At 37.8% G+C, this 72,089-nt stretch overlaps 1 long non-coding RNA gene and 1 pseudogene across 1 annotated transcript; both read right to left on the reverse strand.

Moving 5' to 3' along the window:
- Positions 1-31,818: 31,818 nt before the first annotated feature.
- On the reverse strand, positions 31,819-32,777 carry LOC140664275 (uncharacterized). Its single transcript, XR_012046425.1, has 3 exons — positions 32,641-32,777; positions 32,037-32,526; positions 31,819-31,898 (listed from the first exon to the last, which is right to left on the reverse strand). It is a non-coding gene; the product is annotated as an uncharacterized lncRNA (long non-coding RNA).
- A 25,249-nt stretch (positions 32,778-58,026) lies between these two features.
- On the reverse strand, positions 58,027-60,907 carry LOC140664024 (uncharacterized; annotated as a pseudogene).
- Positions 60,908-72,089: the final 11,182 nt, after the last annotated feature.

Raw genomic sequence — 72,089 nt, forward strand, 5'->3', positions numbered from 1 at the left:
TACATAAATTTTAAAAATGTCTAAAGAAAAAGTATAAAAGGTAAAAAATATTTTCTGTATTTTATTATATCAATAAAAAATAATTTTATTACATTATTTATTATGATAATAATACAATATATTTTTTCAAATTATGTGAATATAATAATATGTGTATGTATGTACATGTATAAATTCTCGAATCTCGAGCCACTAGCCGCTACTGCTAACATCATTCTAGAGACATTAGCTATAGCTCTCTCTCTCTCGAGAGAGAAAAGGACAGATCGTATGTCTGTCCTTTCCTACTTCTCGAAGTTTGCCAAGCGCCGGGCGACACACGTACACGACTCTTTTGTTGTGTGTGTGGCCCTACCACGCGGCCCGCTTGAAGGCAATCAGCCAAGAATTGGCATCTCTGGAGGGGTTGGCTATAAATCTTTTATTTATTAATTCTCTGATGGTAGCAGGATTTATTACTAAGGAACGGGGACCTATATCGGTATCGATAGGATGTATGGAATTGTCTTTACAATCTATTATATAAGAAGGATAATCTTGATTAGAAGAGGAAGATTCGATAAGGGGAGTTTGTTCAGAATCTTGTTTAGTATTAAAATATTGAGCGATTATTCTTTGCATTAAATGTTTTCCTACCAGCACGTCGGGTTTTTGGCATAACTACTTTTAATGGTGTTGCTTTCACGAGTCTTTAGTATGAGATTCGCTTCGGCAGACAATCTGAATTTAACACCGGGGATTGTGTGTCGTAAGATCGTGCGGCCTGGACGTATGTCCTTATCCAGCATCTGAACTCACTACACAAATCCGGTTTATTATTGCTGAATACATTTGATTCAATAAGCTGAATGAACTGGGTAGATTGAAAGAATTTAGGGATTGAATATTCTGTTGCAATTATTTATTCTAATTTTGGTTTATGTTGCTTCCGCTAATCTCTATATACGAAGTTGCTTTGGCGATCACAAATCGAATTCTATCACCGGAGATTATGTGCTTTCACAAGTTCAACTATTTGATTGAAGCTTGCTTCCGTCGTGAGATCGTGCGGCCTGAACGTATGTCCTTATCCAGCATCTAAACTCACTACGCAAATCCGGTTTAATGTTGTTATCTAGTTAAGGCTGAATATGCCGTGAGATCGTGCGGCCTGGATGTGTATCCTTATTCAGCATCTAAACTTACTGCGCAAATCTAGTCAAATGATTTTAGTTAATCTTGAACGAGTTGGATAAGTTCGTATAAGTATAAATCAAATATTCAATTATTTGATAAGTACGTGTTATAATAATAGAATTTAGAAAAGAAAAATCACTGTCATTCGGTATTGCAATAAATCTCTGTTATCACCAAATAGAGAAGATGACCCTATGAGGAAAAGCGTAAGTCACTGCTAGTCAGTAACGATTCAGGAACTAGTATCTCGAAGGCCTGCAGGCGCAACGCCACTGTAGGAGCTTACTCTACACCTTTTTATTGCTTAGGTGGATGCGACACGCTGAATCAAATCTCGTTTTTGTATGTTTGATATAGGGTGGTCAGAATACAATTCACTTGGCACTAACGAGAAGCTGAGGAAGTTCTAGGAACTCCATAACACCATGACAAATATCATATATACAATGAACGGACGCACAGAAGTGACCTTAAGACAGGATATCATTGAAATAATTTAATAATTCAAAGGTTGAGTTATATTCAACTGAGAAATAATTTAAAGTAAACCAGAATAATTTGAAATTATGTTATAACGACTGAAAAGAAAAGAAGGTGATATTATGTTATAAGGTAGATGGTAATATAGGATAAGAGTATAGGATACAAGTATCGACTGAAGATCAGTGAAGGCTGAAATATTATCATATATGATGTAAAGAATAAAATAATATAAGTATCGGTATAAAATACAAGTATTAATCGTAAAAATGTAACATTGAATCTATAAAATTAAAGTATTATTCATGAAATAATTCTATCTCAGAATTATTTTATCAAAGGAGTCAGTCAAATAGTATAAGTATAAGATTCAATGGATTCAGTGGCATAAAACAGTATAACTATTAGCATGTATGAAAATATTCTAAGTCCGAAGAGTATAAAATATTTCTAAGTCCGAAGAGTATCAAAATATTTCTAAGTTCGAAATATGAAAATTTTATAAGTCTTTATTCAGTATAATACTTAGTACAATTTTACTTACAAGTATTTAGCTGCTAAGAGAGTTCTACTGCTGCTGGTTAGTTGTTGCTGTCTTGAAAATTTTTAACTGAATGTTCTGGCTAGGTGTTTCTTCCTTAGTTGCTGTCAACTGAATGTTCTTCCTAGTTGTTCCTTGTTCAAAATTTGCCGACTGAATGCTCTGGCCGTCCGCGGACACGCCTTATATTCAGATGAAGTGTAGGCCGCGGGGATCGGAGGGTCGCGAGCTTGTAGGCCCCTCGGTATGTGCAGAGGTAATTCTTAGGACTAAGCGCGGCAGCTTACAAAGGGATGCCGCCGTCTAATCAATCTCGCAAGATAATGCTCGTGCAGCATGTAACCTGATACCTTTTCTCGCACTAAGGCCTTATAATATTTAATACATGATTTCTTTTATAACGCTAATTTTCTTTTTGTATTAGCAGGGAAACCGTTAATAATTTTATAAATATATATATGTATATGTATAAAGTCAAGAATTTTTACTCTACATTTTGATATAAAAATTAAATAATTATTCCGACATTTAATGTTTTGTAGTATACTGAAGGTTATTTGTTATAAGCATATAATATTTTAGCATGTGAGTTGTTTTTATAACTCTAATTTTCTTTTTCTTATATTAAAGTAATTGTCAGTTATTTTATGAACATATATATATAAAGTCAGAAATTTTTACTCAACATTTTGATATAAAAATTAAATAATTATTCCAACATTTAATTTTTTGTATTGGGATGTTGAATAAGTTCTCGCTGTTTTTTCGTGAAAATTATTGCTTTATTTAAAAAAATCAGTAAAAGACCTGTCACTGAAAGTATTGTCCATCGTTAGCCACTACTTTTTCCCATCTTTCTGGCAGCATTTGAATTCCACGTCGGAAAAACGATACGTCTTTTGAGGTTATCCAAGAGTCGACCCATTTTTTGGCATCTTCATAAGAATAGAAGTGCTGCTCAGCCAGGCCATGTGCCATCGATCGGAACAAGTGGTAGTCGGAAGGGGCAATGTCCGGTGAATACGGCGGGTGGGGTAGGACTTCCCATTTAAGCGTTTCCAATTAGATTTTCACCGGTTTTGCAACATATGGCCGAGCGTTGTCATGCTGCAAAATCACTTTGTCGTGTCTCTGCTCGTATAGTAGCCGTTTTCCCTTCAATGCTCGGCTCAAACGCATCAATTGTAGTCGGAAGCGATCTTCCGTGATGGTTTCATTCGGTTTGAGCAGTTCATAGTAAACTGCACCCAGCTGATCCCACCAAATGCAGAGCAGAAGCTTGGATATTCGGCTTTGCCGACGATGTTGATGCATGGTCAGGCTTACCCCACGATTTTCTTAGAATTATCGTAGTGTATCCATTTTTCATTGTGTCACGTCCATCGCCTCCGCTTGACACCAGTCGCCGTCCGTTGACTCCATACGTCACCTGTTAAGTAGACATAGTAAACGTTAAGCACCTATAAAATTTTTTTTTTTTCTTTTTATATATATACATATAGTTATTATCAAAAATAGATTAAGCCGATAAATACCTTTTTATTATGTTTCCGGCTAAAACATTTTTTTTTCTTTCTTTCTTGTTTTATCCCCATCACTGGTTCTCCCCTATTACCTACCTAAAAATAAAGGAAAATAATTAATTAGTTGTCCAATGAAAATTCTTACCTATTTTCCGGCCACCTGGTATATCACCTTCTGGTTCGCATCCTCAGCAACTGAAAAAGGAAAGAGAAACGGCCTACCAAATTGGTCGAACATCTTAATTTTATTATAATTACCCATTTAGTTTTGTCACTCTAGTTGAAGTACCTGAAAAATAAAAAGGAAACATAATATTAAGTACGCGTCAATAGAATAGCATAAATTAAGTAATAGCGATAATATAAGTCAATGTTCACTCCACCTCGCCGTCATCACTCTTACTAAACACAAACATATACGTACACATCACCATAGACACACGCATCGAAAATTAACCACCACCCGGTATAACAAAAATATAAAGAAAACCTATATAACAAGCTAAAATCACGCAAGGAAAGAGATCACAACTAATAAGCGGAAATACAACTCCCGACATATGTTCACCTTAATAAATTGACACCCGGTATATAAACTAACATTGTCATATTATCCAAACATTAGTATAAAATAGTGTTTAACAACCGACCGATTCATTTGGTTAAATTCCATAAGCTTCATATAATAAACTCCGATCGGTACTTTTGGGACACCCTATATATGAACTTTCATTAATTATTAAAACTGAGCAAGCCAAGTAACTCGTATGTGCAATTGTAACTTCCTATGCACAGTCTAAATCACTTTTCTCAATATATCAAAAGTTGTCGCAACATCGAAAAGCACCCAATTTTTAACGGTTTAAACATCACATAAAAAACCCGCCCAGTGACCTTAATTAATTATTTCCTGGCGCCTTGACTCATAAAGAACCAAAAAAAGTAGCAACTTATAGGGCTACAGCCCCGCCATAAAAAGTTAAGCGCACATTGTTGTAGACCCATTTTACTCCAGGAACACCTCATATTTTCAACTTTAATAATTCATTTATTTTAATCCGCACCTCCAATATATAATTATGCCTTCACTATTAAATGCAGTTTAATATCCCAAAGCCGAATTAATACCACAGTAACGTACATATCTAATGATTCTGTCACCCAAATATAATAACTTGTCAATTTTACTCATACTCCACCGCAGCACAGTGATTTCAGTAAATTCAAATTTTAACAACAATAAAAGATTCGATTAAACCCATCATCTGCATTATAATTCCTTACCATGAATCCAATTTGGTTTGCCAATAAAAATCCGGTCAGCTATCATTTATAATTATTTCATATATCAACCATGAAGATAACTCGGTGCATACACATATCATATATATATATATATATATATATATATATATATATATATATATATATATATATATACATATTATAGTGAAAACAATATAAACATCCCATAAAGAGTTTAAAACGAATAAAACTCTGGAAGATAACGAAAGTTAGACAGTCACACTCAAATATATACAATTACTTAATTAACTCTTACTTATACAAGGTGTCTGAAATAACTTGAACGTGATAATATTCTCAAAACTTCTTTATCATTTTATTGAGGATGAATGATAATTACAGTATACATATGCATAATAAACAAAATGACCATACCTATATATATACGGTGGTACAATAATACACACATCATACACTACATAAACCAAGTATAAACACATAATGAACACCCAGAAATAATTACATAGATACACGCTCCTTAATAAACACACCATAAAATTATATAACAATTGGCACCTAATATACCCGGTGATACAAAAATACGCGCGTTATAAACTTATCATCTACACAATGTTTAATCAGTATCTGACTATTATAGACATATTATCCACCCAGTAACACGCAAATACACACACCCTATAAATAATTTATATACATAGTGACGCATTAGTACGCACAAACGACGCATTCTCAATAAACCTATTATAAACTTATTACAGGCATACTCATATATTAACATACGCATAATCAACATATCATATACACGGTAACACAATATTTCCGGATCTTATAGCTAATTCATACATATTCCATACGCATTATTTAAATTACACACTCAATCTCTCACAATATAAACTTGTCATAAATTTATGCATTTATACACACTTACACACTCCTCATCCATTCATTGTAAATATATCCCGGCATATTACATGTGCATTTATACCACTATTACTTACATATATATGTATATATATATATATATATATATATATATATATATATATATTATATATATATATATATATATATAAACTTTTACTACTAGTTATAATGATATACATACATATAGTTATATAATAGCGAGTTTAACGTCTGTAGACTAATTTAGACCTTGTAATCCACGAATAACATTATGCGACATCATAGATAATTGTTAATTAATAAGTTAATTAGCGAAATGCTCTCATATCTCTACAATTATTTAAGTACAACGCTATAATACAATGCGGCGATAAGTAATTAATCAGATAAGTTATCGTAACGCTAGTAATAATTGCGATATATCTAGAAATAACGATGTAAATATTATATTATAATGCTAGTCCCGAAGCTTCTAGAACATTCAGGAACCGCCGGATCACGTGAAAATTTCGGACAAACACCGTGATCGCTTACTATTGCCTGGCGCGTGATATCCGTGACAAACAAGCGTGACCAGGATCAGACCACGTTGCGCGCGCTACAATTCAGAAGGTGGGAACCCTCAGCGACCACGGCTATATAAACGAGAGCACCGTGCGCTCAACATTGAGTATTCGGCTTTCGCCCCGACAGTAAAATCAGTTTGTACGGTTCGTTCTGACAATTCAGTTTTCGCTCAGTCAGTATTCGATCAGCAGTCAATATTCGATCAGTTTACCCAGTATTCATACTCGATTCATACAGTACTCAGTAAATTCACTGTACGTACAGACAGTCATTCATACGATTTAATAATCGGTTATCTTAATAGCATTCGATCGTACATACGCTCTTGCAAATTTTCACACAGTGTAATTAATATTATGTCTTCGAATCAGTGTTTCTAGTTTATTACTCGGTATTATTCACACAAAATCATTAACTCAGAGAGACCTCGAGACTAGCATATCGCAAATACTATTAATTAGCTTTCAGTTTCTTGCGTTTACTGTCGTATAAATTTATTCTTGATTAATTGTTTCCACTGTCACTATTATATTTCCTTTCTCTTTTTCGATTTTCACGGCGCTCACAATACATATCGAATTCTATCTATCACTTTCAAAGACGTTTTATCTTAATTTTCATTCGCAGTAAATTATCTCTATCAACAATATAAGCGTTATATCTTTTCTTCTCCAGACAATCAGATTATTATTAATGCTGCCTATCTATAATATCGTTTAAGCGTCCGAAACCTGTCCACGCGTGAAATTATAGTCAAAGGAAGGTTCTATTAACTGATGTTGTAACCCTAACATTATTGTAGATCCACCTTCTCGTATACACCCGCGTGACAGTGTGTTCCCCAGTGGTTCCTGTAACACATAATAATTTAGTGAAGTGAGTACGTTGTCGTTATTATTAAGATATATTCGTGTGATCATTAATCATATTGTTTACGTGTAATTTACTCGAAATATACATACCTGTGTCAGTTCGCGGCCCCTGTCCATTCCGGGCGTCGGTCATCTTCTCGGTGTGAATTTTTCTCGCCGTTAATCTCTCGTGTCCACACCTGTAAATATAGAGACAAGCTTTCTATTCTAATTTTAATACTGAAATTATCGGGCAAATTAGTGCTACTTATCTGACGAGGTCATCCTTCCTTCACGCCTACGTCGGGCTCTCTCTTTCATCCTGCGGCGACGCGCGCCTCTCCCAGGGCGTTCCGGTTATCTTGCGTCGGTGCGCGCCTCCTCCAGAGAGTTCTTGTATTCCTTATAGCTTCTTCTTTAATTTTTTTTTCTTTCTTTTTCCATATCCGCTCACCAGTGGCAAGGTCCGCGACGTCCGCCTTGACATACTCAGAGTCTCAAATATCTGTAACATATAATTGAAGAGATTAATATTTTATTCGGACGTCTTCATAGGGTGTGTCATTAAACAGAGAGCGATAACCATCCTTACCTACACCGTAGTGCGCCTCCTCCAGGGCGATCTACATCCTTCCTACGTAGTGCGCCTCTTTCAGGGCGACTCTACGTCCCTTCTAGCAGTGCGCCTCTTTCAGGGCTGTTCTGTCTTCATCCCTCGTAGTGCGCCTCCTTCAGGGCTGGACTACCTCTATCTACGTCGCACGCCTCTCTCAGGGCGAACGACTCTCATCTCTGAGGAGCGCCTCTTTCAGGGCATTCCGCCTCCTAGCGTGCACCGCGCCTCTCTCAGGGCGTCTCTCACAATTCCTCCGATCGCTCTTCTTGGTCTGAAATATAAAATAAATATTAAATTAAAGTAAACTCACTAAGGCTCACCCTGTCCCCGCAACCCGTCAGATAAGGTCAAGTCAACTCGTTTAGCAATTTACGTTAACGCGTATATGTTTTTTTTTCGTTCTTTTTCCTTTTTCATCACTCGCGTTACTATTGCTAATCCCTGTCTATATCCCTCCGCGTATTCAACCATGGCGTTGATTATAATTTCGCTTACCTCCTTAGCTGCGTCATGGGTCGGTCACGTCGAGCAGGGCGTGCTCATCAACTGAAGCGCCTCAACCGGTCACTATACCAAGGCGGCTCCTATTTAACGGTCCGACCGGCCGCGTCTCTACCAGATAGCCAGAACCCAGCATCCGTCGGGTACTTCACATACCCTCCATTGGGAAACCATACAGTGGAGTCCTCAGCTCCTGACTCGTTCCATGACGCTGTCACTCCACCGGCATCCAGTAGCGGGGCCAAAGCGTCGCTTTCTCATATAGGCCCTTACCGCCTATTGAATACCGTCCGTGGCCCGTGTCCCCGCCGTTGATAGATTTCGGGACCGCTGAAGCACCTATCGGTTCGCCTCCCGATATTCGCCCGTGATTTAGTTGTTTATTCGTCTTGTAAAATATAAGAAAATATAACTGTACATGTATGTTTAGTATAAAATAATGATAAATACATCTAAATTAGTATACGTAAACAATCTGTACTCATTGTCTACTCACATCACATCCTCCTCACCATCCTTACCCATTACGTCCCGACCGCTAGCTTCCGGTGCAACGCTGATCGTGACAGGTTTACCGCTCGGCCACCGCGATCCGCGTACACCAACCACCGCAACCGCACCTCGCTCGCGATCCAGGACGTAACACACGATACGATGCAAAAATCCTTTCCTTTTTTGCCGTTGAAGCAGCTGTTTACACGTGAAAAGACGCCGTTCGACGTCTCTCGGCTTCAACTGGTACGGCACCCAATGACCTTGCTTTTGAAGCATTCCTAATGCTTTCAAACGTTTAGAAACTGTTGTGTGATCAACTCCTAATGATTCTGCAAGTTCAGCTAGCGTCTGACATGAGTCTTCATGAAGTAATGCCTCCAATTCTTCGTCTTCAAACTTTTTCGGTGCGCCAGAGCGTTCTTTATGTTCAACATCAAAATCATTATTTTTGAAGTATCTAAACCAATCTCTGCATGTTGTTTCCGACAGAGCATGGTCGCCGTAAGTCTCAACAAGAATTCTGTGTGCTTCAACTGCAGATTTTCTTTTAATAAAATAGTGCAGTAAAGTTCACCGCAAATACTCTTTTTTTGGCACGAAATTTTACATGTTTAACACTATGAAAAACAAAGTTGTTTACACTTTGGCGAAATGACATACAGTGATGCCAGAAGTCCGACGAGAACAACGCACAACTACAAGCGAAAACAGCGTACGTGTGAGCTCGGCGCTTCGGCTAGCTTCGGATCGTAGAAGAAGATAGATATATCGTTTTCTATCTCCTTCTTACCAAGCCTTCGCGCGTCGCCCGTCGCTTTCGTGTCGGCTTGGTAAGAAGGAGATAGAAAACGATATATCTGTCTTCTTCTACGATCCGAAGCTAGCCGAAGCGCCGAGCTCACACGTACGCTGTTTTCGCTTGTGGTTGTGCGTTGTTCTCGTCGGACTTCTGGCATCACTGATGACATACACTGAATTTCAAGCTTGCTTTTAGTACTTCTATATAGATGCGTCACCATCTTAAACTACACGCAAGCAGTTCTGGTAACGCCATCAGTTGGAAAACAGCGAGAACTTATTCAACGTCCCAATAGTATACTGAAGGTCATCTGTTATAAGCATATAATAGTAGTAGTAGTTAGTAGTAGACGCTTATTTGGGTCCCCTTGGGGTTTCCAACTCATACAACTTTACATGTGTGTTTTCTGGGGAACACCAACCCCTTACAACCTCCTTCTTATTCTCCCTTCTATACATTTCCTCGTCCTATTTACATCTATGTATAATTCTATTTCTCATAAATCCCCCTCGCACCTCATCCCCTCTCACTATATACCCTCCCTCTTCTTACCTTCTCTCTCATACTTTCTTATGTCTAGCCGCCCACTCCTGCATACATACATACGTTTAAAATCTCCCCACGCGGTCCTGGCCTTGAGCGACCTCACATTTTGAAAACCCCTCTCTCTACTCCCGTTCTGTTCCTCTCGCTCTTCGGCCCTCTCTCTACCCTCTCCCCCTGCATTACCCGCTTCTCTCTAGAAAACCTCTCTCTCATATCCCATCTTCCTCCTCTCTCTCCCTCTCTCCCTCTCTCTCTCTCTCTCTCTCTCTCTCTCTCTCTCTCTCTCTCTCTCACCCTCTCTCACTCCTTTTCCTCTCTCTCCTTCTCTCTCTCACTCTCTTCCACATTCTCTCACTTTTTCTCCCTCTTACCCTAGCTCATCCTCACGTTCACCTATCTTGCCCATTATAAACCATAATTACGCCCCTTTCCTCTCCGTGTTTGGCCCTTTTTCGACCTTACATACTGATCCCCTCTCCCTCCCTTCGGCCCACCCTTTCTCTATCGTTTCTCTATCCCTTCCCTTCTCCCCTCCCTTCTCTCCTCTTTCCCTCTCACCCTTTCTCTCACACTACCGCTCCTCATAACCTCTCATCACATGCATCTCCTATCTGCGCCTGTCAGCTCCCATCCGAATTGTACATTTTGTATCAATGATGAGATCATAAAAGATCGAATATATGTAAGAGACTTTAGACAAAGCAAATATTAAATAATATAAAATTAATTTACGTATTATTTGTAAGCAATGATAATATTAAAATGAAGAAAAGTCATTGCACGAGAACTTGTAATGTTTAAAATTTAATTACACTTGGGATGCGTACATAATAAACAGTCTTTTCGATTAAGAAATCTTCAAATAATTTGAAAAAGAAATCATAAAAAATCTCTTACGTAATAAAACAAACTTTAGAACCGTTAATTAGGCTAATATGAAATATTGTAATATATAAACACTTTCACTGTGGTTACAGAAAATGAAAAATAAAGAAGCAAAGCAAAATATATCGAATTACTTTTTCTTTTTTTACATTATTGGCTCGGGTCAATCCATTCTATGCGTCCATTATGAATAATAATGCTCATTAAATAAATGACGTTAGAGTAAGATGATAAAGAATAATAGATAATAATAGAAGATATAATAATATAAAATGCTAAGAAATTCTTTCAAGGAGGAATGAACTTAAAACATTGGATGTACGCATGACGAGCTTGGACACGTCCGAACTCGAGCAAAGCAACACGTCCCCCCTCCAAACTCTAAATATAAAAATATAATAAGTTTTTACCTTTGGAACTGCTGTTGAAACTCAATCACTCTGATTTTTGAGAATCGTACGAATCTCCAACAAATACAATGGCTGCAAACTCACTCGTTCCTTGTCTTAATAGGTTAATAGGCTTAAAACGATTTCTTCACTCTTAATTCACTTCACGAATATTAATGGAAAATGCCAAAATGCACAAATACACTTATACGACACAGTTAAACAAAATAAAATATAAAATCCAGCAAAATTTTAGGCTTTAGGAACACTTCGATGCAGAGATTCTGAGCTCTACCTTTACAACGCAAAGCCGCCGTGCTAATACCATTGCCGTTGTGATATGGAAGAGACAAGAGAATAACGCACACAGCAAACTGCGTACGCCGCGTATATGGCGCCTAGCGACAAACTGTTCTGTGCATTATTGTTCTCGCTTGTATGCGTTAAAAATTTTTTTTATAAATTACATATGTTTTTAAACGTTTTTTCATTACATAAATATACGATTACATAAATATACGATTTTAAGAAGTAAAATAGACGTAGATTCAGTCTAGAAATTAAATTTTTTTTCGTATACTTGTATACTGTTTTTCAACGCATAAAATCCGTTTTGTATTATATATAAACATAATAAAAACCGATAATGGTATAATTTATATTTATAAAACGGCAATTCATTAACGTTTTAAAAACATAAATTATACCATTTGTATAATAGTATTTTTTAAACGTTTATAAATAAAATTTTTTTATAAATTATATACGTTTTCAATAAACGTTTTTTAAATTACATATATACGATTTTAAGAAATAAAATAGGCGTAGATTCAGTGTACAAAGTTAAGGTTTTTTTTCGTATATACGTATACTATTTTTCAACGTATAAATTCCGTTTTGTATTATATAAACGTAATATAAATATATATCATTGTCGTATATTATACAATAGTATAAAAACCATAAAAATTTTAACGTTTATCTAATATACCTATACCATTTTTATACTAACTTTATGTTTAATAAACGCTTAATATACCATCATGCGCTTATTGGGTATTAACATTCACTATTGTCCACCACTTTAATATAATTTCCAAAAATTTTGCTGATTCAAAACCATATTTTTGATTGATCGCAGCAAGTGTAGTTTCATGAAATACATTATTTACTAAATTTACTTTTTATCGTTCTAATGTACTTGGAAAAATAGTTTTAAAATTCAATTTAGGTGCTAACTTAAGTAATTGATTACATTCTTTATGATACAATTCTTTTATGTGTGAAAATTTTGCTCATAGAATGAAGGAAACACGTGTGTATAAAGCTGGCGTATTATTTCGTGGAAACTCATAAATAATTAAAAGTTCTGACTTTATTTTCAATAGTTCTAGAGTTCCTGATAGTTTAAACAAATAGTCCTGGCAATTAAAGCAAAAAAAATGCCTTCGGACAAACTGAGATGCCAACTTCACGCAGCATCTCACTTTGTCCTACGACATTTTCGCTATCAGTAATTATAAAAAATTGAAAGATAAAATAAAAATAAAAAACAAGTCCCATAGATACAGATATCGAGGTGAAACGTTGGTCGATTATTAAGAGTTCTGCTCAATATAAAACAGTTCTCATATAATTATGGGCTTGTACAATGCCTTTTCAAAGAGTTCTGACATTTAAAATAATTAGATAATTTTTTTATTAATTATTTTACCCGAAAAACGCATAATTTCATATATAAAAATGAGATGCCGGTGGATTATCAAGAGTTCTGCTCAATATAAAATAGTTCTCATATAGTTCTGGGCTTGTACAATGCCTTTTCAAAGAGTTCTGACATTTAAAATGTTTGGATAATTTTTTAATTAATTATTATACCCGAAAAACGCGTATTTTCATATATAAAGGTGGGGAAGGAAAGATGACGGGTAGAGAGCGTGAGCGATAGTGAGAGAGTGGAGAAAATTTGGAGTGTTTTAAGAGGAAAGGGAAAGTTGTGAGTGGAAAGAAAGGGTGGAAGGGAAAGTGGAGGGCCAGTGTCATGTGAAAAAGTGGAGTGGAGGAGGAGGGTGAACGGAGATGAGCAAGATAAGGTCTGGAAATTTGGAATGAAAAGATGGGAGAGGATGACGTGGGAGAATTGGTGACGGGAAGAATGAGAAAGCTAGTAGGGCGAGGAGAGAGACGGGGATCAGAAGGCGGAGGGACGATAGTGAAGAAGAGAATAGAGGAAAGAGGCAGTGAAGAAAGGAAGAGAAAAAAATAGTGAATGATGTGATAAAGGAAATAAGTGGAGGAACGGGGTGACGAAGAGAGTGGAGTGGATGGCAGAGAGCGGTCGGTACGCCGAGAGCGGTGTGCTGGAGCGGGCGGCAGAGAGAAAGGAGTTCAGGGTGACAGATGGCGGCAGGTGGGAGATGGAAGGCGTATCGTCGAAGAAGATAACTGATAGATCAATATCGGAAAAAGAGGCTGGCCGAGATATCGATTTGATAGGGGCGAGCAAGCGTAATAAGGAGGTGCACGTGGTAACAGGTGCAGGTTAGGAGAGAAAGTGGTTAAGGAAAAGAAAAGGAAGGATAAGAGTGGGAGAGCAGAGTAAAAGAAAGAAGAAGGGAAGTGGAAAGAAAGAGGAAAAGGTCAAAGAGAGATGGAGGAATTAAGACAGATGAAGAACGAGGTGAAAGAGATGAGAGAGTGTATGGTGGAAATGTTGGCGGTGATGAGCAGGATTTACGAGGAATTAGAGGCAATGAGGCAGATAGCAGGCAGATACTCCTCTACGGTCCTGGTAGAGAGTAGATCTGCTTTAGGGACACGCCCCTGTCTATGCGAGCCATGGTTTTCCTCACAACACCAAATACCTCGTGAGGGAAGTCATGTCCCAACCTCCCTTCCTCCAAACCACCACATACATCCCTACCCATCACAAACCACTCTTCCAACCCGTCCGGCCAACGTGGAAGAAAACTGGCTAAAAACCTCTCAATATGGCGATTTTAAAAAGAAAAGGAAACATACCCTAGGTGGGTGGATCAAAGAATGATAAATCCCACACCTCGAAAAGGGTCTGCCTCAAGGATTCTGGGGGAGGCAAAAAGTCGCCTTTACCATAAAGATACCAAACCGTACCATCATAAAAAACACCTAATATATGTAGCAACATACAATGCTAGAACACTTTCAACAGATGACAAATTACTGAAACTAGAAGAAGAACTTTCAAATATCAAATGGGACATACTAGTCTTAAGCGAAGTCCAGCGCATAGGAGAAAACCAAGTCACCTTAAATAACGGGAATATCCTCTACTATGCAGGAGAAGAAAAGGCAGTAAGAGGGATAAGATTTTTAGTCCATAAAAGACACGTCACAAGAATTGCAGACATCAAAAGAATAAGCCCCCGAGTTATATACATGACCATTCAACTCAACAAAAAATACTCTCTGAAAGTTATTTAAACCTACGCATACTTACAAACGATCACTCAGAGATCGAATGCTTCTACGAAGATATAGCCATAGCTATACAAGACAGAAAATCACACTACACCTTATTAATTGGAGATTTTAATGCTAAAATCGGAAGTAAAATTGATGAAGCTGAAACCGCGGTAGGACAACATGGATTGGGCGAGAGAAATGAAAGAGGAAACACTTTAATAGATTTTTTACACAGTAACAACCTCTACGCAATGAACACCTTCTTTCAAAAAAATGACAACATAAAGTGGAACATGGGCAAGCCCAGACGGTAAAACTAAAAACGCTATTGACTTCATATGTAGCAACAGGAAAGATACTGTCAGCGACGTGGATGTCCTGAATAGATTCTCGACAGGCAGAGTTCATCGCATCGTAATAGCCAAAGTAGAATTAAATATAAGAAAAGAAAGAAAAAAATATAGTCCTTAAAAAGAATCGCAAAATGTGGAGTGCTTCTAAAAACACAATGCTCCTGAATGCACAAATATGAAGAACAAATATCTAAGTCCCTAAACGTAAATAACAATACGACTATAGACACAATATATGAAAACATTACAGGAAGCGTAAATACAGCAATCGAAAAATGCTGCAAAAGCAGAGACAAAGATCAAAAACTAAATATAAGGACAAAATCTTTAATGAAACAGAGAAGAGAAATGACAGACAAGACTACCGAAGAATATAGAAATATCAACAGGGAAATAACTAAAGAAATAAGAAAAAACAAAAGAGAAAAGAATACAGAAACCATAAAAATTACAATAGAAGAAAATAAAAGTTTAAAAGTCTTAGCAAGAAAAAACGCGATAGGGAGAAGCAATATAGAGTCAAAAACAATGGTAGCACGGTAACGAACAAAAAAGACATAACACAAGCCATAGAAGTTTTTTATAGACAGTTATACTCAACACCGAATAAAAAACCAAATGTCAGTATCCCGAAAATTCTAAATCAAGGCTCAAAAGATCTTCAAGAAATCAGTGAGGAAGAAATTACATCAGCTTTAAAAGATATAAAAAACAATAAAGCACCTGGCGAAGACGGCCTCCTGATAGAAAGCCTCAAAATGGGTGGACGAAACATCATTAAAGCCCTTAAAATCCTATTTAACAAATGCCTTATCGAAAGAACAACACCATCTCAATGGGAGAGCGCATAAATTGTCATTATACACAAAAAAGGGGATAACACCAACCTCGAAAACTATAGACCAATCAGTCTTCTCAGTCACATATACAAACTCTATACAAAGATTATAACGACTAACGAATAAGCTCGAATTCTTTTTTTCAAGAGAACAAGCGGGCTTCCGAACAAAATACAGTATCAATGATCACTTATTTACAATAAGACTGTTGATCGAAAAATGCATAGAGTATAATAAACCATTCATGTTAATTTTTATAGATTTTAAAAAGGCGTTCGACACAGTGGACCAACAGAAAATATTGGAGGCACTCGCCGAATGTCGAATCGATCACCGTTACTCCACAGCTATCAACTACATATACATGACATCCACAGCACACGTAAAGATAACGGACAATCAATAATTGACAGGTTCAAAATCGAGAGAGGACTGAGACAAGGCGACGCGCTTTCCCCTAAATTGTTCGTTACTCTGCTGCAAAGTATGCTGAACAAAATAAACTGGGATGACATGGGAATTAATATCGATGGAGAAAATTTAAGTCCTTTGTTTTTTCGATGACATCGTCCTAATAACAGACGATATAACTAAGGCACAAACAATGTTACAAAACTACATAAAGCGGCAGAAAAGGTAGGCCTGGAAATAAATTTGTCAAAGACACAATATATGACAAATCTGGTCCTAAGCAACCCCCTTAAAATTAACAACAAAAATATAGAACAGACACATCTATACACAAATATTTAGGACATAAGATCAGTATCGGGCGAGACAATCAGACACACAAAATTCAGCGCCGAGTGAGTCTGACTTGGGCAGCATTTGGAAAATTAAAATCAGTATTTCGGTCCAATCTCGCAACATGCTTGAAAAAAAAGTGTTTAATCAATGCGTCCTTCCCGTATTGACATACGGCGCAGAAACACTAACAATGACAAAGAGGAACATCAAAAAAATACAAGTGATGCAACGGATGGAAAGATCAATGTTAGGAATCACTTTTCGAGAGTCTCGAATACAACTATAAGACTCAAGACAAAAGTGAGAGATGCTGTCGAGGCTATTTTGCATTCAAAGTGGAACTGGGCAGGACATGTCGCCAGAATGACGGATGGCAGGTGGACAAAGAAGATAACACAATGGCGTCCAACACAAGAAGCATATCGAAACAGAGGACGGCCGCCTGGTAATTGTTAAGTTTAACTATTGTTTTCCTAGCTTTATTTCTAACTAACATTCTTTTTTCTACAGAGAGTTTTTTTAAATTGTTTTCTATATCTTTTATGTACTTAATTATTAGTTTGTTTGTGTTGTTCTCAGGTAAATTAAAATTGTGGCCTAACTGTAATAGGGATTGTACGTCTGCAAGAATATAATGGTTAGAGAAACAATTAAAAAGTTCTCTTCGGCAAAAAATAGCTGGCCATTTAATAGATGCAAGAAAACCAGCAACAATATGGCGTTTAGAAGAGGCAAATAAAATTATGAAATTTGGTGATCAAAAGCCACCAGTTTTATTTTCACTTCGTGTTTTACGTAAAGCCAAGCAAAATGAATTAGACAATCGTTTAGGTATTACTGATTGTAATCCAATAGGAAATTTACAAATATATAAATACACTAAAAGACCCGGTTCATCAATACATGGAAATAGGCTTAGATCCATTTTATATTACGTATTGGTCTGAAGAGCAAATGACTCTATACAAAATAATTAATCGTTAAAAAAATACATATTTTACCATGGACGCTACAGGCAATATAGCGCAAAAATTGTCAATGCCTGATAGCACAAAATCTGCCCATCTTTTTCTATACCAATGTGTAATTGTGCCGAAAGACAAACGTGGTATCCCAGTTTTCTAAATAATATCTGCAAAACAAGATGCATCTCTTTTAATTTACTTTCTACTGGAAATTCGGAGAGCGGGTGCTACAGTGCCGTTTGTAATAATAACAAATTTTAGTCGCGCAATACTAGTTACTTTAGCACGTGCATTTGCGGATAGTACTGACCTTAAACATTATTTATAGCGTTGTTATGAAATCGCTGTAAATAATAAAGATGTGGCTCTACCAGCCTCATATTTAAGGTTGGATGTTAGTCATGTAATAAAAATAATAAGTAGTTGGGAATATTTACGACATTTGCCTAATAAAGTACGTCAGTTTTTCTGAGATGCATTGCTCAAGCATACCAAATGCAATCTTTGGACGAATTATGTTCTTTTTTAACCTCCGTACTTGTTGTAGCTTTGAGCGAAGACGTTGGTTACACTGATGGCTGTCTGTTCCAGCTGAGACATGCTTACGATCTGTAAATAATTGTGTTAAAGGTGTACATGTTGAGGATTTTAATCCTCAAGATCTTAAAGATACATCAGAATTATTTAGATTATTTCAATTCTGAAGACACTCTGTTACATTTTAAAACTGGCACTGAAATTGCAACGTCTTCTTCAATCGAATCGCTTTTTGCTGAATATAAGACACGAGTTTTCAAAGGATGCATACCGATGAGGGTCGATAAATTTGTAGCCAGTCTTCTGGATTATCTCGACGGCAGATTATGTTTGGATAATGCTGCAAATACTTTTTCTGCAGAACAAGAATGCAAAACATCCCCGAAATAATGATCGACACAAATAAATTGTAAATCTGAGGATGATAAATATTCCGACTTTTCCAGTAAGTCGCATTTTAATTCAACATCGATTTCTAACATTAATGATAACACTATTGCAAACAGCGTAAATTCTATTAGAGAGTGGATATAATTTGCCCATGTTCGAAATGGCCACGATTAAATTTGACCACATTCGAAACAGCCACGTTCGAAACGACCATGTTCGGAATGACCACGGAAAATATTGCATGGAGTTCAATTTTCCCACGTCCAAAATGGTCATGTTCGAAATGACCACGTTCGGAATGGCCATGGGAAATATTGAATGAAGTTCGATTCGACTACGTTCGTAATGGCCACGTTCGAAACGGACACGTTCGAAATAATCACGTTTAGAATAACCTAACCACGTTCGAAATGGCCACGTTCGAAATGACCACAAAAAATATTGCACAAAGTTCGATTTGGTCACGTTCGAAATAGCCACGTTCGAAGTGACCACGGTCCTGATTGACTACGTTAATATTAACCACAATAATATTGACCACGGTCTCAATTGACCACGTAAATATTGACCACGGTCCCAATTGACCACGTAAATATTGACCACACATACACACACACGAGGGGAGGTGCAAGGGGGGCCTCCGGCCCTCTCTCTCTCCTACACCCACTCCGCCCACCTCGCTTCGCGTAGAAAGTTGCAACCCATGTGAACTTTGCTTTGTCTTGCAACGTACATTGCACGTACGTCAATATTAACGTGATCAATCGGGACTGTCGCCATTTCGAACGTGGCTATTCCGAACGTGACCATTTCGAACGTGGCCGTTTCAAACGTGGCCATCACGAACGTGATCAAATCAAATTTTATTCAATATTTCCTGTGGCCATTTCGAACATGACCATTTTGGACATGGCCATTCCAAATGTGGCCGTTCCGAACGTGACCGTTTCGAACGTGGCCGTTTCGAACGTGGCCGTTTCGAACGTGGCCAAATCGGACGTGTCCATTTTGAACGTGGGTAAATTGAACTCCGTGCAATATTTTCCGTGGTCATGCCGAATGTGGTCGTTTCGAACGTGATCAAATTTAACCGTGGCCATTTCGGACGCTCCTATTACAGACAGTTTTTACGATATACAAAAGAATCATTCAGAAGCATCGATATGCTCCATTTCTGACGACACTGTAATCCATTAAATTTTTAAGAAAATTGGAGGGGTTTAAAAAACAAAGATAAATTTACCAACATTAAAAAAATCATACTTGAACAAATGTCCCGAGTGGGAAAGTATCGAATCAACAGATTTTTATCCCAATAATGAAAAATGGTAATTTATGCCAGCCAGTTAAATTACAAAGACACTATAATGATACAAAATACATACGCTTTTAACTCTCTTTTACATATAACTGCACACATGATAGGTGTCATACAGAGTACAAACGTATTGTACAAGATATGGATGATTCTTTCATGCAGTTAGCAACAAAAATTGTATTTAAAGGAAAAATAACTAAAAACGAGTACACTGAAAGAGCATCCATCCTCAATAATTTGTTATTATTCCAACAAACAAAGTACACTAGACATTTCCAATCGTTAGACGCTATGTGTAACGCTGCTCACCTAGCCGAATATACTTTCGCCTTGTAACCCAGTCTTTGCAGAAGCAAAAAATGGGAAATTTGTAATTACTCCAATGAGAGAAACTTCGCGACTATAAGTATTAACGTGGATGTCTTATTACATAAAGGGCTTGAAGATATCCAAGATGCCATTGATGACGTAATTATGTCGAAACAAACTTGCATAAAATATAATAATTCATGCTACATTGCAGAAAGATATGGTCCGCAGATTATAATAGATACAAGTATTTTAATAGACAAAAATTATTTAAAAAATATAGAATTAGAACCTAAAAGCTATAGTTTACATAGTATTGCAAAAAACATTATAATACGTGATAACAAATACGCATTAAGAGGAGTCGTCAATTACATAAATCATGCACAACATTACAGTTTTATTATTTACTAATGTCTCGTAGTATGAATATGACAACTTAAAATTAAAGAGAACACAAGTGTCTTCAACGAAATATATGATAGTGCCACACGTGTTAATATATGCACAAATAAAATAAAATACAGCTAATTTTATTTTTTATTTATCAGTTTTATTTTTAAGATATATTTATATATATATATATATATATATATATATATATATATATATTCATTCATGTAAATTTATGTATATTTTTATAATGTTATATGTTTATAATAAATTATTTTTATGTATCCAAGAGTTGTGCGATTTATCAAGTCCCAGCCATTTCACAAAAACTTCATCGCCTTTTTTGCGTATCACCTTTTCCACGAGATACACGTCGGGATTAGCAACACGTTGTAGTTCGTATTCGTAGAATCCTCCGGCTACTGGATTTCTGCGCGAATCTTCGAGTAGATATGTCGCGGGATTAGTATTTTGTATTTTGACAATTTTAAACACTTCGGCTGACCAATTTGGTGTGTAATCTTTATCAAAAATGGTCTTGAATTTACTCACACGTATTGAATCACCCACTTTGAATCTCGCTGGAGCAGCAATTTTTACATTGTTGTATACTGTATTTAAAAGTCTATCAGCGATTGTTGGAGTGACATCGATAGGTCTCATATTGATAGTGTGATGTTTTCGCGCGTTATATTCTGCAACGAGTTGGGATAAAGCGTCGATCCACTTGTAATTACCATTTAGCGTAAACAATTTCCACATATTGTTCTTTAAAGTGCGGTTGAATCGTTCCACGATCGAGGCTTTCATGATGGAATACGTTGAATAATGATTAATGTTATGTTTTTTCATGAGTTTTTGCACATTTGCATTATAAAATTCCTTTCCTCTGTCTGTTTGAAAATTTTTCGGACATCTTCCACCATCTCGAATTAGTTTCGCAATCGTTTCAGACATTTTGTTTCCGCTCTTACTTTTGAGCAATATGGCCCACGCATACTTGCTCAACACATCGATAACAGTAAGTATGTAATTGAAACCTTTGTTGACTCGTGCATAAAGACGCATCTCAACCAGGTCTGCCTGCCACAGATCATCGAATCCGCGTACTATGACGCGTCTACGCAGAAAATTTTTTCTCGGAGCGTGCAATTCTTCCACGAGTTTCGCTTTTCAGAGTTGTTTTTCTTTTCTTGTATATTTGATCGTGGCATATTTCATAATAATGTAAAAGTTCATGTATAATTTTTTATGTATCTTTTCCTGAGTCGGATGTAGTTTGCACATGTGTCTGAAGCATTTTCGGCATTTCATGCATCATTATCTGAAGCGTTTGCACGCGCGTTTCGAGCGCAATAATTGTTTCCTCAATTTCTTTCTGTCTATTACTCAAAAGTTCAACACTCATTTCAACGTACCGTTTGTTAGCAGCATCGTTGTCATCTTCCGGTTGCGCTACACATCGTATCTTGCGCAACCTTGCGTCAAAACCGGCGCTAATCAGACACAGAGTGTTATCTCGCACATACGTTCTTAGTAATCCGTTCCATTCATAGTATGCATTATTCGACGTACCGAGCGATACTCCAAATTTATTAATTGACATTTCAATACGAAATGTTTTGACAGAATGACTAGTATCGTCAACATGTTTAATTTATAATAAGACCTGCCTCGCAAAACTCTTGGATAATTGACATAATTTCATTGCCATGAGCATTGTTAGCTGCTCGACGTGAAGCTTCCAGCAGCCGCAAACGATCTACCAATTCGTTGGGATCGTTTCAATGCACGTATTCAATATTATTCTCACTCAGTGTCATAGTGCGTGGTAGGTTTATACCTTTTCCAATTTTTCTTTTGATAGGAAATAATGAAGCGATTATATATTTATATTTGTATCCTTTGTTACCTAATACTGGATTATGCACACTGCTATCACGTCTATGCGCGTTTGTCGCCAGTAATATACTTTTATATTTATGCATATCGTTCTCTGTATATACAGCATCGTCGGGAATTCTCTTGAAAATTAATTCGTAGAGACCCGGCGTCCCCGCATATTTTACTCCATTGATAATTATATTATCATTCTTATCCATTTCGAAATGTTTATCGCCGAGTATCATTCCTTTGTCGGAAAATTTAACACCATATACGTAATCCATCTCGTTATTTACATCTTGACCCAAAATTGCTCCGATATATCTTTGTCCGAGCAAAACAAGATGTTCTCACAACATTCTGACTCTCGGATGTTTGTAATTGACGTTGAACCGACGTCACAACCGTTTCGGGTGTGGTCTCAAAAATTTCTTCGATGGAAGGAGACAAGATTATTTGAGGTTGTTGTACAGCTTTTATCGGAGTCGATTGTTTCATTCGCTTTGATTGATTTGGTGTAGAAGTTATCAATGAATCGTTTGATCGTTTTTGTCCTCCATTTGATTTTTTTTCATAAGTCAGTGTTTGATCGTTTCTGCTTTATGCTCTCTTCTTCTTCTCTGGGTATACCAAACGACTCCACTTTCGATGCATCAGATTCTACATCGATGGTATTCTCAATAATTTGTTTTAGAGGTTCAGTGATCGACTTAAAATGTTTCCAAAGCGACGTCTTCCTCAATTTTACCAGTTTTTAAAGCGTGATATTTTTTGCAAATTGATTCGCTCGTTTTTGCAATCTCTCACAATCTTTTCACGTTCATCATCAGCATCATTGTTGTTTATCATGATGGATATTTTGTAGACGTTGTTAGATTGATGTGTCGACAGCGACTAACCTCTACGGTATTGCAAATTCATTAAATCCTTTTCTATATCGTCCATTGGTCAGCGAGCTGTCTTTATCAATAACTACGAATCCATACTTGTGCTGCCAGCATTTCTGGCATAATGCGTGAAAATCGTCGTATGACATGTCAGTATTTACATGATCGTTGTACACATGTTTCAGGTTTGTACTATTCTGTTGAAATAAAATCAACAGATTCGCATTGTCGCGTATAAGATGCTTGGATATCTTGGCATACGTTTGACAAAGATAGAAACAGTCGACGCTCGAGTGTCGACCCATTGCAAAGTACTCTCTTATCGTATCTTGTTTATCGCACGCCACGTCATCAAAGATAAAAATGGAATTCGGAAGCGCCTCGCTTAGAGCAACGACTTCACTATTATTAGAAAATGTGGAATAACCAATTTCATCTATCGGTGTCAATAAATATTGATTTTTCGGTTGTTGAAGCGATTTTGAATAACAAGTTCTCAAAGCGAACACCGTACGGACTTTCAATTAGACTTATCAATACATTAGTCTTACCACAATTTGAAGGACCGCAAATAATACCTCGTATAGTAATTGGTAACATGTTTCCATGCTTGCGTATTTCTTTTTCAAGCATTAGTCTATTATCAAAGTTTATAACTTTGATTATCGTCGCTTGCCGCACAAACCGCATTTTGAGAATGAGTCATGAGACCTATTTATAGATGTGCATCGAATCGAAATCGCTCAGTATTGAAAATGTTTTTTCATCTGTCGGACGACAGTCATATTTTCGAGCTTACCTCTGAACAGTTGCAATATATACCAAAGATTATTTTATTGAGACAGTTTAGCCGCTACGTGGAACGTCTGTGGGACAAACTTCCCGAACATATAAAGGCTGATTCTGAAGTACAATGATATCGTAGATGTTTGCGACATTATAATTTACCGTGGCAGTAAACACATATCGACGGTCCAGCACCATTTATTAAAGACTGCTACGAATGTCAGCGAGAATTATAAGAGGTAGTGGTCTATTGAATCGTGCGATAAACGCGCTTCCTATCGAATTACATATTCCTGGATATCAGTTTTGCGGACCGGGAAGTCGTTTAAAAGAAAAATTGGCTAGAGGCGATCGAGGTATCAATCCATTGGACGCTGCGTGTCGCGACCACGATATAGCTTACTCGCGAAGCAACGACCTCGGCGAACGACACGTTGCGGATCGTATACTAGCTGTGAAGGCGCGGGAACGTATTACCGCGAGGGATTCGACTCTTGGTGAAAGAGCGGCTGCTACGACTGTTTGGACGGCCATGAAGGCAAAAACGAAATTTGGTATGGGAATGAAGATGAAAAAATCATTCAAAAAGAAAAAAATGTTGAAAAAACGAATACTTCCAATAGCAAAGCGTGGTGGTATTTTACCGATTTTACCATTGTTGGGAGTAGTCGGTTCTTTGGCTGGTGGAGCAGCGGGAATCGCAAAGGCTGTAAACGATAGCAAGGCCGCGCAACGCCAATTCGAAGAAATGCAACGTCACAATCGTGCTATGGAAGGTCGTGGACTTTATCTCGCTCCGTACAAGCGTGGACGGTGGTTCTCAACGACTGCTAAGAAAAAAAACGTTAAAAAAACGTTAAAAATGCCTGCGGGTGTAACAACTAACGTACAATTGGAACAACTTATAAGACGTATGCGCATTCCTTTCTTTAGAGGTGTTTTCATGCGCAATAATTTACCGATAAGCGGCGTGCGACGAAACGAGAGCTACATTGTCAATTTAGACGACGTTGAGGCTCCTGGTACTCATTGGGTAGCATATGCAAAGAGGGGAGATAATGTTGTGTATTTTGACAGTTTTGGAAATCTTCAACCGCCCGAAGAATTGGTGCAATATTTTGGACAGAATGTAACAAAAATTGAATACAATCATGCGTCTTATCAAAATTATAATCAGAGTATTTGCGGACAATTGTGTCTACAATTTCTTCAAACGATTAAATTTAAAGCCTAACATTCTACTGTCGTGACTCAGTATTCGACATGTCACTGACACTTACGTTGACTGGTAAGAGTAGCATTCTTGCCGTAAGCTACTTTCCAGCCATAGATTTGAACGATGATGATTACGAACTTGGTTTAACGGATTTTGAAACTTATCATACGATACCGAACGTGAATTCCTCGAATAATAAATTTTACTTTGACAACGACGACACGGAAATTACGATTCCCGAAGGATCGTACGAATTGCATGGTATAAATGAATATCTAACGCATGCAATTTTACAATACGATTCCCACAACATTGTTAATAACAATGATGAGAAATATCCAATAGTGATTTGCGCTAATCATAATACGTTGAAAAGTGAAATTAAATGTATATACAGAATAAATTTTAATAAGCCTAACAACATAGGATCGTTGTTGGGATTCTCCAATCGTGTATTGCAGCCGCGGAAGTAGTACGAATCAGCCGATAAATATTATTAACGTAAAGATTATTCGTATAGAATGCAGTGTGACCGCTGGTGCATATAGCAATAGTAAGCGTGTACACACGATACATGAATTTTCTCCGAGCGTACCACCAGGATATAAGATATCGGAAACGCCCGCGCAAATTATTTATCTACCGATCGTCGTGCGAAACATTACTGATTTAACGATACGTGTTGTGGATCAGGAGGGTCGATTGCTCGATTTTCGAGGAGAGGAAATTACCGTACGATTGCACGTACGACAACGTCAAAAATAGTATGCTCGTGTTGAATGAAACGGAGCACGCGAGAGACAATATTTTTACGAGGGACAATACTTTTGCGAGGAGGCGAGCAGTGTCTGGTGACAATAATCAGATGTCTGGTTACGCTAAAAAGAAGCTCAGCGTTGAATCGTGAATTTTTAAAGTCTTTGGGATTTGTCGTACGAAATAATTGAAAGAATGATTGACATTTTGAACATTGGAAACGAACCGATCTTTGACGACCATATAGTAAAAATTGAAACTCATACGTACAATCCATACGCAAATACAACACTTGGATATAGCGATGAGATACGGATACCTATACAGCATCAGGATTTGTACACGTTGCCGTGCGAGAGTTTCCTTTACGTCGAAGGAAAATTGACGATAAGGGAAAAAGGATGAACTAATGATATTGGGAAATAATTGTGTTGCATTCATGTTTGATGAACTTCGATATGAACTCAACGGTGTGGAAATTGATCGCAACAGAAACGTTGGAATAATTTGCACGATTAAAAACTACATTTCCCTTACACACAAGACAAGTAAAATCTTGCACAATGCTGCGTGGAATATAGTTGCAAATAATGGTGAAGGTTACATCAATTTTTGCGTGCCGCTCAACCTGTTGCTTGGATTTTGCGAGGCTTATAAGCGCGTTGTGATTAACGCTCGTCATGAATTGATTCTAATACGTTCACGCAACGACAACAATTGTCTATTTGGAGCTCAGGCTGCTGAAGCTGAGATTGAATTACACAAAATACAATGGCGTATGCCTCACGTAATATTGAACGAAATTAGTAAACTGTCCTTGCTACGAGCGTTGGAGAGCGGTAAATACTTGAACATGAGTTTCCGCTTGTGGGAGCTATACGAATTTCCTTTGCTACACAGTACGACCAAGCATTCGTGGACTGTGAAAACTGCCTCTCAGCTGGAGAAACCGCGATACGTAATCTTTGCATTACAGACTGATAGAAAAAATGTCGCGTCGAAAGATATTACCAAATTCGACGACTGCAAATTGACAAACGTTAAACTCTATCTAACTTTGATTTTTATCTGTATGATGATTTAAATTTGGATTTTGATAAAAAGAGATACGTTATCCTATTCGACATGTACGCGAGTTTTCGTAAATCTTATTACGGATGCAATAACGATAATGTATTATTTACCATGGCAAAATTTCTAGAGTGCGGTCCTCTCACGGTCATTGACTGCTCGCGACAAAATGAGTCTGTCAAAAATGCTACCGTGGACGTAAGAATAGAATTTGAATGTAAGCTAGACGTACCCGCAAATATTACCGCATATTGCCTCATCTTATACGATCACATTGTCGAATGTAACCCGTTGACAAATGTTGTCCGCAAAATTACATGAATCAGGAATAATCCCCTCCAATGTTATAACATTATAACATTATAAAATTAGCGATACTCGATGATCGACATTAGTCGTCCGTCGTAGTTCTCGCCAATATCCTTTCATTATGGTTGTGCCAACGTTTATGGATCTGCAAGGATTTATCGTTGGAGGAAAGTTTATTGTGAAAGAAATTGCGATTCTGACAAAGGGTTCTGTATTCTCTCATTATATTTTTACGAGTCTTACACCATTCCGTTTGCTCAAGAGATCTGAGAGATTTCAAGTTGCATGGTTGATTGGAAAACATCACAATCTGCAATGGGAAAATGGAAACATTCCGTACTACAGGGCCAAAAGTTTAATCACCGACGCCGTGACGTTGAAAGATGCATCTTCTCGAGTGTATGTCAAAGGACATGAAAAACGAGAATGGTTGGCAAATTTACTGGAAGACGATGAGAGAATCGATCTTATTATCGAGACATTGGATAACGACTATGATGACGTTCCTGCTTTAGATAAATTAGATGCTACTCTGCGTTGTGATAGACATGTACGAAATTGTGCTTTACAAAATGTATTTAAATTATTCAATTGGTGGTCGAATCATCATCATAAAGGTTCGATCAATCCATATTTATAATAAACTATTGTTACAATACATGTGTATTATTATTATTCTGGTAGCAGGAACGATCTGCGAGTGGAGAGTACTCCGCTTCGGTCGAGCGTTCTCGACGATCGCCACTGCCGCAAGTAAATTCCCCCGTATCCAGATCATCCAGAACACGGAAGACAATCAAGTCTCGGGGTGGAAAGTGAGCCGCCTCCGACGAGGGTTTTCGTTGTCGACCGATCCTTCCCCGCGAGTTCTCCGCGAACCCTTTCCTAACCCGCAGGATGGAGGGATTCTCGACCGAATCGAGACTAGGTAAGGACTTAGGTAAGGATGGTTATCGCTCTCTGTCTAACGACACTCCCTACGAAGACGTCCGAATAAAATATTAATCTCTTCAATTATATGTTACAGATATCTAAGGCTCTGGGTATGTCAAGGCGGACATCGCGGACCTTGCCACAGGTGAGCGGATAAGGAAAAAGAAAAGAGAAAAAAAATAAAAGAAGAAGCTATAAGGAATACAAGAACGCCCTGGAGGAGGCGCGCACCGACGCAGGATAACCGGAACGCCCTGGGAGAGGCGCGCGTCGCCACAGGAAGAAAGAGAGAGCCCGATGTAGGCGTGAAGGAAGGATGACCTCATCAGATAAGTAGCACTAATTAGCCCGATAATTTCAGTATTAAAATTAGAATAGAAAGCTTGTCTCTATATTTACAGGTGTGTGGACACGAGAGATTAATGGCGAGAAGAATTGACACCGAGAAGATGACCGACGCCCGGAATGGACAGGGGCCGCGAACTGACACAGGTATGTATATTTCGAGTAAATTACACGTACACAATATGATTAATGATCACATGAATATATCTTAATAATAACGACAACGTTCTCACTTCACTAAATTATTATGTGTTACAGGAACCACTGGGGAACACACTGCCACGCGGTTGTATACGAAAATGTGGATCTACAATATTATTAGGATTATAACATTAGTTAATAGAACTTTTCTTTGACTATAATTTCACGCGCGGACAGGTTTCGGACGCTTAAACGATATTAGATAGGCGGCATTAATAATAATCTGATTGTCTGGAGAAGAAAAGATATAACGCTTACATTGTTGATAGAGATAAATTTACTGCGAATGAAAATTAAGATAAAATGTCTTTAAAAGTGATAGATAGAATTCGATATGGAAAAAAATGAAAAATATTATTTTCTAAATGATTTTTAAATAATTGCAGCTTTTTGCGAAAAAAATCGACATAACTAATTGCGAAATTATTTGATTGGTCTTTTGCAGCTTCAAATTTAAAATATTTAAATGATTTGTCATGTCAGTTATAAAAGCAAGTTCACAAAGAGGATCTAAATCTTCGGAAAAAATTTAAGTTCATCAAATTTTGCAGGAAATTCTTCTTGTAAGAAAAGGAAGATTTCTTTTCTTATTGCAAAGAATTTTTCTAAACATTTTTCTGCGCTAAGCCACCCAACTTCACAATACAGAGGTATATCTGTATAAGTTGCATTATGCTCTTCGAGAAAGTGTTGAAACTTACGATGAGAAAGAAATTTGTGACCGCCTTTAATTGTATTAACAATTTTTGTTACAATTTTCATTGCGGTACGTAGTTTTACAACTTTCTCACATAATGCTTCTTGGTGAATTATGCAATGAATGACAGGAAAATCAGTCTCAATATTATGGTAAAAAGCCATCGAAAGTATAAATTCTAAACACTTATTGTTTATACGTGTTGGGATACATATATACACACACGGCAGATATGTACAAGCGCGGATACATTCAGCTACCCAACCATAATTGAATTCTGTACATTGATAACGTCTACTGGTTCCACATCCGTATTCCCTTATTCGCTTTGTATATTTCATCCGTATGATACACTGATCTATCCAACAATCTTCTGAATCCACAAATCGAGTAAAACTGCGTTCATTGGAATAAAGTTCATTGTTAGGATACTCGAGAGGTGATTTATAATTATTACAAATTTGACGGAAAATTTTTCTTTGTAAATCGACCGGTCATTCTGTATAATCGCAATCATACACAGTCAACAGCTTCAGCTTGGCGGGTGAAATGTTGCACATCTACATTTTGCATGCCTACTTCTCGATCGTGAATAAATTTTGGTATCGATATTCGTGAAAAAGTCTTCGTTTCACTGTCATCGTCTCGAACAAGAGTGATTACATGTCTCCTTCACATGTTTTTCGAGTTTTCTTATGAAAGGCCCCATTGTAAGTAATATTGTTCTTCTGTCTTTGACAAAAACAGTCATAAGAAATGTCTATAAAAATAATAAGTTCAAATATTTATCACCACACATGCAAAATAATAGTTTATTTTTCAGACACAGATCTTAGTTTGTGCAACAGTCATAACGCGAAATTTTCTTTATCAGCTATAACAAGATCGTATTAAGGATGGTTATACACGTTCCTTCATAGATCACCACTAATAGTTTTATTTCATACATTAATCTTTCGTACAAAACGGGCAAAAATTACATGGCATTATTTGATAAGGATTCTATATCCGATTCAGACGAATCGGACGAAATGTTCATCAAGTCATCCATGAGCGCAAAGTTTTCTTTATCAGATATAACAAGAATGTCACAAGGATGATCGTAAGCTCTCGTTTTCTTCACCAGATATGACAAGATTATCACAAGGATGATCGCAAACTCTCCTATGATACACACTCCTCCCAAATATATATTTTAATCTCACATCTCCGTTCTTCTTCTAACTCGAGTATTACGTTTCATCTAAATCAGCATTTTTCAACATCTTTAGCAGAATGAATGTAGATCCAACTATACACAGAATACATTTTATAAAGAATAGGCGAAGAAAGAAATAATAAAAATCAGTAATAAAAAAGACAACTGTCGCTCTACACAGTATTCATACAGATAATTATAATAAAACGATTATTGAATCACGACACAATCAAATAAACATTAAACAGACATTGTATCGAACATTGATCAACATCGATTGAAACATCGATTCAACCATGTTTGAACCACTATCATATATCAAACGAACGTCGATCAACATCAAACAAACCTCGATCAACATTAAAACGAACTATGATCGGTTCGTAATCAGCTGTCATTGATCGACTACTTGTTTAAAGATGTTAAATATTCCACATCTATTGTCTGCTAAAAATGCAAACTAACAGAAAAATGCATCACGTACTGTAATATAATATTCACCACACAGATGTATACAAGGATAAGGTATATAATACTTGCTATAAGGAGAGGATAAAAAAAGATATACGCATATGTATTTTGACAATAGTTTATTATAAATATGGATTGATCAAACCTTTATAATAATGCTTCGACCACCAATTGAATATTTTGAATACATTTTGTAAAGCGCAATTTTTATATGTTTATTGCACACAATGCATAGTAGATTCGAATTTATTTTCAATCGTCCAATTTAAATAATATTCTATTTAACTTTCCTAAGATTAGTTCCTTAAATTCTAAAATAAATTAATATTATTTAGTTTATAGAATATGAATATAATTCCTGTGTTTTCTATATTATGCAACAAATATATTTTTGCATACTTCTTTATTTATAAAAAATATATAAAAATATTAGTATTTTTTAAACTTACCATAAAAACATAGATTTTCATTTTCTACACGTAAAGCAGAATTTTATTTTTATAAAAGATGTACTATCTGTAACAATTTTGTTGTTATTATTAATATCTGAAAAGAAACTAAGTATTAGTATTTTTTTTACAAATATCATATAACGTTAATAAATTGTAGCTAATGCTCATCGTTTTTGCTTCTACATTAAACAATATGTTTTCGTCTAATATATTTCTTCCAATATGTTTAGATGTACTCTGTAACTCTTTGTCATACAACACAAAATTTTGTTTCTGTGGAAGAGCTGGCAGAATTTTTTCTTGCGTAACACTATTTTTCTTTAAAGAAATCTACATCTTTTTTCAGAAGAGAAAGATAAATATTTTTTTTGGTTCTTATACGTCTTCTTTTTTTCTCGTTCTTGTAATTCATTTGAAGCGAGACCTGTATCATTATTTGATGTATCTTCTGCCAAAATTAATTTTTGTATACCTTCTTCGTAAGTATCTGAATAATATAAAATAAAAGTGTAAAAGAAGTTATAAAAATTATTAATAATATATGCAATATTACATGTAACTAATAATATATACAAATTTATGTTTTATATTATTCACTTACTCGCAATGCCAAAAATTTTTACTGGTAACTCCTTTCAATCTGACTTTTCTCATAGTATCTCTCTTGCCGTTATAGCTTTATTAATACGAAACTTTGTTTTAAAGTGACAAGGCCAAATACATGTAAACGTATCTGCGTTGTACCATGTAGCAGGTATTAGCTGCAAACTATCATTAAATTTCGCAATGATATATTTTTCGTTATCCATTTCTGTGTTGCGCAAAATGAACGAAGATCATGTAGAAATTATGTATACATATTTTATTATAAAAATATGTATATTATGTTACGCACAAAATTATATTTCATGACATGGTGATTTATATAAATCTTACATATTTCAATTTTGTACCAATAACACAAATTTCTTTATTTTTTGTGTAACATTTATATAATCAGAATATTATTACCATTTCATAATAAGCAGCAATTATTAGAAGAATTTTTACAATTATTAATAAATTTTCCATTTGATATTCTGAGATACTACGATTCAACATCAACGTTATCAAGTATTGGGCCATTCTTGTGTAAATTTGTACATGAATATATCTTATTATTATTATTATCATGTTCTACAAATAATTAAAATTACAATTTTCAATTTCATTATACCTTTTAATCAACTGTTGCAATGGCTTTTCATTTTTCCGTAACTGTCTTTTTATAAATGTCATAAAATTTTCGAAACTGAACGCACAAAAATTATCGAGTGGACCATACAGTCTTACATCAGAACATATACGTAAAAGATTATGCACATTATGCGATATGTATTTATGTTTATCGTATAATATTTCAATCGACTTAACAAAATAATGAAGCAAAGCTTCAGCAAAATTTTTAATTCTTCTTGACATAAATTTCGACGTGTAAGAATTGTTACAGCTACATGTAATGTGAGAAAATGAGTATATATTTTTTCTTGTAATATATATTTCTTAATACAACAGGACTGATTATAATAGAAAATTTCTAAATTCTGCTGCTTTCCACTGCTTAACGTCTCTTATTGATCTAGGTCTTCTAACAAAATCAACCGGTGTAGTATTTCTAAATAAAATCTGTAAATGTGATATTTTATTAATAACTCTTGCGTTTAAACATATAGAAGTTGGACCTTTCGTCCACAGTAGTATCATTTTATCATAACTCCTAAACAGATCAAATGCATATAATCTAACGGAGTGTTAGTTATAGGTAAAAAATTGAGAACATTATGTAGAATAGAAACACTAATTTGAAAATCTTTATAGGCATTAATCGCAAATAACTCATCTGTTCTTAAAGTATTGTTTTCTTTTCATATGGAAAGTGTTACGTACCGCAACTTTCCCACGCAAATATTTCACGAATAGATATCTTGTTAAGAGACAGCAGTTTCTCACGCTAGATGTGCATAAGCCACAGGACACTCTTAATATTTTTTCGCGAGATATCTCTTTCGGTTAAGCGATAAGCGCATCACTTTGAGATGCCACACGACTTTATCTGCATGTGGGGACCTCCGAGAATGAAGGTCCAGCGATATAAAAGTAGTCAGTTCTAAGTCGTCTCTCTCTGAGAAAACACCTTCGACTTGTAGCATTGCGCCAAATAAAGTCTTGTAACTAGATAACTATACCTTTTTATTCATTACACGTTCAGCACGTAACAATTGGTGGCAGCGGTACCCAGTTATCCAGAAGACAAATCGTTACCAACATTTTCACTTCGTTATTTACATAAAGTATGAAGTCGAAATAAAGCACGAAAGAAGAATACGAGCGGAGAAGTCTGAATTCAAGAAAACCTTACAAGCCGTACAGCGCAACATTGAGGTAGAAGACCGAAGACTAACGCTAACTGTTCCTGTTTAACAAGTGCAGCAATAGGTGCAATAATTTCGTAATCTACTCACCAATAAAACCTTGGCAAATAACTGCTTAATATACAAGGTATAAGGTCAGGCAGACGCTGCGGAAATACAATACAACGAGCAAAGAAGAAGACGAAGCATCCCGGAACCTTTCCGAGAGAACGACAACGAAACTCCGTGGATAGCCGACACGTAAAAGGGCTACTTCATCGGACTTCGAGTCAACAGCATCTTGGAGCAGCATCAAACATTCCTCAGTCCCCAGCAATGATTTTATACGCCGTATTACTGTAAGCTAATGAACTACAAGAAATCCTAAAACGCATTATAATACAGATAGTTCCGAAGAAGGTAGTTTAGAAAATAGTAGTTTAAGAAACACAGCAGCTTAGAATTTAAATTTACATTAAGGTAAAATCGATAATCATAAACGATCAAGCGGCAGATTTTACGCAAAATCAAGACGAGACGAGCCACAGTCGTAGATCCTCTGTTTCGTCAAATAATAGTTATTTTTCTGTTCGGAATAATTTAACACTTTTACCAGTTTTTAACGGCAAAAATATCCCAACATATCAATTTATATCCGACTGTAAAGAAATTCTCGAATTAGTCGAACTGGTCGAAAGAACCTTCTTTTTCAGAGCAATCCTTCAAACAAAATTAACAGGCAAAGCCGTACTAGTTAGATCCTTATATACGATAACGAATCTCGACGAATTATGTAGCGCGTTGGAAAAAGAATTCAGCAATAGCAAAACTTTTGATCATTGGGAACTCGAAATAAATAATCTCAGGCAAAATAGAGATGAATCCATTGAAAATTATATTACCAAAGTAAGGAAATTAAATTCTGAAATGATTATTGCAATTTCTAATTATCCTGATCCAGCAGCAAGAACAGGATTAAGAGTTTTTGCTATTAATAAATTAATAGATAACTTTTTCTGCGGATTACACAAACATATCGGACAACATCTCTTAGCACAGAAATTTAATACATTAGAAGAAGCAATAGAAAGTGCAGTTAGATTCATACGAAAATCACAATATCACGCAGAAAGATTTAAAGTTAATAAATCTAATGTTCAAACTATAACTTGTAATTATTGTAAAAAAATTGGGCATTCTAAAAATGAATGCAGGAGAAAAATTTTTCATACACAGAACCAAAACGGAAATTCAAATCCAAATTTTCAATATAATTATAATAGACGTGAATTTAATCCTGTGCAAAATTTCGACAATAATTCTGGAAATAGATTTAATGTACAAACCAATAGACACCAAATAAATAACGAGCAAAATAACGATAATCGGTATAGTTCAGGTAATTCAAATAATTATCGCCATAATATAATAATAGTAATAATCAACCTAACAATAATTTAAACTATCAAGGCCAAGCGACAGGCGTGCAACGCTAGGGTCATTGAGCCGTGCAAATCCGATCCACCTGATCAAAACAGAGCTCGAACATACACAATCCGAACAAATTCCCGAAGCGTCATCTCAATCCCTTTCGGCGAGCTCAGAAATCTAACGGACAAATTCTTATTAGATACGGGTGCTGACATAAACATATTAAAGCGAACATTATTAAAGCGAATGCCTTGCTCCGAGACACATTAGTATATCAAGATAGAAAAGTCGAAATACAGGGCATAACGAAAGAAAAACAACAAATTCTCGGAACTGTACATCTAAATTCAGAAAACGGCAATCATGAATTTCACGTAGTACCGAGTAAATTTCCATTGACAGAACAAGGAATTATCGGATCAACCTTTTTACGTCTTGAAAATGCAAAAATAGACTTTGAAAAACAAACGGTTACTATACGAAATAATAAAGTATATTTATTAGAATATAGTAATATGTCAACATTATCGACTAGAAGCATATGCCCATGTATAATTAAAGCTAAAAAAAAATAATATTAATGACGGATTAATAAATCGACAAGAAATATCAAACGGCGTATTTCTTATAGATAGCATCGTAAAAGTAATTAACGGTAATATACATACATATGTAATTAACACGACAAAAAAAGAATTGAATATCGAGACACCCATAATTGACGTAGAGCCAGTGTTAATCAACACGAGCCCGAGGGACAGCCTTGCGTGCGTAATTAATTTGGTGATCTCAAATAATCTAACAGATAGATTAATACTATTGAAGGAAAATCTAAAATTAAATCACCTAAATGAAGAACAACTTTCTATATTACCTACGATAGAAAATTATAACGACATATTTCATTTACCGGGAGATAAATTAAAAGGAACAAATCGAATCGCACATTCTATCCCTACTACGGATAACGCTCCTATAGCCGTTAAACAATATAGATACCCACCTATTCACAAGGAAGAGATTAAACAACAAATTAACAAATTACTTGAACAAGATATTATTCAACCGTCTCTTTCATCATTTAATTCACCATTATGGTTGGTACCTAAGAAAGCGGATGCTAATGGTAACAAAATATGGAGATTAGTGATAGATTTTCGTAAATTAAATGATAAAACTATCGGCGATGCTTATTCTTTGCCTAATATAACAGACATTTTAGATCAATTGGGAAAAGATATTTTTCGTGTTTCGATTTAGCGTCGGATTTTCACCAAATTCCGATGAGTCCGCAAGATTCAATAAAAACAGCTTTTAGCACACCTAACGGTCATTTTGAATATAAAAAGATACCCTTTGGATTAAAGAATGCCCCTGCAACATTCCAACGTTTAATGGATTATGTTTTAGCAGGTTTACAAGGAAATGTTTGTTTTGTTTATTTTGTTGTGCCTCCGTGAGGGGGCACAGAGTTTTTTCAGGATTCGTTCAGGGAAGGCCGGGGATACGGCGGGCAGTGGCCTCTTTTTATTTTAATCTCTCTTCCTTTGCAATATCGTGTATCCTCTTTATTTATATATAATAAATAACATTTTTATTGTCTATAGTGTGATATTTCTCTGGTATGATATTAAGTCACTGCTCCCAGCGAACGTTATGTCACTCGCGTTTATTATCGGTTAAAGTGAGAGAGCGGTATCTCTCGTATGCTCTGTCGCACAGGTAGTCTGATACGCGATGACTTATCTCCGACGCGCGTATATCTCTTAGTTATTCGCGTATGACTCTGTTGAATCTGGTCAACAGCTGCTCGTGACGATTATTACTCGTTAGAATCTCTTTTACGACTGCCCGTCGCTTCATCGCGGCGGGTGCTGTTCTTTTCTCCGAACTGCATGGTTTTTCGGAGAGGGTCCCTTAGCAACATGACCAAATATGGTTATGTTGCTGAATTCGCGTTTTAGTGCAGGCGAGGAAGTTCAAAATCAAATTTCCTCGCTTGTACTTTTTGCAATTCGGCGACATTTTTCCGGTGCGTCTCCGAGAGCGCTTTCCGGTCTCGCGTTCGCGCTCGGTCTCGGGTGCGCGTGGCTCGCTGCGTCAGCGACTCGCGCGATTATCGCTTCGGTCGCGATGCATTCCTGCATCTTTATAATTATATGTATATATATATATATATATATATATATTCATTAATTAAATATATAGCCTTTTCTGGGGCTATAACAATTTAGACGATATCGTCATTTATGCGAAATCTTTAGAAGAACATAAACACTTAATCAACTTTTTGAACGATTAAGAGAAGCCGGTCTTAGCTTGCAACCAGATAAATGCGAATTTTTCAAAAAGGAATTGATTTATTTAGGCCATATAATTTCAGACAAAGGGGTAAAACCTAATCCAGAAAAGGTGCAAGCAGTAAAACAATATCCCGTTCCAAGAAATCATAAAGAACTTAGACAATTCTCTTATTATCGACGTTTTATCAAAAATTTTAGCTCGCTTACTCATCCATTTACGTCACTTCTTAAGAAAAATATACCATTTAAATGGGAAATGCGATAGCAAATAAATTTTGAAAAAATTAAACAATTATTGTCAAGTGAGCCTATTTTGCAATATCCAGATCTTAATAAAGAATTTATATTAACTACGGATGCTAGTGATGAAGGAATCGGTGCAATTTTATCACAAGGAAAGATAGGAAATGATCTTCCAACCGTCTATGCTTCTAGAACGCTCAATAAAGCAGAACGTAATTACGACACTACGAAAAAAGAACTCTTAGCCATCGTATGGGTAACAAAGCATTTTCGACCATACTTATATGGTAAAAAATTTAAAATAATTACTGACCATATACCATTAGTTTGGCTTTTTTAATGTTAAAGATCCGTCATCTCGTTTAATGCGTTGGCGATTAAAACTGGAAGAATACGATTACGAAGTTCTACATAAAGAAGGGAAACAAAATACTAATGCGGATGCTCTTTCAAAATATACTGTAAATGTGACATTTGCGGAGGCGGAATTGATTCAGTCCAGCACTTCTTGCTGGAATGTCCCCTCTTTGACGCGCAGAGAGAGATACTGCGAAGCGTCGTACCGGAAGGTGAATGGCAGTGGCCGGATGTGGCACGCTTCTTCGTGTCAAACCCAGAGGCCCTTTCCGTATTCACCGATTTTTGCCGAGAATCCCTCTGGCTGAAGGGATACAAAACGTAGATTAAATATTAGGTAGGCGCGTTGTTCAACCGAAGAGGTCGGAGCCTTCGGGTATGGGGGTGTGAGCCCGTAATCTTCTCGGGACAACCACGCTCTCGAGCAGCGTTCGCGTCGCGTTAGATAAAATTAGGTAGGACTCCATTTACCTTATTACGCCCACCTATCCCACTATTCCCTTCGCCCGACAGGGTCAGAAGCGTTCATCCAGGTCGGGATGCAAATGGACAGGCCTCCTCGTGGTCCCCGTGGGCACGACGGATAAGATAGCGGGGTGAAGGAGTCGGATAGTGGCGAATGCCAGCCGGCGGAGTTTATGTCACCCTAAGGAAGGAAGGATGGGCTTATTCGTCGTGGCCAAACTGTCCATCCTGCACACACGAACCAGCAGGCGCTACTGGATTTTTCCATCGCCCGTCTCGGGGCGGTTCCGATAGACAGTGGATGTAAAAATGTGGCGTATGCCTGAAAGGGCGAGGTAGCACGGGCCTTTCCCATTCGTGGGAACGGCATCACACATTAACTGTAAATGTGACAGTATCTTGTTGGTGCATACTTTGGATATCAGAAACTTAATAATGCTAATGTTTTTTTTCTTTTTTTGCACCTTTAAGTTAACGACTTAATTATTAATGGTTATATTTATAACGAAGACATTATTAAAGTCTCATTATTTGCTTTAATAAAGCGATGCACCTGTCAAATCTTTTACATTATCTATAAAAAGTCATACCGGGTTTAACAGTGGTTTAATCAAGGGCAAATATATAAATAATAGACTCTGCTTTCCATGTAAAAAGAAAACAATACTTTAAGAACAGATGAGTTATTTGTGATTAATACCTATAAAGATTTTCAAATTAGTGTTTCTATTCTACATAATGTTCTCAATTTTTTACCTATAACTAACACTCCGTTAGATTATATGCATTTGATCTGTTTAGGAGTTATGATAAAATGATACTACTGTGGACGAAAGGTCCAACTTCTATATGTTTAAATGCAAGAGTTATTAATAAAATATCACATTTACAGATTTTACTTAGAAATACTACACCGGTTGATTTTGTTAGAAGACCTAGATCAATAAGAGACGTTAAGCAGTGGAAAGCAGCAGAATTTAGAAATTTTCTATTATAATCAATCCTGTTGTATTAAGAAATATATTACAAGAAAAAATATATACTCATTTTCTCACATTACATGTAGCTGTAACAATTCTTACACGTCGAAATTTATGTCAAGAAGAATTAAAAATTTTGCTGAAGCTTTGCTTCATTATTTTGTGAGTCGATTGAAATATTATACGATAAACAGTACATATCGCATAATGTGCATAATCTTTTACGTATATGTTCTGATGTAAGACTGTATGGTCCACTTGATAATTTTAGTGCGTTCAATTTCGAAAATTTTATGACATTTATAAAAAGACAGTTACGGAAAAATGAAAAGCCATTGCAACAGTTGATTAAAAGGTATAATGAAATTGAAAATTGTAATTTCTTATTTGTAGAATATAATAATAATAATAATAATAATAAGATATATTCATGTACAAATTTACACAAGAACGGTCCAATACTTGATAACGTTGATGTTGAATTGTAGTATCTCAAAATATTAAATGAAAAATTTACTATTAATTGTAAAAATTTTTCTAATAATTGCTGCTTATTATAAAACGGTAAATATATTCTGATTATAAATGTTACACAAAAAATAAAGAAATTTGTGTTATTGGTACAAAATTGAAATATGTAAAAGATTTATATAAATCACCATGTCATGAAATATAATTTTGTGCGTAACATAATATACATATTTTTATAATAAAATATGTATACATAATTTCTACATGATCTTCGTTTATTTTGCGCAACACAGAAATGGATAACGAAAAATATATCATTGCGGAATTTAATGATGGTCTGCAGCTAATACCTGCTACATGGTACAACGCAGATACGTTTACATGTATTTGGCCTAGTCACTTTAAAACAAAGCTTCGTATTAATAAAGCTATAACTACAAAAGAAATAATTACAAAAGGTATGTCTTGTAAATAAATGCGAAATCTACGTAAACATGCACAATAACTAAAGTTTCCAACTCAAAACTATCATATTGTTACGTCCCAGCACCAAAAATTTTTTCATTAGCTTTAAGAAAACACCAAACCTATAATCTAAGTCTAAGTAATAAGTTACCGACTACATCTTAGCCGATAAGTTACTCATTATATAAGTTATTTATTATATTTGTTACCGACTCTAGCCGATAGTTCAAAAACGCTAATCGTAAATAGCCGCCTTCCCACCATGAGACTCCCCCGCTATTCCGAACCCTTAGATAACCCTTTCTACGCATCCACCCCACTCTTCAACCTTGACCCGCACAAACTAAAGAACGGAACAGTCTCGAAATTCGACACTTTAACTCAAGACTTTGAGCGATGCACTTCTTTCTCTAGAAGTGCTCCTCATTCTTGCGATTCCATTTCCAAATACTATTCCACTCCAACACATTTTTCCATATCCATATTCGTTTCTATTTCAGTACGCGATCCTATTTCACACAGTTCCACCTCAACACTATTCTACCTCACACGAGCGTACTCCATACTATTATTTCATTATACTGCATCTGTACACTCAACACCAACTCTCCGCGCCGATAGCTCTCAGATTTTATTCACGCGTTACCTCTGTAAACCATTCAATGTAAGTGTAGCTAAAAATATACATATATTTATGAAATTTCATTATGTACTAATAACTGAAACGTACCTAAAGCCAGTTCGCATCTACGTTCGGCGTCATATTAAGTGCTACTCCGATTCCCCGATAAAACCTGGTTTCGACCATTAACAAAGACCAACAACACAGCGGTGCGGACGATTGCACGCTCATTACTATTCCTATCCTGCTAACATCGTGCTAATATTCTGCACATACAACACTTCTATTCTAAGACCAAAGTTTACACCTACTCCCGATAGCATCGTGCTAAGATTCTGCACATGCCCCCTCCCTATCTCAAAACCAATGGTCGAACCCAATAAGTACGCGAAATTAATTCGATCTTTTTCGTAGATGCCAAAAATAAGAAGAGGCGGACACAAATATCACGCGCGGCGTTTGAAGCGGATAGCGAGTTCCTCGGGACAGAACGCCTCTATTTCGACACAGAGTACGAGGCGTACTTCAACACCGCCTTTCGAGCGAAGGAGGCCAAACCTCTGAGGAAAGACATCCGCATAAAATCCATAGGATATTTTCGGTGGCCGTGCAAGCTAACACTGTTAGACACGCAGCGACTGTTCCCCCCTCTGCCGCCTCCGAATTACGTGCCGGGAGACCCAAGGAGGACGCGTTACCTCCAGATACGCGACGAGATTTTATACTTGAACTATGTATTCCACCCCCGAGCATTGGGGTTCCGCGGAACAGCCAATAATATTAGATTAATATTACACGGAACGAAACGTAACAATATCCTGTAATAGAACTACGTAAAACACGAAAACTTGGAAACGTGCACATTTTCTCGTGCCGACGAGAGATACCTTTTACGACCGACCCTTTTTTTTGCTTTCTGCGTTTCACTTGGGCCAGCTCACTCCTGACCGAACCCTTTCAAAATAGTATTTTTCCTTCGCGTTGCTGAGTTCGTTTTACGATTGACCTTTTTTTTTGCTGTGTTTTGCGTTGACCAGTCTCGATCTCGACCAGGTCTTCCCGAAAAGAATATTTGGCTTCAAAATAATATTCGTTTCAAATAATATATAACGCGCGCTTGTTCTATCCGACAAATTGTAAACAACCAGCATTTAAACCTGATAAATAAATACAAGAAACCTACTTTTCATTATTTGATTATTCGTAGTCCTAGCTACCCCTTCCCCTGTCCTCGACTGCGACTAACAATAACGTTTTATACGAATAATAATAATAACTAACTATAACCTATTAACAACACATCTACATGTGTTACGGACGACTGCGCCCCGCTCAGGAGGGCCACCCCTCCCCTCCAGCCGTCGAAACGCACCGATTAGAGAACGTTCATTGCACCTACATCTCAGGATTTGCTCATAAATCAGAACTTACTCCGTATTGCGCGTCTTGCTTCGTGAATTCAGATAATATCGAGAGGGACTCTTACGCATACTTTAACGTACACCTCGCCATCGACAGCACGCGCTATACTGGTGTATATTGCATGGCCTGTCTCCGTAACCTAGCGGAGTTTTTCCCATTCGACTGCAAACTGTGTGTCAACGCCTACGCCGACTTCCTCAGAGGTTTAGAAATAGAAATATCTCCTACTATTCGTTAGCGGACCCGATTAAAGTATTCGTTAGTGAAACTATTCTTGAGAGATTCACATTGCAAGACTTCTCTTAATCGTTAATCGCCGTTTTCGCCACTGCCGTATCACTACATATACGACATCTGGTAACACCACCGCCGACAATAAAAAAAAACACAACGCATCGCACCATCACACCTCCTAATACATCGCCTTCAAGAGGTGAAACATTCATCGTTCGGATAGCCTTAGTCGCGGGGAATCCCCAGAAGTTTAGCTTCTGAAATAAGCGACTGATCAGGTGAAAGGTCCGAGCACTCTCTGGAGCCGCGACCCCGCTTGATGTAACAATATCGTGTTTCAGCTTCAGTAGTTCTTCGACTAAAATAAAATACGGGATTCATTTTATTGTCATTCTGCTTTTGCATCAGAATTGCTCCGAACCCATGAATACATCACAGTGTAATTCCGTATTAGCTTTTGGATTATATACAGCTAAAATTGGCGCTTCTACTAATTTATTTTTTAACATTACAAATGCGTTTTGTTCACATTCTTCAATTTTAAACGTAATATTCTTTTTTAGAAGGTGATATAATGGTCGCGCAATAATAAAAAAATCTTTAATTAATCTTCGAAAATATGAAGCTAATCCAACAAAAGAATGGACTTCTTTAATTATCTTGGGTTCAGGGAAATTCTGTACTGCTATAACACCCCTATCTGTAAGTTGTTTTCCCTCTTTCGATACCTTATAATCTAAATATTTCACCTCCGAGTATAAAAAAGCACACTTCTCCAGTTTCAATTCGAGTTTATTATTAATTAAAACTGTAAAAACTTTTTTTTAAATCTCAAGATGTAATTCCAATGTCTCAGTCAACTAAAATATCATCTATATAAATTACAACATTGCCATATCTTTTATTAATTATGACATGACTTCATTTACAAACCGTTGAAACAATTGTGGTCCAATCTTAAGGCCGAAAGGCATTCGTAAATACTCGAACTGACTTAATGGAGTTACAAATGATGTATACCTTATCGATTCTGACGCCATTGCAATATGGTAAAAACCGTCTTTAAGGTCCATTGAACTATAAAATCGTTTGCCCCGTAATGCATCCAACTGGTCATCAATCAAGGGTAATGGATAATTGTCGCGTACCAGAATCTTATTTAGCGCGCGATAATTTACGCACATCCTAATATCTCCTGATTTTTTCCGAGTTAACGTAATTGGGGAAGCATACTCTGAAATACTTTTTCTTATTATATTTCTATATAATAAATGCAATAAATCATCTAAAATTTACTGAACTTTTTCTTTTTCTGAAAAACCTAATCTTTGAGTGCCAAATTGCACCGGTTTATCATCTTTCAAAATTAAAGTTGCTTCTATTTTAACATCAGGAATTTCTGGTCTAACAGGTTTTACATAATAGTCGCGAAAGATATTTTCAAATAATTTACGAGTACTTGCCGAAATATCACAACTTACATTGATATTATTGTACTCTGATTCATTCCAAATAAGTAATATTTCGCTTACTGCTTTATCAAAATCTGGATTATTAGTCAAACGATAATTAAAAGATTTTAATGCATTTCTACCTATTAATAATGTAACAGACATCGTGTTATCCGACGCTACACCAATAGTTTTATTATATCTATCCATCGTTATATCAGCTTTAATTATTCCTTTTACCTTTAGTTTAGAATTGTTAATACCATGATATCTACTCCATTTCGGTCCTGGAATTTGCAAATTTTTATTATTTATTAAACTTTCCTGAATCAGAGTAATTGGACATCCTGTGTCGATCTGAGCGATACATGAAAATGATATGCCTCCTTGAACCTGTAAATCAGTCACTCTCTGAAATTCATCTCGATGCTCTCCGTGCACATTCACGAAATGAATTCGTCATCCTCGTCGTTCTCTTCGGAATGTTCGTAATTGTCGGATTTGCTTTCCTCTGACACCGATTGTTTATCTTCTTTAATTAGTCCTACTTGTCCGTCGACCTTTCGATTAGTCGAATTAAATTTTTTTTTAACTCGATTCCTTGATTTTCTTATTTCTTGCAGAACAGTCTTTCGCGTAATGGCCTGCCTCCACACTGATAACATTTTATAATGCCTCTAGCATTTAATTTTGGACTGTCTTTTGAGACTGTTTTCGAAGCAGTATTAGACTTGAAGTTCTTAGAATTTTTACGATGAGTTTGAAAGATATCTTTTAAATTAATTCGCTGAAATGCTTTTGAAAGATTGCATCTTCGCTTGATTTTTTAATGTCTTCGATGGTATTCCTTCGATTATATAATCAACTATTTCTTCTTCTGCAATTGGAACTTTATTTCCTTTAATCATTTTATCGTGGCAGTAGTCGCTAAATAATTCATTTTTTTCCCACATTCGATTTTCTTTCTAATCTGTTTAAAAGTTGGTTAAACATCGTGTTTATTTTCTCCAAAAGTCTATCCACCTTCATCGACAAATGTTCAACTAGAGAAAAATACCAATCGGCTGCTTTCCCATGCAATTTCGACCCAACCAATATTTTTGCAGCATTTTCATCAAGCTCATATGTATCTCTCAGTAAATTAATTTGAGCTCTCCAACGTTCAAAATCATCGCCTGAATCATTGTATTCACTGAGAAGATTGCTGACATTCTTGATATTCAATGTAGTTCGGGAAACTGTAGACAAACTATTTCTTGGGCTATTTCTTAGTGACGCTCGTAATAAATCATTTTCCCGACGTAATAGTTCGATCTCTCTTTGCATTATTTCACGTTCTCTTGATAATAATTCAATTTCTCGTTGAAAAAAATTATCACCTTCCGGAATGATCTCTCTTGCTCGTACAGTCTCCTCTTGATCGCCATCCTCAGAGTTATCTTCAAATATTTGCTGTTGAATTACTTCAGTCCCCAATCCAGGCCCCAGAAGGATCTGCCTAATGTATCCTTGCAATCAGTTCAGCCTTACATCTTGACGTAGACAATTGATGTTGTCGTAAAATATCTTTTAATTGTATCACACTAAGCGCATTTGCATCCATTTTGTCACAACTAGTACAATAGATTTTCCTTGTATGCATACAGCAATACTTGTTTCAATAAATTCTTCCTTTTGCACGCACACAGCAATGCTAATATGCACACAGCAGTATTCGTCTCGTACGCACATAGCAGTACTAGATTCTTATATCCCACTTCTGAATTTGTAGCAAATAAACACAACTCAAATTTTATAAGAATCTTTTATATTTTTTAAATTGTATAACGTCCATTTATTATTTTCTTTTTTTTATATCTATGTAATGCCGCCTTATTTTATTTCACACCGCCGTGTTATACCCGCTCAACCAACTTCGCGCGCTACAAGATAGACAGAATTTACTTGATAGGACTGAGATTGTTTACAAAATTGACTGCAATGACTGTGACGCAACGTACATCGGACAAACTAAAAAACATTTAAACACACGGATAAAAGAACACAGAAATAACATAAAAATGCACGCTAGCAATCATTCGGTCATTAGCAAACATAGGACAGATTTCATGCATAATTTTAACTGGTCAACACCGACAATATTGCATTGTGAAAAGCATATTAAAAAAAGAGAAATTGCAGAAATGTTTTTTATTAAGTTTTATGATAACAATTAATTTAAAAAAAAGACATTAAAAATTTAAACCCGATTTATATAATAACATTCTCAGTTATTTTTAAAGAACTTTGATCTCAGGCGCGTTTTGTTTGTCACTGTTTTCGAAGATATGCTTAGTCTACTTTTTGACGTGTACGTGTGATGTTTAACTTACAACGCTTTAATTTTTTAACGTCTTGAAAGATACGTTTCATTTGCGAGCTCTGTTGTTAGAGTAAGATAAATGTTAACAAACATAACTTAATAATTATTAAAGTTATTTAATACTGTATTATGTCAATTCTTATGCAAATTGTTGATTTTTACGTTTTAGACTTAAAAAGAACCTAAACCAAAGATCGAAACGTTGTCATCATAAAAAGCTTGTTCTAACTTTGAATAAATGAATTTAGCTTATTTCTGCCAGTTTGGTCGCTTAAATATCAAACCTTCCGAATCATTTCATCACTGGCAATATTAATTATTACTAAAAAATTATTTTGTATAAATTATTGTCAGGTTAATACAGGAAACTGTGACATTGATAAAGATGAAATATTACTTAAATGTACAAACTTGATGAAACAGATATGTTGGAAATTCAGACAGCTATTGATAACAATGCTTCTTCTGTTAATCTAGAAATAGATAACTATGAATATCGCTCTATGCCAATAACGGAAGAAAATGCATTTACGTATATTTGTGGATACTTATTAAAACGCTGTTTTATAAAGCATACATGTGAAACATGCCAATTACTACTTTTAGAAAAAAAGTAGTAATCTAAATACTTTAAAATTATATAGCTATTTTAGAGTATATGATAAAATAGAAAATACATTTGGCCGTTTGGGACTTCCGCTTCCGGTGCGTTCAATGGTGATACGTGGCGAGTGAGAGATTTCTTCAAGTGAAGTGTACAAAGGTTATAGTAAGAGAGGAGGGCTGAGAGTGTGTGAGGGTGAAAGACGAAGAGTGAGGGTGACGGGTGAATGTGAAGAGAGCAGAGGGAGCGAGATATAGGGAGGAAGAGAGGATCAACAGGCAAGGAAAATAGTGACAATTAGGTATAGAGAATAGAATAGTGAAGAAGGGTAAGTGGGCAAGAGGAAGGAGGCATAGAGAGCTCAGGCATAGAGGAAGGAGTAGACAGAGGGATAAGACGGATCATAAGGGGATAAGGCGTGAACGTAGGGGGCGTTAGGAGAAAATAGAAAGGCGCGAGAAAAAGAAAGCATCAATGGCGGAAGGTATAGGGAGAATCGGGAAGCTGGGAAAGGAGAGAAGAGGGAGCGAGGGGAATATGGAGGATTGGATAAAGAGGAAAAGAGAGGAGTGGGAGAGAAATGAGGAGCAGATATTTGTTAAAAGTAGAAAAACGGCTAGATCTCCGGACAGGAAAGAAGAGAGAGGGTTAGAGGAGATGATGAGGAGGTGAAAGGAAGAAATGGAGGGGATGATGAGAAAGGGAATGAAGGGGTGGAGAAAAGAGTTAAGAGGGATAGAAGAGAGATGAAAGGAGGAGAAGGAAGAATTAAAAAATTATATTAAGGGGTTAGAGAAGAGGGTAATAGAGTTAGAAAAGGGGAAGAAGGGGACGGGGGGAAGGAAAAAGGGGAAAGAGGGGAGATGGTGAGAAGGGTGAAAGAGATAGAAAGGAAGATGGAGATGAAAGATAAAGAAGAGAGAAGGAAGAATATAATAAGAGGAGCGAAGATTAAGAAAGGGAAAAGAAAGGAGATGGTGGAGGAGATCTTAAGGGACATAAGGGCGGAGGTGAAGGTAAAGGAGGTAAAAAAACTAGGAGGTGACAGGGAAAAGATAGGGAAATGGTGTTAGTGAGGCTGGAAGATGAGGAACAGAGAAGGGAGATATGGAAGAAAAAGAGTGAGCTGAGGGGGAGAAAAGAAAGAATTTTGGAAGACTGGACATGGCAGGAAAGGAGGATGAGATGGAAAATGGAAAAGATTGCAAGAAAGGAGAAGGCAGAAAGAAGGATAAGGATGGGGTACGGGAGGACGATGATAGAGGATAAGTGGTGGAAATGAGATGAGGAAGAGGAAGGGTTGATAGATGAGGAAGGGTGGAGAAGAGGGGAAGAACAAAGGGGAAACTAGGGAGTAGGGTAAGTGAGGAGAGGAACAAGGCTGAAAAGAAAGGAAGAGAGGAAGAGAAAGGGGGAGAAGGGGAAGAGAGAGGATGGAAAGTGGTTTTTTGGAATGTGGCAGGTTTGAAGAAAAAAGATGAAGAATTCTGGAAAGGGTTAAGAGAGTGAAATGTGGTGATGTTATCGGAGACGTGGTTAGATGAGAAGGGTTGGAAGAGAATGAAAAAGAGGTTACCAAATGAGCTAAAATGGGGGGTACAATTGGCAAAGAGGGAGGGAAAGAGAGAGAGGCCTAAAGGAGATATGTTGATGGGTATAAGGAGAGAGTGGATAGAAAAAGGAAGTGAGATAGAAGGGGGAGTGAAAGATATAATGGTGGGGAGGGTGAAATGGAGGGAAGAAAAATGGAGGGTGATAGGAGTATACGTGAGGGAGAGATTAGGGAGGATGACAAGGGAATTAGAGAGATGGGTAAGAGTGGAGGAAGAGGGAACGAAAACGTTAATAGGGGGGAATTTCAATGCGAGGACGGCGGAGAGGGAGGAAGAGCAGATGAGGAAGAGCAGGAGGAGAAGGGAAGGCGATCGAAAGATAAAAAGAAGAATAGGGAGGGTAGATATCTGAATAGAATTTTTAAAGGAATGAGGGCTGGGAATCCTTAATGGGAGGACTACAGGAGATGAGGAAGGAGAGTTCACGTTCACAGGAGGGAAGAGTGATTGATTATGTAATAGGAGATGGGGAGGTGGAGGAAAAGATAAGGAATGTAAGGGTGGGGGATAAGAGAGATTCAGACCATCACCCGATAGAAGTATGGGATAAGAGGAGAAGGAAGAGGTAGGGAGGAGAGAAAAAGGAGAGAGAGGTTCTGGAGAAGTGTATGGGATGAGGAGGAAAAAAGAAGTTCAGAGAAAAGCTGGGAGAGATAGAACGAAGAAGCAAGAAGAATGAAGGATGGGAAGAAATCGAAAAAAAGATAAAGGAGGCAATAAAGGTGATGGAGGAGGGAAGGGGAAGAAGAGATAGGGGGAAAGAAGGTTGGTGGGATGTGGAGTGTAGAGAGAGGAAGAGAGCAGTAAGGAAAGAGTTAAGGATTTGGCGAAAGGAAGGAGGAGAGGGGGAGAGGTATAAGAGAAAGAAGGGGGAGTATAAGGAGTTGTGTGAAAGGAAAAAGAAAGAAGATAATGAAAAATGGGAGAAAAGGGCAAGGGAAATTAAGGAGGGGGAAGTATGGGAATTAGTAAATAAAGAGAGGAAAAGAGGTAGAAAGAGAGTAATTGAAGATATCGAGATGGATGAGTGGAGGGAACACTTTATGAGGTTGCTGGGGGAAGTTGAGGAAAGGGTGGTAAGGGGGTATAGGGAGAGGAGGAGGAAGAGATAGACTTAGAAGAATTTAGAGAAGTGATAGGGAGAATAAAGAATGAGAAAGCAACGGGAATAGATGGGATACCAGGGAAAGTGTGGAAGTACGGAGGAAGGAGGTTAGAGAGGTGGACATAGGAGTTTTGTAATAGGGTATGGGGAGGGGATAGGTGGCCTGAGGGATGGAAGGAGGGGATGATAATACCAATAAAAAAGGGGGAGGGAGTGGGAGACTACAGGGGGGTGACACTGATGCCAACATTATATAATACATCTTGTGTATGCGGCAATACTGGCGGAAAAACTGAGAGAAGAAGTGGAGGGGAAAGGAATTGTACCGCCGAATCAGACGGGATTTAGGAAGGGGATGGGGACGATGGATAAAATATATGTATTGAATTATCTGATAGGGAGGCAATTGGAGGGGAGAAGAGGGATGGTGGCATTATGCATGGACTTGACGGCAGCGTTTGATTCAGTAAATAGAGGGATAGTAATGGAAATGATGAGAGGGCGGGAAGTGAGAGAAGGACTGATAAGGAGGATAGAGGAGACTGGGAGAGACAAAAAGTAGGGTAAGGATAGAGCAGCGAATGGGGGAGAGTTTTTGGACGGGGAGGGGAATGAAGCAAGGATGCCCGCTAAGCCCGATGTTATTCAATATATTGATTGCAGATCTGGAGGAGGAAATGGGAAAAGTAAAGTGGAGAGGGGTTGTGTTAGGGGGAGAGAGAATATACACGCTGGCGTATGCGGATGACTTAGTGCTGGTGACGGAAGATGAGAAAGGAATGAGAAGTATGATGGATAGGCTAGAGGTATATGGATAGAAAGGGGCTAGAAGTGAATATAAGGAAGACGAAGATTATGAGGTTCAGGAGAGAGAGGGGAGGAAGGATGTCAAAGAGGAGCTGGAGATGGAAAGGGAAGGAAGTGGAAGAGGTAAAGAAATATAGATATTTAGGATATACGCTACAGAGAAATGGGGGACAGGAGACACAGGTGAGGGAAAGGGTTAGGACGGCAGCTTCAATAATGGGACAGGTATGGGGGATAGGAAAGGTAAGATTTGGAAGGGACTGAGGAAGGAGGATATGGCTCTTTGACAGGCTGGTATGGACGGTATTGGGGTATGGGGTAGAGATATGGAGATGGAGAGAGAGGGAGGGGATGGAGAAACTAGAATAGAGACACTTAAGGTGGGTACTGGGAGTGGATAGCAGGACACCAGGATACATGATAAAGAAAGAACTACAGAGGGAGAAAATAAGAGTGAAAGCGAGAAGAAGAGCATGGGACTACGAGAAAAGGTTAAGGGAAGGAAGGGGGGTTGAGTTAGCAAGGTGTCTAGAAGAGATAAGAGATAGGAGCAAAGTAGGGGAGGTTGGGTCGAAGTGGGAGGAGGAAAGCGAAGGGTTTTTTAAAAATAGAGGGATAAGAATGAAGGAGATGGAGGAAAAGGAAAAGACGGGGGAGGACTGGTATAAGGGAATAGAAGATAGCGACAAAGAGAGGCAGAGGAAAGAAAGAAGGGGAAGGATAGAGGAGGCTAGATTTAATAGATGGTATAAAAAAGTTAAGGGATACCGGAATATTTAAAGAAGGAATGGGGAGAGAACAGATAGGAAAGGGTGGCTAGATTTAGATTGGGGGGAGATGAAGGAGAGTAGGTACTGCGAAGAGCAGGGGAAAAGACAATGTAGACTATGTAGAGGGCAGGAGGAGACGTGGGAGCATATATGGGAGGGTTGTAGGAAGTGAAAGAGAGGAGAAGGGAGCTGGCAGGATAATGTGAAATGGGTTCTGGGAGAGGAGAGGAAGAGAGAGGAATGGATAAGGAAGGTGGAGAGAGAGAGAGATGGGAGGGAGGAAAGTGATAGGAGAGAGAATGAATGAGGGGGAGAGAATGAGAGTGAATGGTAGGATGAAAGGAGAGAATGGAATCGAGGGGAAGGGAAAGAGAAAGGAAAATAAAGTTTTTAAGGCAAGAGGAAGCAGAAGTCCGGCGGAAAGAGGGTGGTGTGTGTGTGTAGGGAGGGTATGCGATTGGGGGGGGACATAGAAGGGTCGCCCACGATCGCAAGCCCTTCAAAAAACAAGTTAGGTTAAGTTAAGATACGTTTAGCGGTAAGTTAGGTTAAGGAAATTTTGTATCGAGTTGAAAACCCCAAGGGGAATCAATAAATATACCTATCTATCTATTTACATTTGACTGTTTGCTTATTCCAAGTTCTCTATTTCTACAATATATTTAAAAAATACATACAAAATTTTTTGAAAATTTCTTTATTATTAAACAATTTAATATAATGCAAAATTTGACATCTATTCTTTCAAAAATAGAATTTTCTCGTCCATGTAATAATTTTCCGAAAATTTATTTAATTAAACTTTATATTAGAATCCGTATATTTTATAATCGAGATTTCAAAGAACAAAGAAAACATAATAAAAAATAACAATTCTACATAATAAATAAAAGTTTATTAATATTAATCTTCATATTTATTAATATTCATAATATTTATATGATAATAGTTATACATATGTATATATGTATAATATTATGTTTCATAATATACATAGTTTAAAATTTGCCGCGCGCTTATCCTGGCACGTATTGGCCGATCTTTATTAATTTATATCTCATTAATTATTGCGAATTTAGCAAAATGATATAAGATTTTTCTCTTCAGTTTAACACGATCTATCTACCCACGAGAGTTGATCCGCCAATTCGGGGACACCCTGTATATCGATCCCGTGGACGTAACAATGTTTATCAATTTTAACATCTTCCAAAAAGTATAATAGCATCGATATTGATATTACTACTCGAAGTATTTATATTTATACTTATAAATGTATCAATTTATTCATGTATAATTTATCGATTATATATCAATATATTTCTATATTTCTATATGTAAATAAAATGTCTTTTTTATTTTAAATGTGTCCAACTATATATTTTTGCTTTTAATATTTAATTAATATATATAATGTTTATTCTTATAGGATTACATAAAGATGGCGGATGGAGAAAATGGGCGAGTTAAGAAATCGGATTATTTTTGAGGTTTTTAGAAGGATAGGGAAAGTGGAAAATAAAAAGGACAGATGGGAGAGCGGAAGGACAGTGCTGTGAGTGAAAGTGGAATGAAGGAAAAGGTCAAGCAGGGAAAAGAAATATAAGGACGAGAAAATTGGAACAAGAGAATGGAGAAGGATGACGTGGAAGAATTGGGAAGTGAAGGAACGAGAGGAAGGTGGAGCGAGGAGAAAAGGAGTGGATGCGAGAAGACGGAGGAAGTTGGTAGAGGAATATAGGATGAATTTGGTGAGAAGTGAGACAGAAGAAGAGAAAAGAAGGAAAAATGGTCAGAATGAGAATGGAGCCAAGAGGTGAAAAGGGGAAGGAGAAGACGGCAGAGGCAAGTCGGTACGGAAGAGCGGAGCAGAAGGGCGGCATGGCGGAGGGAAAGGGGAGTGGAGTAATGGCAGCGGACGACAGGTGGCGATAAGCGGTGGAAAGAGATGCAAAACCGAGAGATGGATCCGATAGATCGATATCGGAAGAAAGATGGTGGAGATATCGATCATAATAGGGGTGAGAAGAAGGGCTAAAGCATAAACGGTGTCAGGTTGAGAGAGAAAAGAGGAACAGTGAGGTTAGAAGTGCAAGTGTTACGTGAAAGAAGAAGAAAGAGAGAGGAAATGAGGAAAAAGGGACAGGGAGAGATGGAGGAGCTGAGGGGGATAAGGAATGAGATGAGAGAGTTGAAGGAGTGCTTGGGGGAAGTGTTAGTGGTGGTAAGAAAGATTTGCGGAGAGCTAGAGGTGAGGAGAGAAAACAGGGAAGGAAAGGTGGAGTGTGAGAGGAGAGAAAAGGCAAAAAAGGAAGAAAAGGAGAGAAGAGCGGCGGAATGGCAAGGGGAAGAAGAGAGAGGAGAAAGAGAAAAAAAAGGAAGAAAAAGAGAAGAAAGAAAAGTGGGAGAATATCTGGAAGAGGATGGAGGGAAGAGTGGAGAGAGTAAGAAAGGAGAAAGAATAAGGAATGGAAAGAAGAGCGAGAGCGAGAAGGGAAAAAGAGGAAAGAAAGAAGAAGAGGAAGAGAAACGTTTTATGGAGAGGAATAGAAGGAGGGGATCAGAAGGAGAGGAGGTTTATTGTGAAAGGGATTGTAGAGAGGGAAGTAGGCAAGAAGTTAAGGATGGAATAGATAGAGGAAAGAAGAAAGGAGGACGGAACGTAGATGATGCTGACAGAAATGGAGAAGAGAAAGGACAGGGATGAGGTGCTAGGGAAGGAGAAATTAGAGGAAACTGGGGTGTGGGAGTAGACGAGGACCTGACGTTGGAGAAGAGGAGGACGAAATGGAGGATCGGGGAGGCAGAAGAGAAAGAGCGAGAGGCAGGAGAGTGATGGCGACATGCAGGGAACTAAGCGTGGATGGGAAGAGATGGAGATGGGTAGAAGAAGAGAGGAGATGGGAGACAGAGGAGGAAGAAAAGGAAAAGGAAAGAGGCAAGAGGATAGAAGAAGAGTATGTCTGAGAGAAAGAAAGAAAGGATTGAGGGATAGAGGGAAGGAGAGGCGAGAAATGGATCAGAAAAAGGAGAAGGTGCTATTAGTTTGGAAGGAAGAGAGGAGGGAAAGGAGAGGGATATCATAGTCGAGAAGAAGGAAGAGAGAAGAGGAAGATGGCTGAGAGGAAGAGAGGATGGACACAGAGTCAATTGTTAAGAGACGGAGAGGACAGAGGGAATCCAGAGGAGAGAAGAAAGAGAAGGGAAGTAGGAAGAAAGGGGCGTGAGAAGAGAGAAAGGGCGGAGAGAGCAGGAGTGTGAGAGGAAAGAAGAGAGGAAAAGGGAAGAGAGCTCGGAAGAGAAAGGAGAGGAAGAGACAGGGAGAAAGTAAGGGGGAGGAAAGGAGGAATAGGGTTGAGAGAGAAAGGGTAGGGTGCGAGGGAAGGAGAGGGAAACAGTTTGTAAGGCTGTACAATGGCCAAGTTCGGGGAAGAAAAAGGGAGGGTTAAAGTGGAGGATGAGGAAGGGGTTTGATAGAGATTCAGGGAGAATCTCGGGAGTATAATTATGTAAAGTGTAAATATGAAATGCTGTATGTTTGGATAAGAGAAAGGAGATTGTAAAGGGTATGGTGTTCCTTGAAAACACCCCGGAAACCTGCTGGACCCGGAATAAATGTATCTATCTATCTATTTATTCTTATAATTTTATTTTGTATTAATAATATTAATAAAACGATATCATAATTATATTAATCATATTTGATATTAAATAAAATATAATTAATAAAATAAATGGTAAATCTATTCAAGCATTGTCAAAACATTTGGCGCATATATTTGGACAATAATAGTTGTCAAGCAGTTTCTATTATTCAAATTAAAGCGCCCTTACACAATCAACAATATGGCAGATGGTTGTCATAAAGATCAAAGGTATCGACACAGAGTGTACTTACTTATACTGTGCCCATAGGCGCTGAGTCTCAATAAATAGAGTGCGGCCGTTCGGCCCCCGAGACCGTTAGTAACGGCGTTCCGTTATATGACAATACGACTTTTTATTTATTGTAGGTATGATAATAATTTATTAGCTATTATTCGTTTAATTCTATGTTTGACCGGGACGGCCAAAAGTTAGGATGTCCGAGCTGTAGGCAATATAAGTATTGTAATGATAATAATAAGCGACGCAGAGACCGTAACGGTCAGATACATGTTTAATTGCGGGGCTGTCTTTCTAAGTTATCGTCTCGAAAGTCGAAGCCAGAATGCGCAGGGTTTACCTTCCACCAACGCGCCGACAAAAATCAAGTGATCCGTGATTTCGTCAAGTAATTGACTCGATTTTCGGAATGGGGAAACTCTTCGGTACCGCTCTGTATAAAAGAGTGCGATACTGACAAGGGAACAGTTGGAAGTGTCCCTCACCAATTTTAATGACCTTCGGATATGTTGTAGAGCATAAAAAATATTAGACTTATATTTTTTTTAGCAGCGTATCTCAACGTTTAGGGGTTGAAACAACCCTTCGAAGAATAACGAATTTCGTTTTTAGCGAATATCTTTGAAAATATAAGATATATGAAAAAATGTTTCATACAAAAGTTTTATGGTATTTTGTACTCTTTACATTAGTGTCATTATATTTTTTTAAAATGTCAAATTTTTTTCAAAATTTACGCATTAACATCTGCGTATGGCTCTCATTGCCAAGTTTATAGTTACGTATTTGTAAATATTTATATATTTCGAATTATTAAATTCACGCTGGCTAAAATCGTCTTTTTCGGTTATCAATCAATAGGTTTATAAACAAATAGACAAGAGAAATATCGGTGTGAAACTGAATAGCTCAGCGGTAAGAGCAATCGCCCAGCAAGCGAAAGACTCGGGTTCGATTCCCGATTCAGCGACTTCGCCTTGTATTTTTTTCTCGTCTACATCTCTTTAGGGGAGTTAGAGAATTCTCAAAAATGAGAATCTATTTCTTGGTAAAATACACCAAGTAAATTATGTGCCCTGTGCACGATTCAAATTTCGCGAAAGAATTAATTTCTAAAGAAATTTTACGCATTAACATCCGCGCATGGCTCTCATTGCCAAGTTTATATTTACGTGTTTGTAAATATTGGAGCCTTATATATTTCGAATTATCAAATTTTTTAATAATTTACCACCCCCATCCCTTATTTTGCAAAATTTTAAAAATTTTGTAAGAACAAAAATTAAAGAGTATCAAAAGCCAAAATCCATCCATGTATAATAGTATATGGATTCCATGAATCAATTTTGAGAAAACAAGATAACTTCGTGCTATAGGCGCTGCGCTATAAATTGTTGCGCTCTTTCTTTAGTTGTGGCACATTAAATAACTGTCTCTTGTGCATATATTGGGATTGAAATTGTTACTAACGTAGTTTCATATGAATAAGAATTTTTTATTAGACAGAAGTAAAAGAATACCAACATTTATTGCATGGATAAGAAAAACTGCTAAAAACTTTATCAGTATTCATCAGTAACTGAAAACATATTTTTTAAAGAAATCAATACAGAATTAGTTTATGTATATAAATGTATATGTCTTACATTTATGACATATATTCATTACAAAGATGATGTTCATGGAAAAAAATGTGTTATATAAAGCGATTTTCTACACCAAGAACAAGTTATTATTGCTGTTTTGCCATAAATATCGCATTTTACTTTAGAATTTTTTTTAAAAACAAAATTATACTGGTGTTTCAAATTCTGTCAATCTATTCTGCATGTATCCACTTTGAAACCACGCATATTTAAATAAATTTTGAAACCTAGGCGACGAGATCTGATAGTGCATTAATGATTGTAATTTTAAGATATTATTTCTAGCATGAAGATCCAAAACAAAATCTAACAACGTAACAGTATCAGAAAAGTATTTAATAAAATTATTCCACAACCAAAATCAGTATACGTCTAATGGCTGTATTTTTCCCGTTGTAACGACGGGAATAGTTAGGAAAGCAATATCTGTTGCAGAATCTGGTTTAGTTTCTGAAATTATGTTAGGACAATGTCCACTCCATGAATCTAATAATAGTACTGATTGTGGTCCGACATTCGGAAAAAATACTTCCTTTAACCAAATGTTTACATAATTTGATGTTAATTTGCCTAATATTGAAGTCATAACAAAGATATTAGGCGCCTTAAATAATGTTTCCTGTACTCTTGGACCAAACGTTCCTGTAACTTCTTTTAATACTATAAAGAGAGGTGATAATAATCTGCCATCAGCCGAAATAGTCGGTTGAATTATATGTATAGCTATGCGTGGTTGATGATACAGACTGTACTATATAGATTCTATCTTTTTTATATCTTTTTCGGCTAAAGTACAACCTGAGTGAAATTCTAACTGAAATCTACTTTGATACGAATTATAAATATTTTCCACTCTATATCGATTAATATAATATTTTACATTTGTAATAAATGTATCGCATTTATTTTCCAAGTCTGCTTTTGGTAGCACAGATTTTTTTGTTACGAATTTTGTTATTTCCGAGACACAATATTATGTGCTTTTTTGAATCTTTTTACCCATGTTTCTGAGGCTTTGAATCTTGGCGCATTTTCTTTTACTTGTGCTTGAAAAGCCCATCGAGCGATATCAATATCATGATTGATGATTTTTCTTTCAAGTGCTTCATTAAAATGGTTAATTGTGTATTTAGAAATTTTTTTAATTTTTCCAACCCACTACCACATTCAATGATTTTTTCCCATCGTCGTAATTGCCGTATCGATGTAACTTTTTTAAATTTTTGTTTAACTCCTTCAAGCGATCTTGGTCTAGTTTTACCGCTCCTTCAATATTCCACAGCTTGCCTCTTATAGTCATTCAATATTGTTGCTTCAATAAAACTACTGTTACGTTCAGACTCGGGAAGGATGAGTTAGAAAGAAGGGCGTAACAGCCAGCTCTTGAAACCGTACGGATTAGAATGTAGATTTCGAGTCGAACGAATTATCAGGTCCAAAAACAAGAGAACGATAATGAATATCGATATTACTTGTTATTTCGGGATTTCCGCTTCCGGTGCATTGAGTAGTGAGACGTGGAGAGAAAGAGGCTGTGAAAAGTGAGGTGAACAGGTGGATAAAGTGAGAGAGGAGGTCTGAGAGTGTGTGAGAGTGATAGAGGGAGAGCGAAAGTGACGAGCGTGTGTGGAGAGAGTAGAGAGAGGGAGATATAGGGAGGAAGAGAGACAGAGGGAAGGGAAGAGAGGAAGGAGGAGATATAGAGAGAAGGATGAAAGAGATGGAAAGAAAGATGGAGATGGAGGATAGAGAGAAAAGAAGGAGTAATATAATAATAAGAGTAGAAGTAAAAGAAGGAAAAAGAAAAGAGGTGGTAGAGGGGATAATAAGAGATATAGAAGGAGAGGCGAGGGTTAAAGAGGTGCCCCCTCGATGACGCACCACCTTGACGTGGTGGGGGGGCTCACCCGGAGAGTGATCCCGGTGTGGTTGTCGGGTTCTAGGACTCACAACCTCCGCGTGATCCCGAAGGGTGCTAAGAGTGCGTCGAAGACTGATGGATGCCGAAGCATTTTAAGAAGTCCCGCTCGGTTCGGATACCGAACAACGGTACGGAGGGGGTATCATCCCAGCCCCCTCCGGGTCGTCATCATGCCATGAGCTACCTACGGATTTGCCAGCAGGATCCCTAGGGGAAATGGCGTCCGCTGTGATATCACAGATGGACTCCTTCGCTAAGGTCTTGGCCGAAACGGGGAGTTCACCAATGGAGAGGCTTTTCAGTCCTCGGTTGGGAACGCGAGAACCATCGTTGACCGGGCTGGGGAGCGTATGAAGACTGCCGCACAGACAGAGGACGCTGTCTGCAGATGTTGGAGCATCTGCATACTGCGGCGGTCATCCTGGATGGCTACAGTTCATCGCTGGAAGAAATTTTCCAGGCGATGGCTGTGGAAGGAAGGAAGATCGCCGAAAGGTTTAGACCTTTCTCGACGGCGGTCTTTCTTGAGAAAAGTGAGATGGCGGGTGGGAGAACCGCCATCAGGGAGGTGGAGGTCCAGGCCTCACCTCCAATAAGGGAGGTGGCGACTCAGTTGGGGGGAAGCTCGCGACGCGATGTCGCAGACCTCCTCTGCTGAGTTCGCCAACAACGCCGGAATGGCCGCCTCCGCTTCGAAGGGAGAAATCTTTCTCCCGACGATGGCGGAGGTAGAGATGGTGGAGGCTTTGTCCGACACCACTGAAGTGATGAAGGGTGTGGAGGAGTCTGCCTCCTCCACACAAATGCCCTCACAGAGGGAGGTCCCCTGTGATATAAGGGCGATGCGGCGGGAGGCGTCAGTCCTTCTCCCAACGGATTGGAAAAGGATCGGCGCCTTGATAAGGAAAGAGGTGCAGCTGGCGATAATACCGCCAACTGTGACCGCTCCCCTTTCACGTCTGCAAGGGGATGCGGATGGAGGGGAGACGGAAGGGGGCTCCTGGTCGTAAAAAACGGAGGGCCAGTTGGCCCTAAAAGGAGGAAAAAGAAGAGGGGAGGGAATGGTGATAAAACCACCCCTTCCCTTTCTGAGGGTGGAGGGGCGAAGCCTTGCGAGGACAGGGCCGTCTTCTCAACTCTCAAGGGTAGGAGCAGGGGTGCCCGGGCCTGGACACGGATGGGTAGCACCTGGATTCCCAGGTGCTACAAATGCCTCGTGTTGGGGCATGTGGGCTCCGGGTGCGCCTCGAATGTGTCCAGGGGACACCTGTGTTACAGGTGTGGATCCCCTGGACACAAAATAGAGGGATGCCGTTTGCATCCCTGCTGTCCCGTCTGTAAGGACGGGGTAGGTGATTGCGGTCACGCCCTGGGAGAGGGAGCTGTGTGCTCCTCTCCCGGCGGGGGCGCGACGGCGGCGATCATCGGGGGCTTGCCCCCAGTACCGACTCTCTCCGGCCCATCGAGACTGAAGAGAGCCAGGAAAGGGGTCGGATGACAGTTCCGGGGGGGGTAAGGGTGAGGGGGATCAGGTTTTGCCTGCCCCTAATATTTCCCTCTCTCCCAAACATCCGACCGGGGCCGTGAATACGGGGGGTTCTTAGCCTCCCTCGCCCAAAAGGGCCGCTAACATCCGCGGCCATAGTGTGAGGGGTGGGAATAACCCGCCCCTCTCCGGGGTCAAGGGAGGAGCAGGTGCGCGAACACCTACTCCCCCATTGCACCTTGACCCCAAGGAAGAGGTGGCGTTGTGTATGGTTCCGCAACGTCGCCAATGGTGGCGCCATTGAGGTTATTCTCAATGGCGCACCATGGGATGGAGTTCCTCCCCGAACATCAGGGGGGAAAATGCGGGGGTGGGTCCTGGTAGAATGCAAAAGCGAACCCAGGGCTCACTCATTTCAACCGCAGCGCAGAGAATCACCGTCTGGTTTTTAGTGGGTATACCCCGTCTATAGGGGGAGTCCCACGTACCCCTGAGGAGTTCCCGCTCCACAGGGGATGCGTAAAGCATTTTCCAGACGTTAAAAAAAAAAAGGGTTAAAAAGGTGAAAAGGCTACGGAGAGACAGAGAGAAAGGCAGGGAAATGGTATTAGTAAGGTTGGAGGATGAGGAGCAGAGAAGGAAGATATGGAGGAAGAAGAATGGAGGAGAAGGAAGGAGAGAATATTAGATGATTGGACATGGAAGGAAAGGAGGATGAGGTGGAAACTGGAGGAGATTGCGAGAAAGGAGGAGAATGCGGGGAAGAAGATAAGATGGGGGTAGGGGAGGATAATGATAGAGGACAAGTGGTGGACATGGGAAGAGGAGGAGGGAAGGTTGGTAGATGAAAAGGGGAAGAGTAGAAGAGAGGATCAAGAGAAAATTAGGGTGCAGGGTAGACAAAGAGGGGAACAGGAGGGAGAAGGAAGGGGAAGAGAAGGGAGAATGGGAAGGATGATAAAGAGAGGAGGGGGGATGGAGAGCGGTGTTTTGGAATGTGGCTGGATTGAGAAAGAAAGACGAGGATTTCTGGAGAGGTTTGAGAATATGGGATGTTAGTAGTGTTATCGGAGACATGGGTAGACGAGAAGGGCTGGGAGGGGGTGAAGAGGAAATTATCAAGAGAGTTAAAATGGGAGATACAAGTAGCAAAGAGGGTGGGGAAGACTAAAGGGGGATATGTTGATGGGTATAAATAGAGAGTGGCTAGAGAAAGAAAATAAGATAGAGGAGAGAACGAAGGGTATGATGATGGGCAGGTTGAAATAGGGGGAAGAGAAATGGAGGGTGCTAGGAGTGTACGTGGGGGAGGGCGTGGGGAAGATGACGGGAATTGGAAAAGTGGATAAGAAAGGAAGAGGAGGAAGTGAAAACGCTAATAGGGAGGAGTTTCAATGCGAGAACAGCAGAGGAGGAGGAAGAGTGGACGGGGGAGAGGAAGAGGAGAGGGGAAGGCGATCGAAAGATAAGAAGAGGAATAAGGAATGCAGACAGTTGATAGAATTTCTGGAAGAATGGGGAATGGGAATACTTAACGGGAGGGTAAGAGGGGATGAGAGAGGGGAGTTTACATTTACGGGGGGAAGGGAGATACAGTAATTGATTACGTGATAGGGGACGGGGAGGTGGAGGAAAAAGTTAAGAAATTAAAAGTGGGGGATAAGATAGATTCAGATCATCACCCTTTAGAAATATGGATGAGGAGAATCAAGACAAAAGGAAGGGAAAAAAGAAGGAGGGAGGAGCGGGAAGGGGATATGGGATGAAGATGGAAGGAACAGGTTTAGAAAAGTGTTGGAGAGGTCGGGGGAGTTAGAACAGGGAGGAGAAGGGAGAGGATGGGAGACGAAATGGAAGACAGAATAAAAGAGGCGATAAAAGAAACGGAGGAGAGAAGAGGAAGAAGAGAGAGAAAGCAGGAAGGATAGTGGGATGAGGAATGTAAGGAGAAGAAAAAAGAGGTGAAGAAAAAGTTGAGGGAGTGGCGTAGGGAAGGGGGCGAGAGATACAAGAGTAAGAAGAGGGAGTATAATGAGTTGTGTGAGAGGAAAAAGAAGAGAATGAAAGATGGGAGAAGAAGGCAAGAAAGGTTAAGAAAGAAGGCGAGGTGTGGGAGCTAGTGAATATGGGAGAGGAAGAGGGAAAAGAGGAGAGTGAATGAGGAGATCGGGATGGAGGAATGGAGAAAGTATTTTATGCGGTTGCAAGGAGGAGTAGAGAGTAGAGTGATCAAAGGGTACAGGGTTAGGAGGGAGGGGGAATGGGATGAGGAAAAGATTGGGATAGAAGAGATTAGGGGGATAATAGGGAGAATAAAAAATGGAAAAGTGGCAGGGATAGATGGGATACCAGGGGAAGTGTGGAAGTACAGGGGAGGAGAATTAGAGAGATGAGCATGAAGATTCTGTAATAAGGTGTGGGAAGGGGAGGAATGGCCAGAGGAATGGGGAGAGAGGGTGGTGATACCATTATTAAAGAAGGGGGAGGGAGATAGGGTGGGGGACTACAGGGGGTGACGTTGATGCCAACGCTGTATAAAGTCTATGCGACAGTGTTGGCGGAAAGGCTAAGGGAAGAGGTAGAGAAGAAGGAGATAGTGTCTCCAAATCAGACGGGATTTAGGAAGGGGATGGGAACGATGGACAATGCGTATGTGTTGAATTATCTGATAGGAAGGCAACTGGAAGGAAGGAAGGGAAGGATGGTGGCAATATTTGTAGATTTAAAGGCGGCGTTTGATTCAGTGAATAGGGAGGTTTTGTTGGAATCGATGAGAGGACGAGAGGTAAGAGAAAAACTGGTAAGGAGAATAGAGAAGATAATGGGAGAGACAAAGAGCAGAGTGGGACAGGCGATGGGGAAGAGTTTTTGGACTGGGAAGGGAGTAAGACAGGGATGCTCTCTGAGTCCAATGTTGTTTAATATCTTGATTGCGGACTTGGAGGAAGAAATGGGGAAAGTAAAGTGGGGAGGAGTGATGCTAGGGGGAAAGAGGGTGTACACATTAGCATATGCGGACGATTTGGTGTTGATTGCGGAGGAGGAGGAAGGGATGAGAAGTATGATGAACAGGCTGGAAAAAAAAGGCTGGATAGAAAGGGGCTGGACGTAAACATAGGGAAGACGAAAGTTATGAGATTTAGGAGAAGAGGGGAAGAAGAATGACAAAGATAAGTTGGAGGTGGAAGGGGAGGAGGTGAAAGAGTACAAGTATTTAGGGTACACGCTACAGAAAAACAGTAGTCAGGAGGCACAGGTGAGAAATAGAATTAGGAGGGCGGCAGTGTTAATGGGACAGGTATGGGGGATAGGAAAGAGGAGGTTCGGAGGGAACTGGGAAAGGAGGATATGGCTTTTCTATAGGTTGATTTGGGCAGTGTTAGGGTACGGGGTGGAGATATGGGGATAGAAAGAGAGGAAGGGGATGGAGAGGATACAAGAGAGATATCTAAGATGGGTTCTTGGAGTAGATATCAGGACGCCGGGATATATGGTGAGAAAAGAATTGCAGAGGGAGAAACTAAGGGTGAGAGCGGAAAGAAGAGCATGGGATTTTGAGAAGAGGTTGAGGGAGGGAAAGGGAGGGGAGCTGGCGAGGAGATGCATGGAGGAGATGAAGGATAGGAGTAAGACAGGGGAAGTGGGCTCAAAGTGGGAAGAGGAAAGAGAGGGTTTTTTTAAGGATAGAGGGATAAGAGTGATGGAGGAGAAGGAGGAGAGGGGGAGGATTAGTATAAAAGAATAGAGGACAGGGATAGAGATGAACAGAGGAAGGAAAGAAGGGGAAAGATGGAGGAGGCAAAATTTAACAGATGGTACAAGGAGGTGAAGGGGGAAGGGATACCGGGGTATCTGAAAAAAGGATGGGAGCAGAGCAGATGGAAAAGGGTGGTGAGGTTTAGATTGGAGAGCAAGATAAAGGAGAGTAAATACTGGGAAGAGGAGGCGAAAAGACGATGCAGAATATGCGGAGGGGAGACTGAGACATGGGAGCATGTGTGGGAGGGATGCAAGGAGTGGAAGGTGGGAGAGGGAAGTTGACAGGATAATGTGAGATGAGTTTTAGGAGAGGAAGGAGAGGGAGAGGGATGAATGAGGGAAATTGAAAAGGAGAGGGGTATAGGGGGGATGGTGGAATGAAAAAGAATGAAAAAAGAGGAAAGAATGAGAATGAATAGTAGAAGAAGGGAGAGAATGGTTCGAGGGGATGAGAATAGTTAAGAAAGAAAGATGAAAGAAATAAGCAAGAGGAAGGAAGCAGAAGTCCGGTGGGGGGAGATGTGTGTGTGTGTGTATAAGGGGAGGTGCGAGCAGGAGGGAGCCAAGAGGGTTGCCCACGGTCGCAGGCCCCCCAGGAGATAGGTTAAGTTAGTGATAAGTTAGGTTAAGCTAGTTTTAAGGTAATTTTGTAAGAGTTGAAAACCCCAAAGGGAATCTCTCTCTCTCAATAAACAAACTTATCTATTTATCTATCTATCTATCTACTTATTATTTTGGACATTCGTCAAAAGGTCTTTTTTTGGTAAAGGAAATTAATCTTTATTATGCGGATAGGATCAAGTGCGATCTTTCAACCGATGCTTTCAACTGATAGAGGGATTAGAAGTCACGGAGAGAATTGAATTTTAATATTACATAAATTTATTCATAGTTTTGAAAGTATATTACATCAAATTATTGCTAAGTTTGGTTATAAATGTGTGTATATAATATGTGTATACATGTGTTTGTAATTGAATTATAATTATTCTCTAATTTGTGTTTGCGTGAGTACGTGTGTGTGTTAATTGCGGGTGTTACATAAGTACGGAGGTCATCACCCAGAATAATGAAAGGGAGAGTGAGAGTCTAAAGTTTTATGTTCTGGGTGGAAAGATTACATATTTTATTTTTGTTGTAATAAGAAAAAAAACTGTGTGCGTGTTTTTCTGATTCTATCTAATTAAGTTCGCCTTACTATTTTGGTGAAGTTTTACGTTCGGTAGTTTCGTGGTGTTCTCTTCGTCTCGGTGTTGTTCTGCAGCTGAGCGTTGAGGGTTGTGCTCGTGGATCATACACTGAATTTGCGAGGAGCGTCTCAATTGACCACGTTGTTATTGACCACAGATACTTTTGACCACGTTGCTTTTGACCACGTTGCATTTGACCACTTTGCTTTTGACCACGTTGCATTTAACCACGTTACGATTGACCACGCGTTGCATTTGACTACGTAGCTGGTCAATATTTATGTGGTCAATCGCGACGTGGTCAATCGCAACGCGTGGTCAATCGCAACATGGTCAATTGCGACGTGTGGTCAATTGCAACGTGGTCAATTGCGACGCGTGATCAATCGCAACGTGGTCAAATGCAACGCGTGGTCAATCATAATGTGGTCAAATGCAACGCGTGGTCAATCGTAACGTGGTCAAATGTAATGTGGTCAAATGACTCCCACTCGAATTTGCGTTAAAAGGAGAGCCCGAACGAAAGTTAAGTTTCCGAGGGAAATTACTGGTACAACACTACTGACTATCGACACCGAATTTCTGAGATGATTGACTTGAAAAGTTCTAAGTGCTTGAAGAGTGTTAAGAATAATGTTTCTAAGCGTTCTCGAATTTCTTTCTTTTTATATAATTTTCCTGAGGCGTGTTGGGCGGGACCACGTATTGAGATTGGTCCGAAGGTATTTTTTCTCCGCCTTGTTTTGGTCGTTGCTGAGCTCGTGAAAATTAGGAAATCTTAGAATTTACTCAGCTGTGTTTATTGTTCGGTTACATAAGAGATTGATAATTTGTCGTTGGTCCCTTCTGTACTCGTTTAGAAATCGTGTCTAAATATTTGAGTTACGGTGTGGCAAGAACGGTCTATTTATCGTGCAACTTTTCCTTATTACTAATTGGGCGGTCATCATTTAATCTACGTAGTGACGAACCGTAATGTGTTTCATCATCGATCCCTTCTGTATTTGTTCGAAAATCGTGTAATGTTTAAAGTGTTATTTGACAAGAACGGTCTGTTTGTCGAGTGACTTCTCTTTATCGCTTATCAATTAATTCTTATGAGAGGAAGAAACGTGGAGCCGACAGGACATAACATTACAAATAACTTTTTCTGGGAGATAGATTTTCTCTTCATTTGCCTCTAATAAATCAACTTCTTCCGCTTCTGGAACCTCATATTTATCGTAAAAATCTAATGTTTCTTCCTCTTTTAAATGAAGTTTTTCACCTTTTATTTCTAACAGCATACGTTCAATTTTTTTTTATTTCTCTTTCTTGCAAAGTTATCGGAGTTTGTTGATAATTCAAAGCAGTAAAAGTTCCAAAAAGTAAAAGCATTACGTTGTATGGATTTAACTGCACCATTCTGAAATATTAAAATTAAATATATATCTCAAACTTTCATTATATATAAAAAATAATACATTTCGTAATTAATAAAATTGTCTTTTTATGATAGTTATGTCATGTCTTACTTTCTCTTGTAAAAATATAATAAGGCAAAATAAATTAAGCTATTAAAACATAATAATAATTTTGTATTTTGTGTGTGTTGTGATGATAGAGAAACCACAAAATATTAAAATAGGTATTCTAAAATTTGAAGTAACCAAAAAATAATTTTATAAACAGAAAATAATGGTAAATGTCTAAAATAGCTACTGGAGCAAAAAATCAATTTTTTTCAATACCAATCAACAAAGCTATTATGGAAATGGAATGTAGAAATGCTTTTAAGGAGGGGCAAGTCTTAAGAAGTTATTGAATAACAAGTTATAAAAATAGGATATAAGGTAAATATTCACATAAGGTCAACCCTTTCAGAAATTAATGACCTTGACATATATTATCAAGATCACTGTCCTGAGTAACGTTTAAAAGGTTTTAGCCATCGCTCGTTCTTTGTTAGAAAGTTATAAATAAAAAATGTTTCATTTCAAAATGCCATATTTATTGCTTTATCTTCATATATATCTTCAATATTTTCATAATACACACACACATACACGGAGGGGGAGCAAGGGGGGCCTTTGGCCCCCCTCCCGCACCTACCCCGTCCACCTCGTTTCGCATGTACGTTGCAAGACAAAGCAAAGTTTACATAAGTTTGTAGCTTTTCACGCAAAGCGAGGTGGACGAGGTGGGTGCGGGAGGGGGGCTAAAGGCCCCTTTGCACCCCCCCCCGTGTGCGTGTGCGTGCGTGCATGCGTGCGTGTGTGTGTGTTATGAAAATATTCCCTGGTCCATATTTATATTATTCCATGCAAAATTTTAAACTACGAACGAATAATTATATTCTATTAGTCAAACTTCTTTTGTTAATAAGGAGGAAAATAATAGTGCAGATTCTGCCAATAGAGATATTATATATGTATAGAGCACGGGAGTGCTATGCTAGCTCATGAGTGGATGCGATAGCGAAATAGAAGGAGAACGCTGCATATGGGCCCCTGCTGTCCTTGTCTATCGCGCATGCGCAAGCTGATACAAGTGCCCCTCTCTTTTGCTCACAGAATAACAAGAGTAACATTTTTATAACGCGTATACGCGATAGACAAGGACAGTAGGAGCCCATGTGCAGCGTTCTCTTTCTATTTCGCTATCGCGTTCTCGGCCCCTTCCCGTGCTCTATATCTAATATCTCTATGATTCTGCCTGAAGATTGAACTGGAAAAAAGCGACTTTATAGTTTTGCATATGAATAGTGAATTAGATAATTTACATATAATGTAATATGAAAAGGATTTCAGAGATCTGTATAAGATTGTTGACAATTTAGTTGTTGTTTCACTTTAACATATTTTACAGATATTAATATTTTGTGGTTTATGGCAAAACAAATTGACATACACAATTTGCATTCATACGCAAAAATATAACGTCGCTTTTTTCCAGTTCAATATTTAGATAGTCTGTACTATTATTTTCCTCCTTGAGTTATAAACAAAATTGTTTGTCTGAAATATGTCACTCTTATAAAATGGATGCAGATTGTGTATGTCAATTTGTCTTGCCTGTTAACTACAAAATATTAATATCAGTGAAATATGTTAAAATAAACCAGCAATAAAACTGTCAACAATTTTATACAAGCCTCCGTAATCTTTTTCGTACCATATATGTAAGTTTTCTAATTTACTATTTATATGCAAAAATATAATTCACTAAACATATACACATACAGGATGTCCCCGAATTGCCAGATCAACACTCGTGGGTAGATAGAACGTGTTAAACTGAAAACAAAAGTCTTATATCATTTTGCTAAATTCGCAATAATTAATGAGATATAACTTAATAAAGATCGGTCAATCCGTGCCAGTATAAGCGCGCGGCGCGAAGAAGCCTCCTACTTGTTACTTGATACTAGATGCGCGACGAGACAGTAAGCGGAGCAATCTACAAAGGGCGTACTAAAAGAGACACGTACAGTGCGCGCTGCGTTTATGTCTTGCCGCGCGCCTAGTATCAAGTAACAACTGGGAGGTTTCTTCGCGCGCTTATACTGGCACGGATTGGCCGATCTTTATTAATTTATATCTCATTAATTATTGCGAATTTAGCAAAATAATATAAGACTTTTATTTTCAGTTTAACACGTTCTATCTACTCACGAGAGTTGATCTGGCAATTCGGGGACACCCTGTATATAATTAATTCAATCGTCAGGCAGAGTCTACGCTATTACTTACTTCCTTGATTCATAAAGGAAATTGTTTGTCATGTCATTCTCATAAAATGGATATTGATTGTGTAAGAATATGAATAGTGAATTAGAATACATATAACGTGGTGCAAAAAGGATTAGAGGTCTGTATAAGATACAGAGGTCTGTATAAGATTTGTTGATGCTTTATTTTAGTATATTTTAACCTGATATGTTTTGTGATTTACAGAACAAATTGGCATACACAATCTGCATCCATTTTGTGAGTGACATATTTAAGACAAACAATTTCGTTTATGAATCAAGGAGGAAAGTAATAGTCAGACTCTGCTTGAAAGTATCAAAGATTAAACTGATAAAAGCGACGTTATATTTTTGCATACATATATTTGTGTTAGAATTATCTAATGTATAACAATATTTTTTTTCATGTATAAAATTTTTATATCGCATAAAATACCTGATATAATAATAATAAAATTTTTTCAAATATCATATGTTGTTAAAAAATTATTGCGATATTCCGTCATTATCATATTCATAACACTAATGGAACATTTACTAATCCTGTTTGATATCCACGTAATAATAAAAATAATGCCCTTTATATTTAAATATTCTATATAATAATTAGTAATAGATATTCACAATCATATACAATATTAAACTTTAAATTTTATGAAAATAACATAATAAATATATAATTCAAGAGATTCAAGAGATTTTATATCCTGTAATTATTTTACGTCCATAATTTCGTTTCTTTGAAAATTACAAAATTATTATTTATTGACCTATTATATTTTGTTTAACATATATCAACACATGCTTTTTATTGTTCAATGTAGGATATATTTTTTTCTTTCATTTCCATGTCAATAAAATAATAGAAAAACTTGTCAGTTCTATTAATTAATATAAATTTCTTACCTAATTAATATTAATTTCTTGTTTTTTAGTTTGTATCTATTACATCTACATGTATACATATATATACAGGGTGTCCCAAAAATGCCAGTAAATATTTTAATGGCAGGTTCTTTAGAATATTTTAAGACGCAAAGTTTAATACAAAAATGTCGAGGCTACAATAGTTTTCAAACTGAAAGCAATTATATTTCACAAATGATAGGGCTGAGATTTCGCGCTCTCAGGTGCGGCAAAATAACAAGTGATAAAAAGTGCTCCTATAAATAGCGCTCTTTTCACGATATTATAAATATTATGTTATCACTTATTATTTTTCCATACCTGAGATTGCGAAATCTCAGCCCTATCATTCATGAAATATAATTGCTCTTAGTTTGAAAACTATTGTAGCCTCGACATTTTTGTATTAAACTTTTCGTCTTAAAATGTTCTAAAGAACCTGCCATTAAAATATTTACTGGTATTTTCGGGACACTCTGTATATACATATACAGGGTGTCCCATAATTTGAACCATCCGTCAGGTGGGGAGCGTCCCGTTTGACCACGTCACGATTGACCACAGCCACTTATATCGACCAATGCTTAGAGTCATCAGCAACGATTAATCAATCAGAGAGCTTCATTTTAAACTGGCCAATTGACGACGTGGTCATCAGCAACGATTAATCAATCAGAGAGCTTCATTTTAAACTGGCCAATTGACGACGTGGTCAATAGACTCCCCACCCGTCAGGTGTATGAGTATAGAGTAGGTTAAACTGAGTAAAAAAATTATTTACCATTTTGCAATTTTCGCAATAGTTAATGAGATATTAATTATAAGAGATCAGCCAATCGGCGCCCGGCAGGAGCGCGTGGCACGAAGAAGCCTCCCACTGTTACTTGATACTAGGCGCGCCGACGAAGCGGTGGGAGGAACGTTCTACATTGATAACCTGAAGAGTCACACACAGTCACATAGACACATCGTCGGCGCGCCTAGTATCAAGTAACAGTGGAAGGCTTCTTCGAGCCACGCGCTCCTGTCGGGTGCCGATTGGCTGATCTCTTATAATTAATATCTCATTAACTATTGCGAAAATTGGAAAATGGTACATAATTGTTTTACTTATTGTCAGTAAAGTCGTCAACTCCATTAAATTTTTCATTTACAAAGTTTGTACATCTAAAATGTTATAAAACACATTCCTTATATTTTGTTAACGTTGAAACATTTAAAGTATTTGTAAAATTGGAACAAATGTTTCGTTATTACTCTACTTTTTTTAAAGATTTTCAAAATAAATTAATAAATCTTAATTGGACATTGTATCTAAATGCTCAATTTATAAAAGTTATTAATGATAGTTATATTTTAAATTGTCATAATTTATATTCTAAAATTATAAAAAGATTTATAGTTTAGAGATTAAAAATTTATAATAAAAAAA

Source organism: Anoplolepis gracilipes, chromosome 3 (assembly GCF_047496725.1).
Source record: "Anoplolepis gracilipes chromosome 3, ASM4749672v1, whole genome shotgun sequence".
NCBI classification, from domain to species: Eukaryota; Metazoa; Arthropoda; class Insecta; order Hymenoptera; family Formicidae; genus Anoplolepis; species Anoplolepis gracilipes.